This window comes from Aegilops tauschii, chromosome 6 (assembly GCF_002575655.3).
Source record: "Aegilops tauschii subsp. strangulata cultivar AL8/78 chromosome 6, Aet v6.0, whole genome shotgun sequence".
In the NCBI taxonomy this organism is placed as follows: Eukaryota; Viridiplantae; Streptophyta; class Magnoliopsida; order Poales; family Poaceae; genus Aegilops; species Aegilops tauschii.
The window spans coordinates 380,328,838-380,400,507 of record NC_053040.3 but is presented as its reverse complement, the minus strand read 5'-3'; the positions used below and the strand labels follow the sequence as shown (position 1 = coordinate 380,400,507).

Here is a 71,670-nt window from a genome sequence, read left to right as displayed (position 1 = left end):
AATAGGTAAACTTCCCTGCAGGGGTGCACCACATAACCCAACACGCTCGATCCCATTTGGCCGGACACACTTTCCTGGGTCATGCCCGGCCTCGTAAGATCGACGCGTCGCAGCCCCACCTAAGCACAACAGAGAGGTCAGCACGCCGGTCTAACCCTATGCGCGCAGGGGCCTGGGCCCATCGCCCTATGCACACCTGCACGTTGCGTACGCGGCCGGAAGCAGACCTAGCCTAGTGGCGTTCCAGTCCAATCCGGCGCGCGCCACTCAGTCGCTGACGTCAAGAAGGCTTCGGCTGATACCACGACGCCGGGATACCCATAACTACTCCCGCGTAGATGGCTAGTGCGTATAGACCAAATGGCCAGACTCAGATCAAATACCAAGATCTCGTTAAGCGTGTTAAGTATCCGCGAACGCCGACCAGGGCCAGGCCCACCTCTCACCTAGGCGGTCTCAACCTGCCCTGTCGCTCCGCCACAAAGATCCACTTGCGGGTACTCCTACGAGCCGACCCGACTTTAGTCATCACATGTGTCATGTATATAGTATATAAGTATATACCCGTGATCATCGCCCAGGTGATCACGGCCCGATAGTATTGCATAGCAGACGGACAAGAATGTAGGGCCACTAATGGAAAACTAGCATCCTATACTAAGCATGTAGGATTGCAGGTAAAGGTAACAACAGTAGTAGCAAGGATAGGCTATGCATCAGGATAGGATATCGGAAAGCAGTAACATGCTACACTACTCTAATGCAAGCAGTATAGAGAAGAATAGGCGATATCTGGTGATCAAGGGGGGGGCTTGCCTGGTTGCTCTGGCAAGTAGGAGGGGTCGTCGACTCCGTAGTCGAACTGGGCAGCAGCAGTGTCGGTCTCGTAGTCTACCGGAGAGAAGAGGGGGGAAGAAACAGTAAATACAATGCAAACATAAGCATGACGATGCGTGACATGACAATGAGCAGTGCGAGGTGTGTCCTAACGCGACAGTAGGTGGTACCGGCGAAGGGGGGGAACATCCGGGAAGGTATTCCCGATGTTTTGCGTTTTCGGACAGACGGACCGGAGGGGGAAGGTTGCTAGTTCGATAGGTTAGGGAGGTGTGGTGGACGAACGGATTGCGTATTCGGATTCGTCTCGTCGTTCTGAGCAACTTTCATGTAGAAAACATTTTCATCCGAGTTACGGTTTACAAGATATGAATTTTCGAAGATTATTTGAATTTCTGGAATTATTTGAATTTAACAAAAATGAATTATGACGTCAGCATGAGGTAATGCTGACTTCATCAGGTCAACAGGTCGGCTGACCAGTCAAACCAGACAGGTGGGTCCTACCTGTCATAGACAGTGGACTAATCAGAAGATTAAATAAACTAAAATTAGATTAATTAACTACTGGACCCCACCTGTCATAGTCTAATTATCTAAACTAATTAGTTTTAATTATTAAAATGTTTAAATTATCGGATTAAGTGGTGGGGCCCGCACGTCAGTGGCTGGGGCCTGCCCAGTCAGCAGTTGACTGGGTCAACCCAGTCAACTGGGACCCACGGGGCCCACTGGCAGTGGCTCTGGGGTGGCCCCAGGCCAGCCACGTCGGCGGCCGGCGCCGGAGCGACTCCGGCGACCAAAACAGAGGCGGCCCCTCGCCGGAGTTGGCCGGAATCGCGCTACGGGGCTCGGGGAGGAGCGGGGCTAGGCTCATTCGAAGGCCCGCGCCGCATTGAATGGAGGTGGTGGCTTGGTCGGAGGAGGGCCGCAGCGTCGCCGGCGACGAGCGGGGCGGACGCCGGGGCTTGGGTGAGTTTGATGGCGAGGCTGCGGGGCATGGTTCATCGCGGGGCTGGGCGCATTCGAACGCAGAGACGAAGCCGCGTCGAACGGTAGCGACACCATGGCCGGAGAGGCTGTGTAGCGACGGCGATGAGTGGCGCGGCGGACGCCGGTGTTCGGCCGCGAGAGGGAACGGCGGTGCCATGCGTTAATGGGCAAACGGGAGGGCTAGTCGGGCCCTACTCGACGCGGCGAGTTCAGTGGCAACACGCCCGTGTCCATTTGGTCACCGAAGACTCGTCGGCGACGAGCTCCGCGGCGCTGCGTTCGGGCGCGTCGGCGGCAACTAGCTAGGGCGCACGAGAGAGAGAGAGGAGGAAGCAGGGGCTCACCGAGCGGCGCACATGGTGGCCCTTGGGGGTTTAGTAGCTGCAGGGGCGCGGCCGGAGTTGGTGAAGAGCGGCGGCGGAGCTTGTCGGAGCAGAGGAGGAAGATGGCGACGTCGGGGGGGCGTTGCGGTGGCTCCGGTCTCCAACGGGCTGCACCAGTCGAAGCAGCGGGCGACGGCGGCCCTTGGAGACACCGTGGGGCGGCGAGGTGGGCACGGTGGCCGTGGCTAGGCCGGAGGCTTGGCGGCGGTGGCGTTCGGATGCGAAGGGGAAGGAGAGGGCGGCGTGGATCTGGGGGGGGAGAGGGAGAGGCACAGAGGCGAGCGAGAGGGGCAAGTGGGAGGGATGGGTGGAGGCCGAGGCGTCGGGGCGGCCTTATCCTCCCCCGTCGCCGGCGAGGTGGTGCGGCGGGGACCTGCCCCTGTTCCGACCCCGGTCGGGGGAACAGGGAAGGGGAGGGCGACCCGGGAAGGTGGGCTAGGCCGGCTGGGCCTGGGGTCGGCCCAGTTGGGCCAAGGTCCAGTGGGGGGGGCTTCTCCTTCTCCTTTTTTTTTCTTTGTTTGTTCTGTTTTCTTTTGTATTTTCTTTTTATTTATTTATTTTCTTTTCTGTTTTATTTCAATTTAAACTATTTAGGCATTTTATAAAAATGTGTTTACCACACCATATTTACTTAGGCAAAATATGGCATCTCCCGAACATTTTTATTTTAATATTTGAAAACTTTTGTTATTGACATTAATTTGAATTTGAATTTTGAAACGGTTTTGAATCATCGCGAGGTTAACAACAGTAACCGTGGTGACGTGGCACCATTAGCGTGGGATTACTGTAGCTTAATTATCCGGGCGTTACAAATCTCCTCCACTACAAGAAATCTCGTCCCGAGATTTAGGAGGTAGAAGGAAACAGTGCGGGGTATTCATCACGCAGGCGATCCTCGCGTTCCCAAGTGGCCTCATCTTCAGAATGGTGCGACCACTGGACCTTGAGAAACTTGATCGCCTTCTGACGTGTGCGGCGTTCAGCTTGGTCGAGAATGCGGACCGGATGCTCCTTATAGGAGAGGTCTTGCTGCAATTCGAGCACTTCATGATCCACAGCTCGGATTGGGTCCTTGAAGCAACGGCGGAGCTGTGACACATGGAACACATCGTGAACCTGAGAAAGGTTCGGCGGCAGCTCCAGTTGGTATGCCACTTTTCCACGCCTTTCGAGAATAGTGAATGGGCCAATATAGCGAGGAGCTAGTTTGCCCTTGATCCCGAAGCGGTGAGCACCCTTCATTGGTGTGACTCGAAGATAAGCCTTTTCGCCAGGTTGATAGACCATGTCTTTATGATGACGGTCATACTGACTCTTCTGACGTGACTGAGCAGTCTTGAGATTCTCATGGATAATGCGGACTTGTTCTTCGGCATCTTGGATAATATCCGGACCGAAGAGTGGACGTTCCCCAGTTTCTGACCAGTTCAGAGGGGTTCGGCACTTTCGTCCATATAACACTTCGAAGGGGGCCATCTTCAGACTAGCTTGATAGCTATTATTATAAGAGAACTCAGCATACGGGAGAGATTCCTCCCATTTCTTGCCGAAGGAAATAACGCAAGCTCGAAGCATGTCTTCGAGAACTTGGTTGACGCGTTCAACTTGTCCTTGCGATTGAGGATGAAACGCAGTACTGAATGACAGATGAGTTCCCATAGCTTCTTGGAAACTTGCCCAGAATCTTGAAGTGAACAAGCTGCCACGGTCTGAACTGATAACCAATGGAATACCATGGAGTGAAACAATCCTGGACATATAGAGCGTTGCCAGTTGACTAGCAGTGATCGTTTCCTTGACCGCCAGGAAATGTGCAACTTTGGAAAGCCGGTCAATGACGACAAGAATAGCATCATTACCTTTCTGTGACTTGGGAAATCCAGTGACGAAGTCCATCTCAACATGGTCCCATTTCCATTCAGGAATAGAGATAGGTTGCAGAGTTCCAGCAGGCCTTTGATGTTCTGCTTTGATACGACGACAAACGTCACACTCAGCAACATAACGAGCAATGGCTTGCTTCATATTAGACCACCAGAATCTCTGACGGATGTCTTGGTACATCTTTGTACTACCAGGATGGATACATAGAGGCGTATCATGAGCTTCTTTCATAACTTCCTGTGTCATATCCAGGTTTTTCTCTGCACATGGCACCACTAGGCGGCCCTTGAAGTATAAGGTGCCATCTTCAGCAATGGTGAAGAATGAGGGCTTTCCTTCTGCGAGGTAGCGCTTAATCTTGTGGGCTTCAGAGTCATACTTCTGTAGCCTTTTGATGCTGTCCTCGAGATCTGGTTTAGCAACTAGGGTATTGAGGGAACCCTGGGTAACAACGTGGAGGTTCACCTTGCCAAACTCCTTAGGAGGGGGAGCGAGTGCACCCGAGGAACAATATGGAGGTTCAGCTTCCTGAATTCTTCAACAAGCGAGGGCTGAACTTTATGAACCTGGAGGTGGTTGCAGTAAGACTTGCGGCTCAAGGCATCAGCCATTACATTAGCCTTGCCTGGCATATAGGAAATACCCAAGTCAAAGTCTGCAACAAGCTCCATCCATCTCTGTTGACGGAGGTTCAGATCTGGATGAGTAAACAGATACTTCAGACTTTGGTGGTCAGTGAAGATTTCGCAACAATTACCGAGAAGGTAATGTCGCCACTGCTTCAGCGCATGAATGACAGCAGCAAGTTCGAGGTCGTGAACTGGGTAGTTCTCTTCGTGAGGGCGCAATTGCCGAGAGGCATAAGCAATCACTTTGCGGTCTTGCATTAGGACACAGCCTAATCCTTGACGGGAAGCGTCGCAGTAAATGACAAAGTCCTTCTTAGTATCAGGTGGAGCTAGAACTGGAGCAGAAGTCAACTTGTCTTTGAGTGCCTGGAAACTTTCCTGACATTTGTCTGTCCATTGGAACTTGACGCCCTTATGTAACAGGTTAGTCAGAGGCCTGGCGATCTTGGAGAAGTTCTCGATGAATCGACGGCAATAGCTGGCGAGACCGAGAAAACTTCTGACTTGCTTAACGTTCTTGGGAGGAGTCCAATCAAGAATAGCCTGAACTCGCTCGGGGTTGACGGCAATACCATCCTTAGAGATGACATGCCCAAGATAGGTTACTTCCGGTAGCCAGAATTCACACTTGGAGAACTTGGCATATAGTTGATGCTCTCGTAGCTTTTCCAGCACAAGTCGAAGATGTTCAGCATGTTCTTCTTCGTTCTTGGAAAATACCAGGATATCATCCAGATAAACCACGACGAACTTGTCGAGGTAATCCATGAATATATAGTTCATTAGACGAGAGAAGGTGGCTGGAGCATTGGTTAAACCGAAAGACATGACGGTGTACTCGTATGAACCATAGCGAGTCACGAAGGCGGTCTTTGGGATATCCTCCTCGCGAACACAGATCTGGTGGTAGCCCAACCTCAAGTCGAGCTTAGAGAACACTGACGAACTCGCCAGTTGATCATACAGATCATTGATCCGAGGAAGGGGGTATTTATTCTGAATGGTAGCTTGGTTTATAGGACGGTAGTCTTGAACCAATCGGTTAGCCCCATCCTTCTTCTTGACAAAGAGGGAAGGTGCTCCCCAAGGAGAGCAACTTGGGCGAATGAATCCTTTGCGAAGAGATTTGTCGATTTCCTCCTTAAGCTCAAGGAGTTCATGCGGCGGCATTTTGTAGGGTCGCTTGGCTATAGGAGTGGTGCCTGGTTTCAAGTCGATGATGAATTCGACAGCTCTAGCAGGGGGAATCCCCGGAAGTTCTTTAGGGAAGACGTCGAGGAATTCACGCACGACGGGAATGTTTTCAATGCCCTCGAGTGGTGCAGCGTTCAATGCATTCAATGCATAGAGCCTTGCCTCGGCATTTTGCACCAGATGAGCTTGGTAAGCAACTATTTCATCTGAAGGGTGTAGCAGATGGACGGTTTTAGTGGCGCAAACTATAGAAGCAGTATGCGCTTTCAACCAATCCATACCCAAAATGAGGTCGATGTTAGACGACTTCAGGATAATGGGAGAGGCATAGAATTCCAGCCCTTCGATTTCCACGGGGACATCGATGCCAACCAAGGAGGTTTGACACTGTCCCACGGGGGTTTTGACCAGTACCGAAGTGTTCATCTCCTCACATTTAACGTCGTGCTTGTATGCAAAATCTTCTGACATGAATGAATGCGATGCACCTGTATCAAATAAAACGGATGCTGGTACTGAATTTACGAGGAGTGTACCCATCACAGTAGCAGGCTGGTCTTGAGCTTCGTTGAGATCAACGTGGTTGGCATGAGCACGACCATAAGACTTAGCATTGTTGTTGCGGGGCTGATTGTTACCACGGCCAGTTGCTGGAAGGGCCAGTTGATTCTGGTTCTGGTTGCATTCTCTAGCACGGTGTCCTGGTTGACCACACCTGAAGCACAAGCCATTATTCGGAGTGGGAACAGGAGCTTGGGATGGTGGAGCTGGAAGTCTTGACTGCCTAGATGGTGGTGGAGGCAGACGAGGTGCAGCATAGGTCTGCCTTGGGGTAGATGCATTTGGACGGTACATGCTGTTCGGGATCCATATCTTACGCTTCTGTGCGGGCGAGCCCGAAGATGAGCCCGTGTCACGGTTGCGCCTGTGAGAGCTCTGGTATTCCTGCAGACCAGTTTCGACATTGATGGCCTTGTTCACCAAGGTGGCGAAATCAGCAAAGTCATGCACTAGAAGTGCGAGCTTGATGTCAGCTTGTAGGCCATCACGGAACTTCTCCTGTCTGCGTGCATCAGTTGCAATGTCCTCTTCAGCATAGCGAGACAAGTCCAGAAACTCCCGTTGATAAGCTTCAACAGTTTTGTTGCCTTGGGTGAGGTTGCGGAACTCACGCTTCTTCCAGTCCATGACTCCCTGAGGAATGAAGCGGGCACGGAAGGCTGCTTGGAAGTCTGGCCATGTGATGATTGTTCCAGCTGGCAGAGTACGCCTGTGGCTGTCCCACCATTCAGCTGCGGGTCCCTTCAAGAAGAAGGAAGCAAAGGTGACATAGCTGGCAGGGGCTACATCAGCAGACTCCATCTCATAGGTGATGTCACGGAGCCAGTCATCAGCATACAGAGGCTGAGTTGAGCTGCGGTAGATGGTTGGGTTGAGGCGTATGAAATCTTGAAGAGTCACTTGGGCTGGCTGCTGGTTCATATTGGGGCGAGGAAACTGAGCCATCATATTTTCCATGAACTGGCGGTTCAGTTCAAACTGTTGGATCATACCAGCCATGTACTCAGGTGGTGGTGGGGCATCGCCACCACGACCACGACCACCTGGTCTAACCATCCTGCTAATATATAACAGGGGTAGTTCAGCATTGAGAAATATTTGCAAAGAGAAGAATCATTCATGATGAAACATGCATAACGAGAGGAGCACGATAGCTACTACATAGTAGTCGGCATAACTTACAAAAGGGGTCACGCATAGAGTTCAGTACACAGAGTTCAGTACATAGACTTAAAACATCATAGGCGGCACACAGGCTCGTGGCGACTGCAACTAATACTTAACTAAGCAAGACTACATCAGTCCCAAGAGGTACTGTGGAGGTAATCGTAGCCCGACAGCTGGTAGTGAGGCAACGGATAGCCCTCCACGTCAGCAGACTGGGGGCCACGGATACTCAGGTGTAGAGCCCGACGCTCAGGTGGCAGAAGAGGACCAAGTGCGGGAGAGTAGCCTCCCACCTCTGGCCAACCGACACCGTGGGGCATCACGGTCCTGGCTGGGTAGATCGCAGTACGCGGTACCTGTCCAGATCGGACAAAGGGGTGCAGCAGCGTCAGGGCATGGTAAAGGTGCTGACGGGTGGTGTACATCTCGTGGCGAAGAGCTCGGTTAGCTCGATCCAGCCCATCAGCATGCAGAACCAGGTTCTGATGGTAGAAGGGCTCTCGGGTGACAGTGGAGTAGGCAGCAGTATAGTATCCCTCCGCACCAACATCGGATGCGATAGCAATGTGCCTGAAAGGGGAGGTGTCCAACTCCCGATACCCCCCCGAAGACGTGTCAGAGCAGCATAGGCAGCATCGTGGACAGCCATATCGATGGTCACACCAACACCATGTGCGGTGTGCAGCACAGTAGTGGAGTCATACTCCCGAGAGTAGAGGTGGACGATGGCACGGTACTGCTCCTGGTTAAATTCCTGGTACTCCTCGTAGACGGTGTACTCAGGGTGCAGCGATAACCCAGATAGGTCATCATCTCAGCTAGCACCGCAGTTGATCCCGAGGCACCAATGGTCGTCGTGTGGCGCACGACCTGCCTCGTGGGTTCCATCTGAAAGCAAAGACGTTTCAAAGGAGTCAAATGACAGTGTGTGAATTGTTCAAAATACTATTCTAAGAAACAACTATGGCTTATCCAACTTTGGGGTGAATGCGGTCACGGGATCCTAGTGTTAGAGTTAGTAAATTCGTTTAACCCGAGTAGAAGAGAGTTCAGAGTCCCAGAGTAAAGATCGAGGAGTAAAAGATCCTAGTACCACCCAATGGCGACGTGGGCCCGTAAGACACACAGCCATGTTAGTAAAAGTTTTTGTAATGTTTAGACTCGACTTCGGCCAAGGAGTGTGGAAAGGGGGATTCCTACAGGCAGTCGGCTCTGATACCAACTTGTGACGCCCCCGATTTGACCGTACACTAATCATGCACGCAAATGTGTACGATCAAGGTCAGGGACTCACGGGAAGATATCACAACACAACTCTACAACATAAATAAGTCATACAAGCATCATAATACAAGCCAGGGGCCTCGAGGGCTCGAATACAAGTGCTCGATCATAGACGAGTCAGCGGAAGCAACAATATCTGAGTACAGACATAAGTTAAACAAGTTTGCCTTAAGAAGGCTAGCACAAACTGGGATACATATCGAACGAGGCGCAGGCCTCCTGCCTGGGATCCTCCTAACTACTCCTGATCATCGTCAGCGGGCTGCACGTAGTAGTAGGCACCTCCAGTGTCGTAGGTGTCGTCGTCGACGGTGGCGTCTGGCTCCTGGACTCCAGCATCTGGTTGCGACAACCAGGTGGAAAGGAAAGGGGGAAAAGAGGGAGAGAAGCAACCGTGAGTACTCATCCAAAGTACTCGCAAGCAAGGAGCTACACTACATATGCATGGGTATATGTGTAAAGGGCCATATCAGTGGACTGAACTGCAGAATGCCAGAATAAGAGGGGGGATAGCTAATCCTGTCGAAGACTACGCTTCTGGCCATCTCCATCTTGCAGCATGTAGGAGAGAGTAGATTGAAGTCCTCCAAGTAGCATCGCATAGCATAATCCTACCCGGCGATCCCCTCCTCGTCGCCCTGTTAGAGAGCGATCACCGGGTTGTATCTGGCACTTGGAAGGGTGTATTTTATTCAGTATCCAGTTCTAGTTGTCATAAGGTCAAGGTACAACTCCGGGTCGTCCTTTTACCAAGGGACACGGCTATTCGAATAGGTAAACTTCCCTGCAGGGGTGCACCACATAACCCAACACGCTCGATCCCATTTGGCCGGACACACTTTCCTGGGTCATGCCCGGCCTCGTAAGATCGACGCGTCGCAGCCCCACCTAAGCACAACAGAGAGGTCAGCACGCCGGTCTAACCCTATGCGCGCAGGGGCCTGGGCCCATCGCCCTATGCACACCTGCACGATGCGTACGCGGCTGGAAGCAGACCTAGCCTAGTGGCGTTCCAGTCCAATCCGGCGCGCGCCACTCAGTCGCTGACGTCAAGAAGGCTTCGGCTGATACCACGACGCCGGGATACCCATAACTACTCCCGCGTAGATGGCTAGTGCGTATAGACCAAATGGCCAGACTCAGATCAAATACCAAGATCTCGTTAAGCGTGTTAAGTATCCGCGAACGCCGACCAGGGCCAGGCCCACCTCTCACCTAGGCGGTCTCAACCTGCCCTGTCGCTCCGCCACAAAGATCCACTTGCGGGTACTCCTACGAGCCGACCCGACTTTAGTCATCACATGTGTCATGTATATAGTATATAAGTATATACCCGTGATCACCGCCCAGGTGATCACGGCCCGATAGTATTGCACAGCAGACGGACAAGAATGTAGGGCCACTAATGGAAAACTAGCATCCTATACTAAGCATGTAGGATTGCAGGTAAAGGTAACAACAGTAGTAGCAAGGATAGGCTATGCATCAGGATAGGATATCGGAAAGCAGTAACATGCTACACTACTCTAATGCAAGCAGTATAGAGAAGAATAGGCGATATCTGGTGATCAAGGGGGGGGCTTGCCTGGTTGCTCTGGCAAGTAGGAGGGGTCGTCGACTTCGTAGTCGAACTGCGCAGCAGCAGTGTCGGTCTCGTAGTCTACCGGAGAGAAGAGGGGGGAAGAAACAGTAAATACAATGCAAACATAAGCATGACGATGCGTGACATGACAATGAGCAGTGCGAGGTGTGTCCTAACGCGACAGTAGGTGGTACCGGCGAAGGGGGGGAACATCCGGGAAGGTATTCCCGATGTTTTGCGTTTTCGGACAGACGGACCGGAGGGGGAAGGTTGCTAGTTCGATAGGTTAGGGAGGTGTGGTGGACGAACGGATTGCGTATTCGGATTCGTCTCGTCGTTCTGAGCAACTTTCATGTAGAAAACATTTTCATCCGAGTTACGGTTTAAAAGATATGAATTTTCGAAGATTATTTGAATTTCTGGAATTATTTGAATTTAACAAAAATGAATTATGACATCAGCATGAGGTAATGCTGACGTCATCAGGTCAACAGGTCGGCTGACCAGTCAAACCAGACAGGTGGGTCCTACCTGTCATAGACAGTGGACTAATCAGAAGATTAAATAAACTAAAATTAGATTAATTAACTACTGGACCCCACCTGTCATAGTCTAATTATCTAAACTAATTAGTTTTAATTATTAAAATGTTTAAATTATCGGATTAAGTGGTGGGGCCCGCACGTCAGTGGCTGGGGCCTGCCCAGTCAGCAGTTGACTGGGTCAACCCAGTCAACTGGGACCCACGGGGCCCACTGGCAGTGGCTCTGGGGTGGCCCCAGGCCAGCCACGTCGGCGGCCGGCGCCGGAGCGACTCCGGCGACCAAAACAGAGGCGGCCCCTCGCCGGAGTTGGCCGGAATCGCGCTACGGGGCTCGGGGAGGAGCGGGGCTAGGCTCATTCGAAGGCCCGCGCCGTGGCGCATTGAATGGAGGTGGTGGCTTGGTCGGAGGAGGGCCGCAGCGTCGCCGGCGACGAGCGGGGCGGACGCCGGGGCTCGGGTGAGTTTGATGGCGAGGCTACGGGGCATGGTTCATCGCGGGGCTGGGCGCGTTCGAACGCAGAGATGAAGCCGCGTCGAACGGTAGCGACACCGTGGCCGGAGAGGCTGTGTAGCGACGGCGACGAGTGGCGCGGCGGACGCCGGCGTTCGGCCGCGAGAGGGAACGGCGGTGCCACGTGTTAATGGGCAAACGGGAGGGCTAGTCGGGCCCTACTCGACGCGGCGAGTTCAGTGGCAACACGCCCGTGTCCATTTGGTCACCGAAGACTCATCGGCGACGAGCTCCGCGGCGCTGCGTTCGGGCGCGTCGGCGGCAACTAGCTAGGGCGCACGAGAGAGAGAGAGAGAGAGGAGGAAGCAGGGGCTCACCGAGCAGCGCACACGGTGGCCCTTGGGGGTTTAGTAGCTGCAGGGGCGCGGCCGGAGTTGGTGAAGAGCGGCGGCGGAGCTTGTCGGAGCAGAGGAGGAAGACGGCGACGTCGGGGGGGGCGTTGCGGTGGCTCCGGTCTCCAACGGGCTGCACCAGTCGAAGCAGCGGGCGACGGCGGCCCTTGGAGACACCGTGGGGCGGCGAGGTGGGCACGGTGGCCGTGGCTAGGCCGGAGGCTTGGCGGCGGTGGCGTTCGGATGCGAAGGGGAAGGAGAGGGCGGCGTGGATCTGGGGGGAGAGGGAGAGGCGCAGAGGCGAGCGAGAGGGGCAAGTGGGAGGGATGGGCGGAGGCCGAGGCGTCGGGGCGGCCTTATCCTCCCCTGTCGCCGGCGAGGTGGTGCGGCGGGGACCTGCCCCTGTTCCGACCCCGGTCGGGGGAACAGGGAAGGGGAGGGCGACCCGGGAAGGTGGGCTAGGCCGGCTGGGCCTGGGGTCGGCCCAGTTGGGCCAGGGTCCAGTGGGGGGGCTTCTCCTTCTCCTTTTTTTTTCTTTGTTTGTTCTGTTTTCTTTTGTATTTTCTTTTTATTTATTTATTTATTTTCTTTTCTGTTTTATTTCAATTTAAACTATTTAGGCATTTTATAAAAATGTGTTTACCACACCATATTTACTTAGGCAAAATATGGCATCTCCCGAACATTTTTATTTTAATATTTGAAAACTTTTGTTATTGACATTAATTTGAATTTAAATTTTGAAACGGTTTTGAATCATCGCGAGGTTAACAACAGTAACCGTGGTGACGTGGCACCATTAGCGTGGGATTACTGTAGCTTAATTATCCGGGCGTTACAGCAACGGACCAGTGCATGGTGAGCGGTCTCCTTCTCAACTCCACAAAGCGTGCATGTGTGGTCATGTTCCATATGTCGATCCTTTTTTGTAGCTTGCGTAGCTAGAGCTTCCTTAGCTGCCTTCCAAGCAAAAATACGTACCTTCGCTGGTGCACTATTTTTCCAGATCAAGTCCCACACTGGCCTTCTTCCATCAGGCCGAGCACTACATGCTACTGTACCTTGTGAGTTCATCAGTTCCTGCAGCCCAAGGTAATATGCACTGCGGACTGAGAAGCAGCCCCTCCTGTCAAGATGCCATGCTATGAAGTCAGACTCCAATCTATTCGATGGCTTGATTTGCAAAACACTCTCTACGTCTGGCTGATAAAAATGCTCATGCACGAGTCTTCTATTCCATGTACCATCAAGATTGAGAAGCTCCGAGACCCACTTGAGCCGGCAACGACATTTTGGCGTTATTGGACGGCGCGACTGATCCTGTGGGATCCATGGATCCCTTCATATACGCACCTTTGAGCCATCACCAATACGCCAAATAACACCTTTCTTGAGCAGCTCCAATCCATACTCAATTTCTTGCCATGTCGAGGAGGCGTTCCCTGTAAAAACCGTGTCCACCAAGAACCCATTAGGGAAATATTTCGCTTTAAGCACATGGGCGCATAGACTTTGAGGGTTCTCAATCAATCTCCACGCCTTCTTAGCAAGCAAAGCTTGGTTAAACAGTTTCATGTCTCTGAACCCCATACCACCATGAGATTTAGGCTGCAGCATGATATCCCAAGCCACCCAATGTGTACGTCAACGCCCTTGATTCGCACCCCACAGAAAATCCCGTATCATCTTTGTGAGGTCCTCACACAGGCCGTCAGGTAGCTTGAATACACCCATAAGATAAGTTGGGAGAGCCTGGGCAATCGCTTTCACAAGCATCTCCTTACCTCCTGACGAGCAATCCCCCCATTGCACAAGTCTTTTGAGCATCTTTGCTTACACATCTTGGAACTTTCCTCGGTCACATCTTGGAACTTTCCTCGGTGCATTCTTCCCTCCGGTGTTGGGAGTCCAAGGTATTTGGTCTCAAACTCAACTTGTGAGACTTGCAAAATAGCCTTTACCTCATCCTGGGTCTCAATGGGGCAAGATTTGCCAAACATGAGTGAGCATTTGTCAAAGTTTATCAACTGGCCCGTACCTTGCGCATATGTATTGATGACTTGTTGCATCCGGGAAGCCTGTACTGCGTTTGCTTTGAAGAAAAGTAGGGTATCATCGGCGAAGAGCATGTGTGATATACCCGGAGCTCCGCGACACACCTTAAGGGGGGTGATATTATTGTTGGTTATTTCCTTTTGCAATAGTGCCAAGAGCCCATCAGCAACAAACAGGAACAAGAATGGCGAGAGTGGGTCGCCTTGACGTAGCCCTCGCGTCGGGGTGAACGAATCCAGCAAGGTTCCATTTAATTTGACCGAGCAACTCACCGAGGATACACACGCCATGATCCAACCGATCCACCGGTGAGTGAAACCTAAGCCTTTCATCGCCTTCTCCAAGAAGCCCCAATCGACGCGGTCATAAGCCTTTGATAAATCAATCATATAAGCACAAAAATTCTTCCCAGGATTATTATTCTGCTCAATGAAGCAAAAGCACTCAAACGCCACAAGTGCATTATCCGTGATTAACCTACCAGGCACAAATGCACTTTGGTTCACTGAAATGATGTCACCCAGAATTGGCCTCAATCTGTTTGCGAGGCATTTTGCAATCACCTTATATAGCACCGTACACAAACTGATAGGGCGAAATTCCTTGAGAGTAGCCAGTTGATCCACCTTGGGGATTAAGACAATGGCAGTGTGATTAACATTAGCTGGCATACAACCAGTAGCAAAAAAGTTCTGCACCGCAGGCACCACTTTCTCCTTCAATAATCCCCAATTGCGTTGATAAAACTTGGCCGGAAAACCATCTGTGCCTGGCGCCTTGAGCGGCCCTATCTGAAACAAAGCATCAGATATCTCCTTCTCAGAGAACTCCCGACATAATTCCTCATTCATCTCGGGTGTCACTTTTTTCTCAAATAGTTGCACTATCTCTTCCTGGTTGAGACTAGGATCACAAGTGAAAAGGTCCTGAAAATACTCGGTTGCCATGGCTTTTAGTTCCGCCAGAGATGTAACCCACGTACCATTCTCATCCTTGAGCTTGGTGATTTTATTTTTCTTAGCTCGCCACACAGCTTTTTTGTGAAAGAACTTCGTATTGTGGTCACCCTCACGAAGCCAAGTAATACGTGACCTCTGCAGCCATAGCATTTCTTCTTTGTACAACAATTCATTCAGCTCATCATTTACCTTACGGACTTCATTCTTGTCAGCACCGCAACTAAGCAACCGGTTCAATTCAGCGCGTAAGTCTTCCAACTTGCGTAAAATGTTCCCAAAACGGTTCTTGCTCCATGCCTGAAGATCCTTCATAACCGAGTCGAGGCAACTCTGAATCGCCTCCAGGTCGCCCTTGTCCCCAGCGGTCTGCCACGCGTGTTGAATAATTTCCGGCAAGTCCGAAGCTCTCCCCCAGAATAACTCATATTGTCTGCATCTGTTCTTATTTTGAGTTAGTTGCTGCACGTGAAACCAAGTGAGAAGGAGGCAATGGTCAGAGCAGGAAGAAACGATGTGTTCCACCGACGCGTTCGCAAAAAGATCCCTCCATGCAGCATTTGCGACAGCTTGATCGAGCCGCACCTTAACATTCTTCTGTCCACCCCTTTTGTTGTCATATGTAAATGGAACCCCCTTAAAGTAAAGTTCGGCCAGGTTACAATCATCAAGGACATCCCGGAATGCAGTCATCTGCCATTCAGCTCGACCGGTTAACGAGAAGTGCTCAAATTGCCATAGAGCTTCGTTGAAATCGCCCATCACGATCCATGGAAGGTCTGACTTTGCTTTCAGTTTTCTTAGGTGATCCCACATCAGATATCTGTTTTCGACTCTTGGCTCACCATACACGCACGTTAGTCTCCACATAGCATCATCCGGAGAGGCTCGCACATACACATCAATGTACCGATCATTGAGTTCTTTAATTTTGACTTGCATCTGAACATCCCAAAAAAGGGCCAGCCCTCCACTGAAACCTGAGCTACTAACCCCTGCAAAGCCTCTCAACCCGAAGCGCTTGCTCAAATGATGGACTTTTTCTTTAGCTTGCCTTGTCTCACATAAGAAGACAAATCGGGGATGGTGAACTTGGATGAGTGACACTAGGTCCCGGACTGTGCGAGAGCCACCAATCCCCCTATAGTTCCATGCCACGCAGTTCAGAATACATGTCCCCGCTGCGTGCATGTCCTGTACGCCAGCCACCGCCGCATGCGCCTCCAGACTGATCGCTGCGTTGCTTGGTGATGCCCTGTGGCCTGGCTTCGGGTGGGTAGCATCCTCATCGGTTAGGTTCATCGAAGGAGCCATCTGCTGAAGCATCCCAGGACTCGCCGTCGTTGCTGGCAAAGGCCGCGCTGCAGCCAGAGATTGCAAGCTCTCCGAGTGAGTAGATCGATCTGGGGGCTCACGATCATGCATCTTTGGGCGTGCGACACCAGCAGCCTTGAGGTTTTCCTCGTTGGCAGTAGCTTTCCCTAGTGAGGGAGTCCTGGATTAAGGGGTCCTCGGGCGTCCGGCCTGTTGGACATGGGCCGGACTGATGGGCTGTGAAGATACAAGACCGAAGACTCTCACCCGTGTCCGGATGGGACTCTCCTTGGCGTGGAAGGCAAGCTTGGCGTCCTGATATGAAGATTCTTTTCTCTGTAACTGACTTTGTACAACCCTAGTCCCCTCTGGTGCCTATATAAACCGGAGGGCTTAGTTCGTAGAGACAGAGAATTATAATCGTAGTCATACAGGCTAGACTTCTAGGGTTCTAGCCATTACGATCTCGAGGTAGATCAACTCTTGTAATACTCATTTCATCAAGATCAATCAAGCAGGAAGTAGGGTATTGAGGGAGTCCTGGACTAAGGGGTCCTCGGGCGTCCGGCCTGTTATCCATGGGCCGGACTGATGGGCTGTGAAGACACGAAGGCCGAAGACTGCACCCGTGTCCGGATTGGACTCTCCTTGGCGTGGAAGGCAAGCTTGGCGACCAACGATGAAGATTCCTTCTTATGTAACCGACTCTATGTAACCCTAGATCCCTCCGATGTCTATATAAACCGGAGAGCGTAGTCCGGATAATATATTCATTACCATAGTCATATAGGCTAGACTTCTAGGGTTTAGCCATTACGATCTCGTGGTAGATCAACTCTTGTAACACTCATATTCATCAAGATCAATCAAGCAGGAAGTAGGGTATTACCTCCATAGAGAGGGCCCGAACATGGGTAAACATCGTGTCCACCGTCTCCTGCAACCATCGATCCTAGACGCACAGTTCGGGACCCCCTACCCGAGATCTGCCAGTTTTGACACCGACATTGGTGCTTTCATTGAGAGTTCCACTGTGTCGTCGATGAAAGGTTCGATGGCCCCTTCGATCGTCTATAGTGACGATGTCCAAGGAGAAACCTTCCTCCCCGGACAGATTTTCGTATTCGGCGTCTTCGTACTGCGGGCCAACTCTCTTGGCCACCTAGAGCGGATCGATAGCTATGCCCCTGGCCACCAGGTCAGATTTGAAAGCTTGAACTATGTCGCGGATATCCGTGGAGACTTGATCTTCAACGGATTTGAGACCACGACGACCGCTCCCCTCGTTCCGATGAACATGACTTAAATCTATCATCGGACCATATTCAGGAGATGGTTCCTGTAACTGCTACGGCCTTGGATCCAGAGCAGATCGCGCCATCCAAAACTGCAGAATCCGCGGCGTTGGAGCCACACACGGACCCGGCACCTTGCAATGTCAGCGTCAACGGAATTCCAGACTCGTCTCCGGCTATAAGTTCCGAACCGCGCACGCCCGCGGGCTCAGAGCTGGATCGGTCATCGATCTTCGAGTTCAGCGCCGCAGATATCTTCCAACACTCGCCCTTCGGCGATGTGCTAAATTCATTAAAAAACCTGCCCCTGGCAAGGGACTCACAGCCGAACTATGTCCGGTTCGAGCCAGAGGCTGATAATGGGGAACTTCGTTTCCCACCCGCCACCCACTTCATAGCCACTATCGAGGACTTAACCGACATGCCTGATTATGGCTCCGAAGACATTGACGGTATAGACGACGATGCCGACAAGGAGCAAGGCCAAGACCCGCCAGTCACCGGACGTGGGACGGCCACCCCTTCGTACGACGTGTACATAGTTGACACACTTAAAAAAGCGCGCGACGATGACAAAGGAGATCCAGTTGAGAATAAACCTCCTGAGACACAGTCTAAGTACTGGCGCCCTAAACGCCGCTCCGATGGCACCGGAGAAAATAGTACTCCGGACGCCGCCGAAAACAATGAAGACCCTGTTGGAGCAAGACCCGAACAGGAGGAACAGGAAAACGGGCAAGCCAGCCCCGATGAACAGGCCCTGCCCAGCGACAATTTGGAGGACGACAACTACCTTCCGCTCTCCGAAGATGAGGTAAGCCTCAGCGATGAAGACTTCATCGTACCCGAAGAGCCCCTCGAGCAGGAGCGCTTCAAGCGCAGGCTCATAGCTACTGCAAGGAGCCTGAAAAAGAAGCAGCAGCAGCTTCAAGCTGACCAAGACCTACTCAACGATAGATGGACCCAAGTCCTGGTCGCTGAAGAATACAGACTTAGTGGCCTAGCCAAAAGCTACCCGAAGCATAGATTGCTACATCAGCTCGATGACAAGGCGTTGGAGCCCGTACCATCATCACACAATGCGGCAGGTCGCCGACAACTCTGTCCGAATAAAGAGGCAACTCAAGCCGAACACTAGACCGCCCCACCTCGCCGCAAAGGCAAGAATAACGCAGCTCACGATTGTCCAGACGACCTGCAGCGGGACTTGGACAGTAGAGCAGGACACGCAAGACCGATCTACGGATCGCGAAGGCATGCCTCGACACGCGACGACAGCTACCTATTCAGACATGACAAACCTAACCACGCCCGAGCCGAAAACCGTAAATGGACTCCTTCGGAGTTACGTCGCAGTGTGGCCCAACATAGAGGCGCCGCACACCCACTTTGCTTCACCGACGAAGCAATGGATCATGAATTCCCCGAAGGATTCAAACCCGTCAATATTGAATCATACGACGGAACAACCGATCCCACGGTATGGATAGAAGATTTTATGCTCCACATCCATATGGCCCATGGGGACGACCTCCACGCCATTGAATACCTCCCACTAAAGCTAAAAGGGCCAGCTCAGCACTGGTTAAACAGCCTGCCTGAAAATTCCATAGGCAGCTGGGAGGACTTGGAGGAGGCCTTCCTCGACAACTTCCGAGGAACATATGTCCGGCCACCGGATGCCGATGACCTAAGTCACATTGTCCAGCAGTCCGGAGAGTCAGCCAGGAAGCTCTGGACTTGGTTCTTAGTCAAAAGAACCAAATCGTCGACTGTCCGGACGCGGAAGCCCTTGCGGCTTTTAGACACAGTGTCCGGGACGAATGGCTTGCACGCCACCTCGGCCGAGAAGGACCTAAATCCATGACAGCCCTCACTGCTCTGATGACCCGCTTTTGTACGGGAGAAGACAGCTGGCTCGCTCGTAGAAGCAATAGCGCCAGCGACCCGGGCACTTCCGAAATCCGAGACGGCAACGGCAAGCCACGACGAAACAAATACAATAGTCGCAATGATAATGAAAGATCACGCGACACAGCGGTCAACGCCGGATTCAGCAATCCCAAGCCCGGTCAACGGAAGAAGCCATTCAAGGCAAAACGAGACGAACCATCCAACCAAGACAGGATATTGGACCGACCCTGCCAGATTCACGGCCACCCCGACAAACCAGCTAATCATACTAACAGAAACTGTTGGGTTTTTAAACAGGCCGGCAAGCTCAGCACCGAAAACAAGGGGAGGAGACCGCCAGGCGGCAGGGACGACGGAGAGGTTCACCAACGAAATACCGGGGGTCAGAAGCAATTTCCACCCGAGGATCAACTACTCCCGGAGCGAAAATAGTAGTCCGGCTTCCGCCACCCACCTTGTACACCCGCAAAATTTGTGCCGCGCATACATCACGACGCACTCAAGATACCATGGCATTGGCGGAGGCACACTATGGACAAGCCTGCAAGCATCCCCATAACATTTTTTATCCATTTTCTTTTTATTTCTTCCTTCACTATCCCTTAAAAATAGGTGACGAACAGGACAAACATCTGAAACTGGCTCTATCGGAGTTCGGATCTGTACACTCACCTAAGGGGCTATTTCCATTAAGGACTCCCCCCGCCGAGGACTGGCGGCGCAGACGTGCGACAGGAGGTCCAAAATAACTTTTTGTAGACCGCACTCTCTATTTTGATCCTGTACTATGCCTGTTCCTCCGTCTCCGACCCCGAGCATGTCAAATAGCCGAGAGGATGGCTTTTATATATATAACAAATCATCATTGGCATATCGCTCAGCTCCCAGTAAACAGTATCTGAATTAATCATCCGTGTTGTTTCGCCGCTAAATACGGCTCCCACGGTTGTTTCACAGACATACCTTGGCATAACCTGCCAGGGGCTCGGTATGGGAACAAATGCGTTGCCAGCAAAAGCCCGAACAGCTCTACAGCGTACTTCGGCGTCGCAAGTTTGGCCTTATACGCATCAGCTCCGAATCATTGTCTTGGGTCAATAGTTGGGTTGCCCGTCTCTTGTGCTTGCTACCCTATGTTCCGCTCTATCGGCTAGGGTAGTAAAGGGAGAACTACTGCGATTGTGCTTCTGGTTCATCTAGTCAAGTACCTCAGTAGAGAAAGCCGAAAACGGACTATCATGATGCGGTGAGAGCTGGTCAACCACTTGGCGACTTCTTGGAATCCTTAGTGATTCTCCGTGTCACACGAAGGATCTTTTTCAGATCAAATATGTAAGGCGCCATATTATACGTCGTATACATACCAGGGGCTATTTCGTAGCCCCACCATAAAACTCCTATGGCTAAGTGAAAGTGTTAACGCCCTATAGTCCGATTGCCTGGTTCGCCGCATTGTCACCTCCTTCATGGACCAAGACGTTGGATAAAGAGTGATTAAATGCTTTTCCGAACACCCCCGTACTTCCTACGAGGGGGCTGAAGCCGACGACTGGAAAACTTTCAGATTATATTAAAACGGCCGCACAGGAGGAATACAAGCTTTCGAGCAAGACATAAAAATAGATTAACTATAAAATTGTCTTTTACAATTATCATACACCTCACTCGAACATTATGTCTTTCGAGCATTGACCCTCTATTAAGCGGGCGGCCTCTAGGACGTCTTCAAAATAATGCTCCGGTTCAGGACGGTCCTTGCCCTTGGGTGGACTCTGAGCCGCGACATCGACGGCCTTCATCTTTCCCCAGAATGTCTTGACTCGGGCAAAGGCCATCCGTGCACCTTCAACGCACGCCGACCGCTTCACAGCATCAATTCGCGGCACCGCGTCAACAAGTCTTTGTACCAAACCAAAATATCCAGAATAGGCTCAGTTGGCCACAACCGGATTATGACATCCTTCATGGCAGCGCCGGATATCCTATGAAGTTCGGCCCATTGGGACATCTGTTCATTGACAAACAGAGGGCGCTTTGATGCGCCAAACTGCGACCAAAAAAGCTTCTCCGTTGCATACCCATCTCGCGCTTGGTAATACTGCGCCGCATCGGAAGAACTCTTCGGCAAGTCCAAGAACTCATCGGGAGAACTCCACACTTGGTTAAGCTGCGCATAGTTCGGGTCACCGAACTTAGTTTGCAGCAGAAAGGGCTTTCCAGCCGCAATCTCCCTAGCCTGCCGAACCTCCTCACGGGCTGCTCTGGATTCCGACCGCGCTTCTCTCGCCTCTTGTAAGGCCTTGTCCAGTTCAGCCGTTAAGGCTTTATTCTCCTTCTCCAGAAATTCACAGCGGCCAGTGGCATTTTCCAGTTCGAGCGCCATCGTGGATATCTTCTCCTCATCTTGGCGCCATGCAGCTTGTTCGGCTTTTAGCTCAGCCGATGCCTTTTCGGCAGCAGCATTGCTACACCGGGCCTGCTCCTTGGCCCAGGCCTGCTCCGCTCGAAGAACTTCAACGGCGGCAGCACCATCTGCAGCCACGCATATTCCAGCATCTAAATTTCAGCGTCATGCTTATACCACAAAAACTTATGGGGATTGCCCCGAATACATATCTTGCGACTCGTCAAGACGCATATTGATTAATGAAAGATCATCCCCTGCCACATCAAGCTTCCGCTACAGCTCGGCAATTTCCATAGTCCGGGAAGTGGCTAAGGGGGAAGCAGCCTGTGTTCAAGTTCATCAGGTTAGTCCTCAATCGATCCTTTTCGATCCTCCATTCGCTTCCCAGTGGAAGCCAACCCGAGTCTCAGGGGCTACTACCTATACACAGGTGCATCTTTGCAAATAAAACATAGCTGAAAATATTATATCACAAACCTCGAAGCCTTTTAGCAGGCTCATGAAGGCTTCATTCAGTCCGCTCTTCGCGGACAAAATCTTCTCAACAACTGTACCCATTAAGGTGCGCTATTCTCCCGAGACAGATGCTTTTCGCAACATGTCCCGCAATATATCCGGAGCCTCCGGGTCCCCAGAAGCCGCTCTAGGAGCACCACTATCCTTTGAAGGAATCTGTTCACACGTCTCCAGAATCACCGTCGGCTGCGAGCCAGACAGTCCGGGGCCTTTATTATCAGCCCCAGAATCTCGGACGGTCGGAGATCCACCTTTGGGTACTGCCTCTTTTATCCCCTGCGTAACTTGTTGATCAAGAAGAACCCTCCGCGACGACACTTCAGAGTCGTCCGCCTTATTGGGTGAGGAGGTTGGGGGAGGCGTCTCGCTCTCCATCATCTCCGGGAGGAGACCTCCCGAAGAAGAGGATTGCCCAGAAACACTCTGGGCCGACCTGTAAAAATGCACGGACGCGTTACGGTAACGACAAGGGAGCGGGACACTATCAAAGTATTCCGGATTCACTTACGGTTTGGCCGAGGGCTTGTCCCCTTGTCGGAGCTGTTCAACGGCGTCCCTTTCCAAACCCAAGCCGCTCAACGGTGGCATCTTGCCCCTTTTGGGGGATCGCCCCTCCCAACCTTCGGAGGCGGCCCTTTTCCTCCTACTTGGAGAAGGGATGCTGGCTCCTCTTTCGCCTCTACCTTCAGGCGAGGAAAGGTCGATTTCTCCGGACTCAGTATCCGACTTACTCCCGGAACAAAGGTCATCCCGGGTCTTTTCGCTCTCCTCTTTGCCCTCCCTTGCCGGCGCCTGATATGGTGCCGAGGCCAGCATCCTTGTTAGCACAGGATTAGCCGGGTCTTCGGGAAGGGGAGCCGGACACCTAATCCGTTCCACCTTCTTTATCCAGCCCTGAAAAAGGATGATTCGACCAGTATCTTGCCACTGGGTATCTGATTATGAAGTATTAGGCAAACGGGTACTTAGCGGGGTATCCGGATGATTACAGTCTAGGCCGACATCTTCGGTGGTGCCCGGCCATTGCCTTCGTTTCCCGAAGAATAATCTCCACATTCCTTCGTGCGTAGTGCCGAAGAAGTGCTGAAGAGTCAGCGACCCTTCTGGATTGAACTCCCACAGGCGGAGAGGCCGTCGCTGGCATGGCAGGGTCCGACGAACTAGCATTACTTGAACAACGTTGACGATATTGATGTCCCTCTCAATGAGGCTTCGGATGCGACTTTGCAGAGTTCGCACCTCGTCCGTTGATCCCCAGTCCAACCCCTTATTAATCCATGATGCAAGCTGAATTGGGGGGCTGGATCGAAATGCGGGCGCAGCTGCCCACTTGGAGCCGCGGGGCTCGGTGATATAGAACCACCCCTGCTGCCATAAATCGGAAGATTTGGTGAAGGATCCTTTCAGCCAAACAGTGCTAGCAAGCTTGCTCACTGTAGCACCACCGCACTCAGCTTGCTCCCCCTCTATCACTTGCAGCTTCACATCGAAGGTCTTGAGCCACAAGCCGAAGCGCGGAGGAGTTCGGAGGAAGGCTTCGCACGTGACGATAAACGCCGAGATAAGAAGAATAGAGTCCGGGGCCAGATCGTGAAAATCTAGCCCGTAATATAACATGAGCCCTTAGACGAAAGGATTAAGTGCAAACCCTAAGGAGGTGGGACACGAACACGACCCTCTCGCCGGATCTGGGGGTGGGAATAACCTGCCCCTCGACAGGAAGCCGATGATGGATTTCTGTGGTCAGATACCTCGTCGCCCGAAGCTTTGCAATATCTCCCTCCGTGACAGAAGAAGCTACCCACCGGCCTTGACGGCTGGATCCGGACATGATTGGGGCTTGTGGTGACTGAAACCCGGGTGTTGGAACTCGGGGTAGCAAGGGTTGAGGAAGAAGCAAGCGTGAAAGAAAAAGACGGGTCTGTACCCCTATATATGAAGGCTGCGAATATCAAACGTCTCCTCCTGGGCCTCAAAACTTGCCTATTCTGAAGGAGTTGTACCCCAGTGACGGTTGGGTTACCCACGTCCGGGTTGGCAAGAATCCCCTAAAAAAGGGGAGCCATGATCTCCGCTTGGATAAGACATGCCAATAAAACCGCGTCTCGAGACATGGGACGACAGGCCATCTAACGGTTCGAAGATAATGGCCGAGCAGGCATGATGTCATATTACCAAAAGGTTGTCAGCGGATTGAACTCGTGAAATATTATATCCTGTGCAGTTGTGTATACAGGTCCGGATACAATCATTACACCTGAAGACTATCTTGGAGTTCGGAAGGGAGAACCCACCTTGCAATGCCGAAGACAATCTGCGCGCCGGACTCCTCGTCATTGAAGCCAGGTTCAGGGGCTACTGAGGGAGTCCTGGACTAAGGGGTCCTCAGGCGTCCGGCCTGTTATCCACGGGCGGGACTGATGGGCTGTGAAGACACGAAGGCCGAAGACTGCACCCGTGTCCGGATTGGACTCTCCTTGGCGTGGAAGGAAAGCTTGGTGACCAACGATGAAGATTCCTTCTTATGTAACCGACTCTATGTAACCCTAGATCCCTCCGGTGTCTATATAAACCGGAGGGCGTAGTCCGGATAATATATTCATTACCATAGTCATACAGGCTAGACTTCTAGGGTTTAGCCATTACGATCTCGTGGTAGATAACCTCTTGTAACACTCATATTCATCAAGATCAATCAAGCAGGAAGTAGGGTATTACCTCCATAGAGAGGGCCCGAACCTGGGTAAACATCGTGTCCCCCGTCTCCTGCAACCATCGATCCTAGACGCATAGTTCGGGACCCCCTACCTGAGATCTGTCGGTTTTGACACCGACAGATATTACCTCCATAGAGAGGGCCCGAACCCAGGTAAACATCGTGTCCCCTGTCTCCTATTACCATCGACCTTAGACGCACAGTTCGGGACCCCCTACCCGAGATCCGCCGGTTTTGACACCGACATTGGTGCTTTCATTGAGAGTTCCGCTGTGACGTCGAAGACAGGATTGATGGCTCGCCTTGTTATCAAGGACAGTATCACCGCCGGAGGTGCCCTGACCTCAGGCCAAACCCTCCGGCTGGGCGGCTTCACCATGACCGCCCCTACGGCCGTTAAGCCAACGATGACTTCTCGGGTCATCAAAAACCACCTCCGTGTTAGCTCCGAATACTCTAAGCAGATGGATCCGGCTGAGTTATCCTCTTTGAACGAGCTCCTAGATCGCATCGCCACCCTGGGGGTCTCCACGGACTATGATCGGATTGGGCTTAAACCCGTCCAGAGAGAAATTAAATCTCTGCCGATCACCCACCAGATAGCGGTAGTTGAGGAGCAAGACGACAAATCTTCCTCCATATTAAGGATGAACCGTGTTCGGATTTCCGAGTTCGAAGGGCCGTACACCTACCTTTGGAAAGACAACGCCCGCCCTCCGAACCTAGAATCGGACGACGGGCCTGAAAAATCCGTCAATATCCCGGAGCCCGAGCTATTAAGTTCGGGAATTCTTCAAACTCCGGATTACAAATTGGGTCAGGGTTCAGATTTAAAGCCACCCACCCACCCAGATAGACGCGATCTCACGAACATACGGCAGCAGTCTCAGGAAACAGTCCATCACTTTTGGGCCCGATTCCTCCTGGGCAAAGACAAGATTAAAGATTGCCGCGACGAAGACGCGATCTTAGCATTCTGCAATAATTGCACAGACGAAGGACTCCTCAACACCATCAATCGCCGTCGAGTAGTACACTTCGCTGACTTGGCAACCATCGTACAAAAGTACTGCGCAATGGAAAGCGCCTGGAAAACTCAGGCAGCTCTCTGGGAACCACCGGTTTTCACTCAACCCTTCATCCGGGCAAAAAGGGTGCACCCTCACGGTGCACCAGATCCAATAGTAAAGAAATTTAAGCATGCCACGGGGCGCGGAACCGTTCTGGAAGGATGGCTCGATAGGCCATGCAAAATACATGCAACGCCGGACACCATACCAACCCACAGTCTTAGAGCATGTTGGATACTCCGGCAGGTGGCCAAAAGCGGCCAGGATATCCTCACCAAAAATACACCAGTGCAACACCCCATGGAAGATGGCGACCCCAGCATATTAACAGTCATCGAGACTTTCGCTTTAAATAATCGGCGCAAAAGGGCTTCCCGCAACCTCGCCAAAGTCTGCCAAGTCACGGCAATAAACCCTTGGAACAACACGGCCATAACTTTCAACGCCAGTGACGAACCAAAATTCCGGATAGTCCGGGCACCAGCCGCCTTGGTCCTTAATCCAATTGTGGACGGATTCCGGCTCACCAAAGTGCTCATGGACGGCGGCAGCGGATTAAACCTCATCTACGAGGATACGCTCAACAAAATGGAAATTGACAGGAGCCGCATCGAGCAAAGTAGCACGACCTTCCGGGGAATCATTCCTAGTTGGGAGGCGTGATGCGCGGGAAAAATCACGCTCGACGTGGTATTCGGCACACTGGAGAATTATCGGTCCGAAGAGATAACCTTCCAAGTGGCTCCTTTCAACAGCAGATATCACGCCTTACTGGGGCGAGACGCATTTACACGCTTCCAAGCTAGTACCTCATTACGGATACATGAAGCTCAAGATGCCCGGGCCAAACAGTATCATCACTCTTGCCAGTGATCCAGACATAGCACTTCGCGCCGAAAATAAAACCGCATCCCTGGCCCTCGAGGCATTGTCTGAAATACTCGCGGCCGAAGAGCTAACCGCGCTGCGCTCTACTGTGGATAGGGATGACGTAATCCTGGACAAACGACCCAAATCCACCTCCTTTAAACCAGCAGATGAAATAGTCAAATTTCAAGTCCACCCGACGAATCCCAAGAAAACAGCATCCATCGGAGCATAACTCGACCCAACGGTCGACACCGCACTACGAGAGTTCCTGCGTGAGAACTGGGAGATATTCGCCTGGCACCCTTCTGAAATGCCAGGAATCCCACGCAGATTGGCCAAACACAACCTCAATATATTAAAGGGACATAAACCGGTCAAGCAAACACTGCGGCGTTTTTCCGAACCCAAAAGACAAGCCATGGGGGAGGAGCTAGCCAAGTTACTCGAGGCCGGATTCATCAGAGAAATAAAACACCCGGACTGGCTAGCAAACCTGGTGATGGTACCAAAGAAGTATAAATCCTGGCGCCTATGCGTCGATTTCAAAGACCTCAACAAGGCCTGCCCTAAGGATCCCTTCCCCCTCCCTCGCATCGATCAGATTATTGATGCGACCGCAGGACATGACTCACTGTGTTTCCTCGATGCATACTCCGGATACCATCAAATCAAGATGAAGGAGTCCGACCAAGCCGCAACGGCATTCATTACCCCATATGGGCCTTTCTGCTTCAACACTATGCCTTTCGGGCTCAAAAACGCTGGCGCCACCTACCAACGCATGATTCAAACATGCCTGGAGAAACAGATCGGCAGGACAGTTGAAGCATATGTGGATGACGTCGTCATCAAAACCAGGCACGTCGAGTCATTGATAGACGATTTGCGTCTCACATTTGACAACCTCCGTACATACGACATCAAGCTCAATCCGGAAAAATGTGTTTTCGGCGTCCCCGCTGGAAAACTGCTGGGCTTCATCGTTTCCAATAGAGGAATTGAGGCAAATCCAACCAAAAGCCGAGCTTTGTCACAATTGGCTACGCCAACAGACCTTAAACAGGTCCAAAAACTCGCGGGATGCGTGGTAGCTTTAAGCCGCTTTATCTCCAGATTGGGAGAAAAAGCATTACCACTCTAGCGCCTTCTCCGACGCACCGACCACTTCGAGTGGACGGATGCCGCAACGGCCGGACTGGAGGAAATAAAGGCCCTTTTAGCAAGCAACCCAATCCTGGCCGCGCCAAACGTTGGTGAACCCATGTTATTATACATTTCGGCAACACACCAAGTGGTGAGCGTCGTGCTCGTCGTTGAGCGAGAGCAGGACGGACACAAATTCCTGCTCCAGAAACCGGTATACTACGTATCCATTGTCCTCACACCGTCTTCATGGCATCCCGGAAGCTGCGACACTACTTTCAAGAGTGCTCGATTATGGTGGCTTCCGATGTACCACTCAACGACATAATAAACAACCGCGATGCCACAGGCCGGATTTCTAAGTGGGCCATTGAGCTCCTTCCATTCGATATAACATACAAACCACGCCGAGCCATTAAATCCCAAGTACTAGCTGACTTCATCGCCGAATGGACAGAGGCCGAACTCCCTAAAGAGTACGACGCGTATTCCAACTGGGTTATGTACTTCGATGGTTCCAAAATGTTGGTGGGGTTAGGGGCGGGCGTGGTCTTAACGTCCCCCACTGGAGACGTAGTTCAGTACGTACTCCAGATATTATACACAGACTCCAACAATGCAGCCGAATATGAGGCCTTATTACATGGACTTCGGATGGCCATCTCCATGGGCATACAATGCTTGGAAGTGCGCGGGGACTCAAAGCTTGCAATATCTCAAATAAATGGAGATTTCGATGCCAAAGATCCAAAGATGGTGGCTTATCGTAACGCCGTCCTGAAAATGTCGGCTCGGTTCGAGGGGCTCGAGTTTCATCATGTGGCTAGAGAAAGTAATCAAGCGGTGGACGTCCTCGCTCGCATCGGCGCCAAGCGCGACCCCGTCCCACCTAACATCTTTATGGAAAGGCTTTTTAAGCCGTTTGTGGTCTGTCAAGGGGAGAGCGGCAACACCAGTCCGGATCCAAACACAACCCTAGATTCCGAACACCCCGATATCACCGGGGGCTCAGCCACCGAAATAACACCGTTGGCCCATCTCATCATGGCAGTCATTGCCCCATGGACTGAACCCTTCTTGGCCTACCTTAATAGGAGAGAACTCCTTGAGGATCAGAATGAGGCTCGCCGCATTGTCCGGTGTTTGAAGGCCTACAAGGTTCACGATGGAGAACTCTACAAGAAAAGCGCTACCGGAGTACTTCAAAGATGTATCTCCGAGGAAGAGGGGCAGCAGCTCTTGGCTGAAATTCATGCCGGTCTCGGCGGTCACCACGCACGGCTCGGGCCCTTGTTAGCAAGGCCTTCCGTACAGGTTTTAATTGGCCGACGGCCCGAGCAGATGCACAGGACCTTGTCCAACGTTGCGTCGGATGCCAGCTTTTCGCCAACCAAAGCCATATGCCACCCACTGCTCTACAAACAATCCCCATCACTTGGCCTTTCGCGGTCTGGGGGCTTGATATGGTCGAACCCCTTAAAGGAGGAAGCCATAAGAAAAAATATCTGTTGGTCATGGTGGACAAATTCACTAAGTGGATAGAGGCCAAACCAGTTAAAACGGCTGAAGCCGGGCTAGTGATAGAATTCATATCCGGTGTGGTGCACCATTATGGTGTTCCACACAGCATCATCACTGATAACGGCTCCAATTTCACATCCGATGAGGTAAAAAAACTGGTGTGCTAATCTGGGCATTAAGCTCGATTACGCCTCCGTCTATCACCCGCAAACAAACGGCCAAGTCGAACGGGCCAATGGTCTTATTATGAGCGGCATCAAACCCAGACTAGTGTGGTCTTTAAAATAATCAGACAAGCACTGGGTCGAGGAGCTCGACTCTGTACTCTGGGGGTTGCGGACCACACCCAACCGCACCACTGGATATACACCTTTCTTCATGGTGTACATCGCGGAGGCTGTGTTGCCTTGCGACATTATTCATGACTCACCTCGAGTGCGCATGTACGAAGAGAGAGAGGCCGAGCTTGATCGGTAGGACAACCTAGATGCCCTGGAGGAGGAACGCGATGTCGCAAAAGCCCGTTCCGCATTTTATCAACAACAGGCCCGCAGATATCAAAGCAGAGAAGTACGGGCCAAGACTTATAAAGTTGGCGAACTCGTTCTACGCTTGCCGGAGAAGAAAAAGGACAAACTAATGCCCAAGTGGGAGGGTCCCTTCATCATTGACGAAGTTCTCACTGGAGGAGCGTACCGCCTGCGTGATGCATCTAACAATCGCCTAGAGCCGAACCCCTGGAACGCGGACAGACTCCGAAGATTCTATGCCTAGCGCCGAACTCTTTGTTCGTGTCCTTCTCCCTATTGTTTCCATTACTTCTTCCTCTCTTTTCGCTTTTTTCCTTTTTAGCCTTAAAGCTCTTCATACGGCTCAACCGTGCACCTATGACATACACATACTCAAATATGTACGTCCATTATACCTGGGGGCTTCTTAGACAGAAGCTTATTATTGTTATTTTTCGAGCATCAAGCTCATCACATATGCATGTTTTCCCCCATATGTACCTTTTCTTCGCCATTATATGCATCGATATGACTTAAGTTTTGACCAAGCTGGGTTGCCTGGATCCTGTGCTTATGCCCTACATTCCCGTTAGTTCGGCTAGGGCATAAATGGAGCACCTCTGCGATTGTTACTGCCGGGTCATCCGGATGTGTACCTCAGACTGGGTGAAGTCGGAAGCTAGCGTTCTTAAGGGAATATTCGATCGGCGGACTAAAGATGTTCTTTCATTCACCCCGTTGTGAACCCCCAAACGTTACGTATACTGCGATTTTTTCAATCACAGCTCGGACATGCACATTAATGCATGTACACCCAGGGAAATGAACCCTTAACGGAACTATTCTCTCTGGAAGATGTTTCTTACAATTACAATGTAATATAACATAGCTAGCTGGATACAACTTGTCTGTTCAAGCAACTATGACCCCTACGCCTAGTTTCCACGCATACCCCGGTCTATTTTTGCCGCTCAGGTATTCGGAAACACTCCACACATTCGGGTCCAGAGATCGAAGCGAAAAGGTCTGCCATGACAATCGTTTTACAATCCGGCTAGGGACAAATATGTCAAGGAAAGTACATAGTCACTTGGACTCAAAAATTTCCTCCTCTATACCATCTAACAGGTTGTCTAACTTACAATCCTGTTGGGAATATTTGGCGGCTACTTCGACTTGGTCGTATACCAAATTAACGGGAATTTCTTTTCCATCTGACCCTAGAGGTCCGACCTGGGCCATATGATTCGGATCAAGCTTGGTATACCGTGTTTTCACCATGGCCCAGGCTTCTCGTGCACCTTCCCGGCAGGCCGATATCTTCCATAATCGAAAGCGCCGCCGCGCTCCCTTGAATAGTTGTATAATCTCCTCGATCTTTCCTGGAGGGGAGGCGGATGGCCATAAGGCCTTGGCAACACTCGCATCGCCTAACGAGCTTGCTCGTGCATTTGCGACAGCTCTTGTAGCAGATCGCCCGAGAATCCGGACATCTCCTCTTCGGGGCGGCCAGTCAGCACACCTGCAGACATAACTCTGTCAGTCCCCTTTATCTCCGAATTACACGGAGGTAAGTTTGATCACATACTAAATATGCCGCCTCAAAGCCTCTTATTTTCCTTCATGGAGTCAGCCAGCTAGGCCCGTACATCTTTCAGTTCTTCACCCAGCTGGGTATTGGAATATTGGAGCTTGTTCTTCTCCTCCCTGACTCGTGTCAGCACACGCTCGCCCGCGGCTAGTAGTCTTTTGGTTTCTTGTTCTCCCCCTTGAGCGGCTTTCAGTTGCTCCTGCAGTTGATCTGATGATCCTATCATGAGATGAGCAACAGTGTTAGCATTGTTGGTATTTAATTATGTTTTCTCGATGGAGGGGAACATTACCATGTGACGCCTTCTTGGATTTCTCCAGTTCGGCGTTAGCAGCAGTTAGCTGAGTCTGATACTTTTCTAGTTCCCGAGACAACAGGCTGTTCTTCTCCGTAAGCACCTGGTTATACAATGATCCTTAAATCAGTTGTATCAACTGCTTCAAGTCTCGGGGGCTACTGGTATGTAACTATCAGATTGGTATAATATAAACTTACCCGCATATCTTTCAAATGCTGGTCTGCGGCTCTCGTAAGCCCATCTCGAGAAGCTCGGTTGTATGCATCCGCTGAGCTGAAGCCATCGAATGCCTCTTTTGTAAAACCAGGGTCACGAAGAAGGGCCCTCCGACGCCTATGACCCATGGCGCTTCCCACTTCCGAGATGGTGACGGATACATCATCTGAATCCTCGGCCAAAGAACAATCCGACGTCACTCCCGTATCTGCCCTTGTCTTTTTGGCGGGGTCTGGAACCTGGCTGTTGGGAGTATGACCGGCAGTATCCCCGGATATAGTCCGGCGAATGCTTTTCCTAAGAGGGCGCAAGCGGAAAGTGTCACAGTTGGATGTGACTACCAGGGGGCATATTTACGAAACCATACTTCTTCGACGAAGGCTCGACCGGGCCTTCGTTTGCCTTCCTCTTCGAAGGATTGCCCGGCGTGGGTGCCGCTCTCTTCGGAGTGGCCTCTGGTGCGACATGGCGTGCCGAACGCCTCCCCTTTGGAGCACGAGACAGTGCGGTGGGTGAGGCAAAACGAGGAGGCTCTTTTGGAGGAGATGTCTCCTGATTACTTACGTGTGAGGCAGGGAGAAGACCGGGATAGTCGGCGGTAATGGCCACTTCTGTGCCGTCATAGCTCGCCTGGTAGAACACCCCATCCTCGAGCACCACGAATATGTCCGGATCCTCTTCGAATCCGGGATCAAGGTCCCGGTTGTGATCCTCTGGCTGTGGGGCGGGGCTGTATAGCCCCTCGGTGATCTTTCGCCACGTCTGTTACAAATGGATAGGATAATGTTCATTAAAATTGACTCGGGGAGTAGAATGAGTAGAGCGGCGGGGGTGGAACTCACCCAGCTAGGGGGATTGTACATGGAGAATCCATCTCTGCGCTTGATACGAATAAATTCCTCTTCCTCCCCTTTGAACAGCTTGGCCAATATTTTTGCCAAAGCGCCGGGGGTGTCCAGACCCTTCCGACCGCAACGAGAGGTGTCATCTTCTCCATTATAGTGCCACATGGGAAGCCCTCTGTATTGGAGTGGCTGCACCCCTCGCACTATGGAAGTCGCCATTACCTCGACTATTGATAATCCGGACTGGGCAAGCGTCTTTATCTTGCTCATCAGTTGACGGACTTCCGCACTATCTTCCTCCTCGAGGCTCCGAGGACGCCAGCTGTGGCGTTTCTTCAACGGAACACTTGTGAATTCGGGAAGACCCATTCGAACTGGGTCAGGAAGGGCGACATCCTCAATATAGAACCATCCGGAGGGCCACTCTTCGGATGCCTTCTTTGGTGTGCCGGACAGGTATCCGGTCTCGGCGATACGCCATATCTCGGCTCCGCCCACTTCGAATATTGATCCATCTTGGTTGCGAGGGACGAGGCAGAATAGCTTCCTCCACAATTCAAAATGGGCCTCGCACCCCAGAAATAGCTCGCAAAGAGCGACGTAACCCGCAATGTGCAGGATGGAGGCAGGAGTGAAGTTGTGCAATTGAAGACCATAATACTCCAGCAGCCCTCGGAGGCACGGATGAATTGGAAATCCGACGCCTCTTAGCAAGTAGGGGACGAAACACACTCGCTCCCCCGGATGGATTGGGGAAATTCTCGGCCTGAGCCCCGCCGTTGAAGGAAGTCAATCCTGCTCGAACGGGGACTAGATCCGCGGGAGGGAGAAATCCCTGTGTTTGCAGCTTCACCAGCTGACCGTGGGATACGGAGCATCTCTCCCAATCGCCTTTTTCTGGACCATGGGGATGGGAGGAAGAGCTGGGAGCGCTAGCCATGTTGGAGTGGTTTTTCCTAGCAAGCTCTGAGGATTTTTCGCGTGATGTGGAATGGATCTGAGATCCAATCCTTTTAAATAGATGCTCTTCTTACATGGCCGGGGTGTTATATGCAAAAAATACCCCGACCTCTCGCATTCGCTCGACACCTGGAAGCTGAAGCTATGGATGCACAGAAGCCGATGGGAACGACATTAAATGGAAGGCCAACTACAGTCCTTTGAAGTCATCGGAGGAGGAACCCGCCTTGCAATGCCGAAGACAATCTGCGCGCCGGACACATCATCATTGAAAGCCTGGTTCGGGGGCTACTGAGGGAGTCCTGGATTAAGGGGTCCTCGGGCGTCCGGCCTGTTGGACATGGGCCGGACTGATGGGCTGTGAAGATACAAGACCGAACACTCTCACCCGTGTCCGGATGGGACTCTCCTTGGCATGGAAGGCAAGCTATGCATCCTGATATGAAGATTCCTTTCTCTGTAACCGACTTTGTACAACCCTAGTCCCCTCTGGTGTCTATATAAACCGGAGGGCATAGTCCGTAGAGACAGAGAATTATAATCATAGTCGTACAGGCTAGACTTCTAGGGTTCTAGCCATTACGATCTCGAGGTAGATCAACTCTTGTAATACTCATATTCATCAAGATCAATCAACAAGGAAGTAGGGTATTACCTCCATAGAGAGGGCCCGAACGTGGGTAAATATCGTGTCCCCTGTCTCCTGTTACCATCGACCTTAGACGCACAGTTCGGGACCCCCTACCCGAGATCCGCCGGTTTTGACACCCACACCCAGCCTGGAGGATTCACCATCTAATCAGGGGGTTCATCTCCTGCTCTCGTCAATCTCATGTGAAGAACCCCGCAGAATCACGGAACTGGCGGACAAAGCCGCAATGGCGGACAAAGCCGCACTGGCGGACGATGCCGCAATGGCGGACAAAGCCGCAACCCCGAGGATGGTTTCCCCATGCGGAATTGGCGCCGTCCTCGCCGGCGACGGTCGTACGCGGCGGCGGCGGCTGGGCGTCGCCTCGTCTCCGCCAAACCCTAGCGTACCGGTTCGGCATTGTTAGTATAATCCTTTCTGATCGATCTATTGGGCTATTCCTATAAGTGTCACAAACAGCCCTAGAGTTCGTACTAAAATAACACTTTAAGACACACATCAACCAAAACCCTAATGTCACTTAGATACTCCAATGTCACCACAAGTATCCGTGGGTTTGATTATACCATATGCATCACACAATCTCAGATTCATCTATTCAAACCAACACAAAGAACTTCAAAGAGTGCCCCAAAGTTTCTACCGGAGAGTCAAGACGAAAACGTGTGCCAACCCCTATGCATAAGTTCACAAGGTCACAAAACCCGCAAGTTGATTACCAAAACATACATCAAGTAGATCATGTGAATATCCCATTGTCCCACAGATAAGCACATGCAAGACATACATCAAGTGTTCTCAAATCCTTAAAGACTCAATCAGATAAGATAACTTCTAAGGGAAAACTCAATCCATTACAAGAAGGTAGAGGGGGAGAAACATTATAAGATCCAACTATAATAGCAAAACTCGCGGTACATCAAGATTGTGCCAAATCAAGAACATGAGAGAGAGAGATCAAACACATAGCTACTGGTACATACCCTCAGCCCCGAGGGTGAACTACTCTCTCCTCATCATGGAGAGCACCTGGATGATGAAGATGGCCACCGGTGATGGTTTCCCCCTCCGGCAGGGTGCCGGAACGGGCTCCCGATCGGTTTTTCGTGGCTATAGAGGCTTGTGGCGGCGGAACTCCCGATCTAGGTTTCTTTTCGGGGGTTTCTGTATTTATAGGAATTTTTGGCGTCGAGAACAAGTCGGGGGGGGGGGTGTCCACGAGTCAACCACAAGGACGGGGGGCGCGCCCTCCACCCTTGTGGAGGCCTCGTGGCTCTTCTGGCCCAACTCTTTTGCTTCGGGGCTTCTTCTGGTCCACAAAAAGTCACCGTAAATTTTCAGCTCATTTGGACTCCGTTTGATATTCCTTTTCTGCGAAACTCAAAAACAAGGAAAAAACAGAAACTGGCACTGGGCTCTAGGTTAATAGGTTAGTCCCAAAAATCATATAAAATAGCATATAAAGCATCCAAGATGGATAATATAATAGCATGGAACAGTAAAAAATTATAGATACGTTGGAGACGTATCACAGCCGTGTAGAAGGCAAGACAGAGTTTGAGCTTTCTTGAGGTGTACCATAACATTAGATATCCCGATATGCATGGAGATCATAAAAAATATCTCATGAAGGAGTGGTGTACATGGCATGGGCAACAAGATTGATGAACTATGTTGTATTGTTTGATGAATAATTTGTGTTAAAGTTGATGTTGTGAAGTGATGAACTATGTAAGTTTTTTGTTGTTGTAGATTGATGGATTTTTTTTCATGTTTGCACTATTTAATTTGTATTAAATTTATATGAGTTTGATATTAATACGCAGTGCGGCTGCTGTTTGAAGAAGAAATATGCAGTGCAGCATGCTGCTGTTGGAGACGTGCTGTCCAAATTTAGGGTGACTATTAGAGATGCACATTTTTTTGTGCCCAAAGGATCGCCTTTTGCTTCCCTAAATTTTATTCCGAGGAATTTTCGGAACCCTAAAGGGTCGCTATCTGATCCCCGGAGCGAACGGCCTCCTACCCTTTAGAGGATATATTTGCTCCTCTAAAAAAGTGTGGTTTTTAACCAATCCCCTAAACTTAACTCTTTAATTTTTCAACAGAAAATTCGTTTATGTTTGTACCATCGAGTTAAACTTCACTACTCAACTGTTTTATTAAAAGACATCTTGGTCACATATTTCACCATTTTTTTTCGTGAAAAGAACCGACCAAAAGAAAACTATAAGAAAAAAAACGCACTTCATTAAAAACTCCACTTCCTTAAGTGATTCTACTAGTTGATATTTTCTATTGGCTTCTCAAACTTGCACACTTCTGTCTTGTCTGCCTCCTCAAACTTGGACATTGGGTCCTTTTGAGTCTCATCTCTAGCAACCAATGCACCAACATCTCACTATCAATAGATCAATGTACTTTTCTTCCTAGTAGCAAAACTTGCATCTTTTCTACATACATTTTTAAGCAAACAATGAGTTTCAAATTGCGGCCAATCCAAAGAACAACCGTACAAAATGGCACTCACTTCGTCTTTCTATACTTGTAGAAAACCCATCTGTGGTGTTTGGGCATGCCCGCTACAAGGTGCAGCATCATCCGCCAACGGTGATCATACTTGATGACCGGTGGAGGCTCGTCGACGAGCTCCTAGGCTAGGGCTGAGCCCGGCTAACGGGCATACGTGGCCGTGTCGGCGGTCGGTCAACTGTTGGGATGTGAGCGCCGAGAGGAGAAGAACATACCTAGATGCGGCGCAGAGCGGTCGAGGTGGTTGCGCGGTTCGGTCCCCGTCGAATCCCTTCAAGACGCGTCAACACCGAGGACCGAGTGCATCGAATCCGGCCATGGACGTAGATCCGTCGATTTAGGCGTCAATGATGAGAAGCAACCGAATCGAGGTGTGAAGGAGCGCGGCGGTTGCTATGAGGGGTTGGCGGTGGCGTGTGATGGCCAGCGGAGTAAAGTGGGGCGGCGATGGAATAGATGAGACATGAGGTGAGGACGGTGCAGGTGAGGGGGAGTATTTTTACTCCATAGATGGGAGATTGAGTATATATGAGAGTCCGTCTGTAAACATTACGAGGGACCGGTTAGATAATTTGAAAGAGAAAAACTGAATTTTTACTCGTGTAAAGCTTTACAGGGATCGATTAGGGATACTAACATAGAGTCTGACAAACCCTAACCCCTCGGGCCGATATCCCCTAGCCCTGGCTCAAGGAGAGCAATGGCGTGGAGCCGGACAGCACACCGGCGCAGCGCCGTCATGCCACTCATACGCGCCGCTCTCCGCCGCTTCCTCTCCACGGAGTCTTCGGGGTTCCCGAAGCTACGGAACCTTCCGTACCGACTCCGCCGCGCCGCCGTCCCCGCTGCTCGCACCGCCGTCTCTGACTACCTCATCTCAACGCGCTGCCTCCCCTCCTCCCACGCCGACTCAATCACTGCGCTCGCGCCGTGCTCCCTCCACACCTTCCTCGCCGGCATCCCGGCCGTGCCCAGTACGCTCCCCTCCTCCGACCTCCCCTCCCTCCTCCGCCGCCACCTCTCCTACCATCCGCTCAACGAGCTTCCCTTCTTCCTCGAGTCCATCGGCTTGCCCCCTTCCACTGATTCCGATCTCATGTTCCTCACTGACCATCCGTCCCTCCTCCCCGCTGTTGCCGCGCTCGCGCATTTCGGCTTCCCGTGGTCCCGCCTCGGCCTGCTATTCCCCAATGTTCTCCTCCAAGTCCCTCCCGACCACATCTCCGCCCGCCTTGTCGCCCTCGAGGAAAGCCTCCGCCCGCTGCCCCGTGCTGCTATCATCGCTGCCTGCCTCTCTTTCCCCTCGCTTATTGAGAACGATCTCTGCAGCAGTGCCCCCCTTGTCGATGATCTTATGAGGGCGTATGGAGGATTGGGTCCGGATTTGGGGGCTACCAATGACATTGATGTGTTCTTGCGAGTGTGCGGCAGGATGCAGATGTTCTACAATGCTGGGGTGAAGATTGGGAGCATCGGGGGGCTTGTTGGGTGCAATCAGAGGGTTTTTCTTGAGCTTAAGGAGGAGCGGATTGGTGAGAGGTTGAAATTCTTCAAGAGGCTGGGGCTGGCAGGGGAGGAGGCAGGGAGCTTCTTACTGAGCAATCCTGGGTTTTTGGATCTTGATTTTGATGATGTTGTGATCTCAGTGCCAGAGTACCTGAGAAGAGTTGGGTTGGCAGATGACGAGGTTGATGTGGCGGTGAAGAAGCACCCGTATGTGGTTGGGAGGAACAGACTGGAGAACCTCCCTGGTGTGCTGCGTGCAATGGGACTGAGTCATCGATTCCTGGAGAAGATTTCTGGTGGCGGTGAGAGCTTGCGGTATTTATCACCAGATTTCGTCTTGGAGGATGCTAGTTATGATATGGAGGTGGAGAGAGCATTCTCAGACAGAATGGTTAAGGTAAAGGTGGAGATGAATGCACAGCATGTGGACACCAAGCTTGAGTTCTTGAAGAGCATTGGGTATGGTGAGAACAAAAAAACCGCACACATACTTCCTGTTCTGCACAGCACTCGGGAAATGCTGAATGAGCGATTTGACTACCTCCTGGAAAGAGGGGTGGAGTACAAGATGCTGTGTCGGATCGTGAGTGTGTTCCCAAAGGTGCTGAACCAGGGCAAGGAGATGCTCAATGAAAAGTTGAACTACATGACTCTGGATCTGGGATACTCTTTGGAGTATCTTGATTGCTTCCCGGCATTACTGTGCTTTGATTTGGAGAACCGGGTCAAGCCTAGGTATGCAATGCTTCGGTGGCTCCAAAGTTATGGCCTTTTTAAAAGACCATTAGCGCCTGCAACTGTGCTTGCTAACTCAGAGAAGAGGTTCATTTCCAACCTCTACAATATGCATCCTGCAGCGCCGAAGCTGTGGCTCGAGTGCTTCTCTTCAAGAATACACATGGAATATTACCTCAAGAATATACAGTCCCAGCATCCAGATAATGAATAATTAGGTATTGAATTATATTGGCATGATTATCAGAGCCGGATGTACAAAGGATTGTCATCTCCAATTGTGGCATGCTTTCCCTCAGAAGGTACTTCTGAGTTGTTATATTATATCTTCCCATTGTGCAAAATTCTTTGCTCAGCGTGTTTTAGCTGTAGACACTGGATGTAGGATGAAATGAAATATATCAATTCAATAGTCAACCATGTAATTCAATTTTGCAAAAATTGTGCTGTACATTGTAGCTCTGAGACTAGTTACATTTCCGCCCTGTTTGGCGGTTATGTATTTCAAGGAAAGACATTCTGTATTGATCCGAGGTGAAAGACTAGCACTGATAATAGTTAACTTTTTGGTTATCGATCGTACCATCATCCTCATATAATTGCATCATGTTGAACTCATGTATAATTCATGATAAGTTCTTCCAAGTGGATGATATTTTCCGGGCTAATCACTCAGCCATGGTATCTTCTCTGGTGACGCAATGGTAAGAACATACTACATTAAACATAGATTGCTCGCTTCTGACAGGAAAAAACTTTGATTTTATTTGTATCTCTCTTCTTAATAGGTGGTGAATAAAGGGGCTTCGCAGGGCCATTGCATTTGCGGCCGTTAGATCTGGTGCTCCCTCTGATCTGAGCTGTCCATTTTTTGCACTGTGTGAGATAAAAGTCCAGCCCACCAGTGGTAGAAAACCCTACCCGCCACTCGGGCCCCTCCTTTCGCGCTCGTTTCCATTGCTTAGCCACCACCATTCTTCTCCTCCATCCTCTCCCCGTGGTAGGTCGGCGCCGCTGCTGCCTCGTTCCTCCGCTCCTCCCTGTCCGCCAGCCTCTGTCTTGAGCAGGGCACAGTTATTGTATACCGTCTAATCAGAACTGGACTGCATTGGCTGAAAATAACAGGTTAATCACCGCTGAAAACATGTCGACTCTAGATCAGGACACCCCAATCCAGAAAGCCATTGTAGAAGAGTTAAGTCACACTGATCATCATGACTGGTAATTAATGGTGGCAGGACATTCGTTTAATAATGCACTTGAAAAGATTTTTTTTCTACATCCATTGCCATAACATCTGAATAACTGAATAGCCAGATGTTGAAAGAGATGCAATCTTTTGTCAATACACAAATGTGCTGTTGTGGTTCTTGATTGCTATTAATTGATTGTACCTAATATTGTTGCATGACGTTATGCAAAAAAGAATCAGAAGTAGTTCTGAGTCAAGTGAGGTTTAACATCAGTGATATTTCTATATGATTGCATTTTAAGTTAGCACCTCCTGCTTTAAAAAAATCATAGCACTATTTTGATTCATTCACACCTTTCTTTCATTACTTCATTAGTCATAAGTATCTTCTGCCGCTCTAGGATTATGGCCAATGGTTATCTATCTATGATACAAGATAGAGTCAAAAGGGACAACATGGTATTCTCTGATACAAGTTCATGGCACCTTGGATTGGATCCATATGGTGCATACCAGGAACAAAAACTTCTTATGGTGCAAAGATTCTAGTGGAGGTATAAATATGTATTTAGCTGCAGAGGTGCGTTTATGTAATTAGTCGGGTATGTACCTTTTCTCTTTCATATCTCACACATCTGTTAACACCTTATATGGTTCCATTCTGTAATTTTTAAATCCTTAGTTTTTTAGCCAGACGGGGAGCATGGGCGCAGCGGTAAAGCTGTTGCCTCCTGCAGGTTCGAGTCCTGGAAACAGCCTCTTGCATAAATGTAGGGAAAGGCTACGTACAAAAGACCCAAAGTGGTCAGACCCTTCCCCCGGACCCTGAGCAAGTGGAGCTACTCAGCAACGTGCTCCGGGCTGCCCTTTTTTTTTAGTTTTTTAGCCAAAACTGTAGAAATTTCTCTTGCTATATTTTCATTGTGTTGTTACTATTACTTATGTTTATATTCTCTTGCTATCCTTTATTTCTAATATCCAGATTGACAACCACTAAAATTTGTACAGATAGTAAAAGTAGCTGTACACACTTAGGTCTTACTCTGCAAGTAACCGAACAAATGAGCATTTGATTTCTTAACTGAAGAAATGACTATTACCATTTTAAATGATTACCGTTTTCTTCCCTTGGTGGTGCTTACGAAATGGTAACAGCAAAAAACAAGTGACGTGAGGCAGAAAGAAGAAGACATTCCTGAGTTGAGATTGCAGGTTGAGCATTACAAATCCCTGCTATCTGAATGTGAAGTCAAGATGAAGTCCAAGGAGGAGCTGCAAAAAAAGACATCCTGCAGGTAACCAAAAAAGGCGATATTTCCTTGCAATTCCTCCTTTCAAGCTAAAGAGTGCACTTTCTTAGGCTGTCATTAGTTTTCACCAGGTCATACCTACTCCATGACACCATGTATGATGATTAGTTTCTATGTAGTCCATCTGCTGCAATCACAGTTAACTGTTGCTTGACCTTAGACTTTTAAACAAGCCCCCCCCCCCCCCCCCCCCCCTCTTGGGGCACTCTAGTTGATCTATACTTTAATTGATTCCTTTTATATTTCTGTTAGGAGCACCTTAATGGCAGTTTTCATTTTCAGTGGGCTAATCAAATGCAAGCTATGGGGAACTCAAAGAAGAATGAGGAAAGACATTTAGACAAAAGGATTCTACTCTATAATATGAGGTTTTGATTTTTTTTTTCTGTTTCAGATGAAATTATGGTTTTATGGGCCAAGTAATTTCCTATGTGAGTGGTATTGAAGCTCTTTTAGATATTGGGCCAGTTAAGGTTCGTTTAAAATAGTGGATGCACACGTGATTTTTTGTACTTTTCAGAGGTAGAAAGTAAAATGTAATGGTTAATTAAAGCTATTCATTAGTGTATACAGTTTCTACTCTCTGCTTCATGACCTAAACAAAGAATACATAATTAGCTTTTGGCTTTAGGTACAATAGCTTGATCTGCGATATATGGATTGATGTGTCCTGAAAGAAGAGCTGAACGACTGTCAGTTAGCGCATTGTTGTTGTTACTCTGCAATTACCTGGTTGGTATCCGAATAACAAACAGGAAATCTGTGGTTCAAAAACTTAAATCTTTTCCATTATTCAGAGTTAAGAGGATCCTTTTCTAACTGCACCAGAAAATTAGGAAGCTATGAAAAGAAGGAGCTCATTTGTTTTTAGATTAAAACTGCAAATATTGCAATAAAAAAACAGTTGTAGTTTATAAAAATTACTAACATTGATAAGTGACACTGCATTGATGCCTCTCTTTGCTTTTCTAGAATCTTTCTTTTACTCTAAATTTGGAGGATCTTAGGAGAATTTGTCTTAACTTATTTGTATGAGGCGGTACAGCTGAGATCTCATATTTGGTCTGTGGGCTACCACGCTTAAGCTTTCTTATCTTACTCTTTCCACTAACGCCTTGCTCCAGTCGCAGTATAAAGAGAGACTAGAACCTACCGGGGAGCCCTCGGCAGAGTCCCTATCGTTGTTGCAACAATTACACACAGAGTTCCGGAATTTCACATTTGTGAGAAGAAAGGGTATGTGTGTTTGAAAGGAGTGTCCTTATCAATAATGCTCTTCTATTTATGTTTCAGGTCATGGTCTTATCAAAATGAGGAGTGAATTTCGACAACCAGTGCGTCTACATGGGCTAGCACTTCTGATATTTATTTATGGATTTCCTTGCTCCTTTCTTCTGTGTTGTGATTGGTACCGGTGGTTTTCTCTATATCAGGCCAGAGTTGTTACTACTTGAAAGTCCATGGTCAGTAATAGCCTCATTCTCTTGATTAACTGCAGATTTATGCTATTCACTGTTGTATTCAGTCAAGTAACTTATAGTATAATTAATGTTAATGGGTCTGTCTAGGGCATATCTAGATGTGCCCTAATTATTGCACATCTAAGTGACTCAATCAAGTATAAAAATGAAAGGAAAAGAAAAAAAGAAAAAATCCACACGAATCTCCGGTTAAGATCAATGATATAGGACATATCTAGATGTGCCCTAATTATTGCACATCTAAGTGACTCAATCAAGTAAAAAAATGAAAGGAAAAGAAAAAAAGAAAAAATCCACACGAATCTCCGGGTAAGATCAATGATATAGGACTTAGTTGTGCAATACTTATGGCACATATGTGCTTTAGCAAAACTGTTAATTTTATTGGTTCATGATGATTATATATTGGAAACTCTACACTTGTGTGCACTATAATGGAATTTCTTCTTGTCTTTTATGGAAATCTGCAACACACTGGATGTTTTATTTGTCCATGACAATGGAGTACTCATGTTTTATCTAAAAAAATGCGAAACAATTCTTATTTGTACCTTCTGCGGGCTGATGTAATTGTTGCGAAGAACACTGTCAGTTCAGCGGTTGTCATGATGCAAACAATCTGCTGTTGTTACATAACTGGTGTTTCTCAGTGGATGCAAAATACCATATTGGTGACATATGATGAACGTATACTTTCCATAATGATAATGGACTGAGGAAAGATATGCGTCGTGTCTTTCGAAAGCCACTCCACCTTCTTTTGGCCTGATAGTTGGATCTTCTTCCAACCCCTCTCCTTAACCTTGCCCCACTTATACTCCCGCTCTACCAATCCCACTACTTTGGTCTCGCAACTCATGCAGAACGGATTGCTACCTAACCTGCGAAATTGCATTACCGCGGTTGCCTCTGCCGCGCTAGCTATTGTGTTGTCTTCGTTGCAGGATTTCGACCACAAAGCTGTCGCCGCTAACAGGTACCTCACTCACGGGCTTCCGATCTCCAGCAAGAACACCTACCATCTCCTCATCGGACAGCCCAACCATGACATCAACGCCCGTCTCATTTGGGCAACCCGTGTCCCCATCAAGGAGTAGGTCTTCGGCTGGCTACTCTTCAAGGACCGCCTCAATTCCAAGGTGACCTCTTCCACAAGACCATCGTCCCCGACACCATTTGCACCAGGTGCAGTGTAAGGTTGTTAGTCGTTTTCCATGAGATGGAATCCTTGTGTTGGCTGAGCTTAACTTCTTGAAGAGCAATCCATAGATGGGTGGATTTGCAGCTGAGTTGCGAGGTGATCCTGTGCATAACTTGCATCAATGCTCCGTTCGGGTGCCCTCTGAAAACATCAACATCATCCTGCGACTCAGCTTTTAAAAAAATGTGAAGGCTCAATTTCCATTGGGGCTTTGCCATGCAGCCATCTAGAGATCTAGAAGCTCGTCTTCTTTTTTTAGTTGGGCGACATGGAGGAGTTTGATTCTACATTGCCTATTTGACTGGTACTAGTGCATTGAAGAACTAGTTCACACACTATTGTTCTACAATCAAGTAAATCAAAAGTATGCAGTTGTTGTATTTCTGGGGGAGCAATTGAGCATCAGTCTCTGCAGGAACGTCAGGGTACAAGGATGGATGGGATCGGAGGATAATTGGTGCCACGGCTTTACTAAACACCGATAACGGAGACAATCAAGTTGAGAGGGATACAACAGGGCAATACATTTTTGTATCTGGGTATAACCATATGCAAAGTACCCTTGAGTATTCTCCACTCTCCTAAGTGAAACGGGAAATGTGTGATATAGGACCGAGCACACTTGGGGCTACATCCATCCCTGAAGGTCCGACAGAGTCACAGAGGGCATGTGTGGTGGCAACATGAGAGATTGAAGCACATGAAAATGGTGTGTGCTTGCCTTGGGATTATCAGGCTTCACGAAAAATCCAAGCAGAAGCAACTTTCTACCCCAACTGTTTTTAGGAATATAGATGTATTAATACAGATTTCTAGGCTTCGGTACCTGATGGAAATACACTGAGTAGTACTGATGTATTAACTGCTGAGATCTTGCGTGCGTGTTCCTGTAATAGTCTTTGAACTTACCAAATATTGTTCACATCTGTTAAAATTAAAACGGAACATATGGAAATGAAGGTTTTGCTTGATTTGTGTATATGACTATGATTTCACACTTGTGATTGTGCCTGCTACCATAGAGGTTCAGTGAGGGGTCTTCGGCTGAACAGGAAGCTGAATTGGGGTGACAGATTCCACCATTGATGTTCGGTGATTGTTAATCATGTAGTAACTGGTAAGCCAAGGTAGTGAGATCTGAGATGTGACACTTGAACATCCTAGCGAATTGTCACAGTGCAATGTGGTATCACAAGGATCTAGCAGCAACAAATGCCATGTCAAATAGGCATTGTCATGTTCGTACTGCCTTTCGGCAAGACTCACACAGCAACATCGAATGATACTAGCAACAATGTGCCAATGCCGGCCGCCCATTATTCTTTGTCTGGACTTGGTGTGGAGCCCCGCGTGCTGATGCTGAGCTCATTGATGAGGCCGACGAGCCGCTTGAACTCCTCCGCCGACGAGCCACCTTGGGCGATGTCCCGTCTCACCTGCTGCGCCAGCGCTTGAGCTGACCTCCTTAGCTCGACGGACTCCATGGCCTCCCTCACCATCCGCTCCACGACGGCCCTCTCGCACACGTCCTTCATGTCCAGCCCGGTGCCCCACACGGCGCCCATGAACCGGCTGTTGGTCTGCTGGTCCACGAAGAAGGGCCAGCACACCGTCGGCACGCCCTCGGTGACGCTCTCCAGCGTGGAGTTCCACCCGGCATGCGTCAGGAAGCAGCCCACTGCCCGGTGGCGCAGCACGTCCCGCTGCGGCGCCCACTCCACGACGCGGGCCTTGCCTTTCCCGGCCGCCCTGATGGCGTCCTGGAGGACGGCGTTCTGGCTCGCCCCGACCATGTCCGGCCTGAGCACCCAAAGGAAGGGGTGGCCGGCGCTCACGAGTCCGGAGAGGAACTCGGTGAACTCCTCGACCGAGATGACGGCGAGGCTGCCCAAGCTCACGTACACCACGGTTCCGTCCGCCTGGCTGTCGAGCCACGCCGTGCAGCCGTCGTCCTCCCGCCACAAGGCGCCGCCGGCCGCCGGCTCCTGGAACATGGCGTGGAGAGGGCCAATGGCGAAGACGTCGCGCATGTGCGGCGCGATGTGCGCGAGCGCCGACCGCTCCAGCGACGCGGTCGTGTTGAGTATGAGCGCCCGCGCGTTGCAGCTGTGTGCGCTGAACTCGGCGATTATCCGAAGCATGGGGTGGAGGCCGCCGGTCCCGTCGTGCCCGCGGCAAAAACTTGGAAGATCGCGCCGCCGCAGGAAACCCTCCATTCCCGGAACGCCACGGACGGGCGCATCGAGGTCGGCGCCTAGCGGGACAGGGACCTCGCCGAGCTCCACGAGCTTGGGCACGAAGAGGTAAGCGAGGAAGCTGCACGCGCTGGCCGTTCGGAAGGCGAGCGCCGGGACGCCGAGCTCCTCGGCGACGTCGATCGCGAACGGGAGGATCCCGTCAGCGACGACGCAGGTCACGGGAGGGAAGCCATCGTCGCGGGGCGCGCCCGCGCGCAGGGACGCGAGCAGAGCACGGTAGGCGACCCTCGTCGTCGTCATCATGGACTCCACGAGCGCGACGAGGTCACCCGCCGTGCGGGGATTGTCGTCCGGGAGGCCGTCGGTGACGGACAGGAACCGGAGCCCCGGCGAATCGGCCTCCGCCTTGACGGCGGCAAGGCCTAGCCTCCGCCGGTTGTGGTCGGTGTGAAGGAAGGTGACGTGGAGGCCGGCGTCGAGGAGCCCTGCGGCGAAGTGGAGCATGCAGTTGATGTGGCCCTGCGCCGGGCACGGGAACACCAGCACGTGCGCCGCCATGCCGTCGCTAGCTTCGCCTGCACCTGCGCGCGCTCACCTACGCTACTACTCCGCGCGCATGCAGTGACGCAGCTGGGTTTCTCTTCTTCCGGCTTTCAGTAGTGAGGCTGGCATGGGCGCATGCCGCATGGTGCACCTATAGAGAGAGAAGGGTGCAGGCGCAGCAGCACACGTCAGCAGTTACGTGTCGGAGGAGACCGGTGGCGGCGGCTAGCGCTTGCAAGCCTCAGCTACTAATTACCTTAAATAATTACTCCCTCCGTTTCTAAATACTTGTCTTTTTAGGCATTTCAAATGAATATCACATACGGATGTATGTAGACATATTAGAGTGTAGATTCACTCATTTTACCTCGTATGTAGTCACTTGTTGAAATGCCTACGTAGCTGATGCCGTCATCACCGAGCAAACGGGGTGGATCGATAAATCGATTTGACATGTGACGAGTTAGCTAACGCAAGCGTGTGGACAGAGAATGAAACAAAGAGAAACTGCCCCGCAAGATTCTAATAAGACCTTGTACAATGCAATTTGCAAGGTGCTTAGAAAAGATACTTGGAGAAATAAATCAGACTTTTTTAAGCATTCGTACTTGTTTGTACGGAGTAGACGCTTAATTAGGCATCTTTTCTGTAGAAATAGGCACTGATGCTTTAGAAAAATCTGATTTATTGTTCTAAACATCTAGCATCCGGATCGTGTAGCTTTAGGTTTTAGGCCCTAGTAGCTTAGATTTTTGGGTCATCCATCGTCTTGTCTTTGGCGGTGGCAATGACGATGCTAAATAAAGAAGTTTCAGATCCTTCCCTGACAAGGCGATCGGTCCTATGGTCGGGAATGAATTTGAAAACCAGTCTGTTCAAGCAAGGATGGCGCGGCGGCGGCGACATCCTCGTAGTGGACTTGTATCCTTGGGCTTTGCCGTGTGACAGCGTTTGCTCTAGCGTCGGCGCGGAGCTTAGGAGGTAGTCCAGGAGGAACAGATGCAAATTGTGGTATGCAACGGTGGCATCCGGAAGATGGTGGATCATGTATTGGGTTTGTGGTTCGTGGCTGGCAGGTATGGTTTCCTCCTCTTGCGACTTAGTCATGCAGGGGAGCCAGATCTGGAGGATGGCGTGTTCGGCGTGTTGCTCCGGTCTGGTTCGTTGAACGGCAATGGCTTCACCATTGATGAGTTATCTTGGAGGTTTGTAAAGCTGCATATCAACGATAGAGCTGCGTCGAGCTTAGGTAAGGAGGTGATCCGTCAATTTTTCCTCTGGTGGTGCCGAAGGCAGGCGACATGCGCTCTGGTGTGGAACTCAAGGGTTTCTTTGGTCTTGCTTGTAATTTTCTTTCATTGATGGTGTTCATTTGTGCAAAAGCTAGCATTCTGTTGTCTTTTCAGTTTTGTGAGGCCAGTTTCTAGATAGCTTGTATTATGATCTTACGATATAAATGAGACACATATTATCATGAAAAAAAAGTTTAGAAGCCGGCATCTTCACTTGTTATTTCCTGTAAGGGTGTGGCTAGCTTAGCCGACGACCGAGACTTAACTAAGTCTCAATCAAGTGAAATGTATAAGATAGAAAAAAGGAAAAACTAAGATAAAAATTGCACGAATCTTCCTGCAAGATCTCACGAATATAGATCCAACCAAGTCTCAGTCGACATTTAGCAACACTATTCCTGTAAACAAAATCAATGGCCGGTTACCAGGCCGTGCCCTGTTGCGAGCACGGAGCACCAATGGCGGTGCACCAATCAAATGTAATAGCAACAATAATGTGATCAATGGGAACAGTAGTACGAAGCGAGGCCGCTGCACTTGCTACGTGTGGGAGGAGTTCTTGAAGACATGGCAGGTGGAGTCACAAGGGTAAGGGCAGTCCGTCTTCTGAAACCAACTGCGGCCGTAGAACCAGTCTCCAACCGCGCTTGCTATTCTCTGCGACAGAGAGTGAGACAGAAGGAGCTCTCGTCAGATAAACAAACACCAGGCCGTCGCCGGCTGAGCCCCGGGAAAACTTGTATGCACACGAAATTCAGGCAAGAGAAGAGGGCGAGGGTGTTCACTTTGTCTCCGAGCACCGGGGAGCCGGGCGCGAACCAGATCTCCTGTATCTCGGACTGGCAGTGCGCGAAGCACGAGTTTATGAACAGCCCTCTGGTGGGTGAGTCCCCTTGTGCCTCGATTGCTTCCAGGAAATGGTCCCTGAATCCTGCGTCGGCACCATCTGTCGGTGAGTATACACAGGACTGAATACACACACACATAACACACAGAGGTTCATAGCTAGCCTGTCAATCAAAGGGCAGTAGCACTTACCCTGCAAGATCTTAAGTTGCTTCGCCGAGCACTGTTTTATATCGTGCTTGCAGCTTCGCCAACGAGGATCAGAACCTCCCGGCACCAAAATGTTCCGTACCTGCGGGCACGTGGAAGTAGAGACCAAGATTAGTGCCTTGATGGATGATCGGATGGTAGTGTCAACTGTCAAGCATATTGCAGGAGGAAATGGTTTATATCTGATGATAACCTGCCATGAATCATATGCTGCATTCAGGATGAACAGGGGTGTCTGAATCTGTTTCACCTCGTTCTGAGGAAAAAGGCACTGCATCCAAGCAACATGTTTCTGTAAGGGGAGTGCAATCTGATCCCTAGATGTGCATTGTGGCTATTGCAAGTGCATCTTACCATGCCTGCAGGCAACTTGGAAGTGCACAAAGATGGTAAATTCTTTACCGAGCCCTACAGTATTTGTACACAACACGATCAGGTACAATTCTTCTAGTAGTTGTTACAGGACACTGTGGTTTCTGATATATGGAAATCGGAGAGGACGATCTCTTTTAAAAAAAAAAGGTACAATTCAAAACAGCATAACTATAGCTGCAAAGCATTTTATTTTATTTTGCAACATGAGATTTATTTTACTGATGCCACTTTATGCCACAGTTTGAACTCGAAACTTATATTATCTTGAAATAAACTATATAAAGTGTCTTGTTTTAGGCATCGGTCATTGATCAGTTTTCATGTCATAGTTCATAGTTATGTGCACACAATCAGGTAGAAAGAGCAGTAAAATGAAATGTGCATACATGAGTCTTGACTACATCACTGAAAAAGGCCGCAGCATGGTTCACTCCAGCAATGTCCTTCCTGTAAGAGCAAATTAAGACACAAAGTGTTAGATAAGGGACTAATTATTCAGAAAGGTAATGTACTTTCTTCTATATATCTCCAAAGTGGCAAAAGCAGATAGCATGATTTTCCTTTTCTCCCAACTGGCTTCAGTGCTAGCACTGGCTTACACATTGATGAAGAAACCAGCATCAGAAAGGCATTTAACATTGGCCGCCGCCGGCAGAAGCCGATGAAATCTGTCGCAGTGCAGTATCGAAGTTAATCCACCAGCAGAACATCCCGAAATCAGAGCCTGCCACATCCTTGAAATAGAAGGAAATTAGAGCCTGCTACAGTTCCATTAGTCACATGCCACAGGCATATTGTGCTGATAAGAATGCATACATTTTCAGCTTTGTTCATTCCTTTCGCGAGCAGATCTTCCATAACTGCTTGCCATACCCTCGCACCTCTGTAGTGTAGATTTGTTCTCTGTCAAGATTGCAAAATCACACAGAAACCTCAATTCAGACCGGCAGTAATGCCTTCAGTAGGAGGAAATCATGGCAGCTTGGAGTATGGGCTCACAGGATCAACTTCTTCCTTGTTGCCGGTGAAAGACGAGCCATCGCAGTACCGGACCCGGACCTTGTTCCAGTTGTAGAAGTCTACTCTTTGTCAAATTGCAGTGCACACACATTAAGCACATGAATGTAAATTTAGGCAGTCTCGAGCTTGGAACTGCCACTACAAACCTGACAAAGAGAAGCAGAGCACAACAACTTATGTGATGGCCGGGTGGTGAAACTGAAGTATACCTGGGTTGTACTCCGGGGCGTTGCTCAAGATCCCGGAGAAGGCAACCTGCTTGGCCATCTCCTTGGAGGACCCTAACCGGGTGTGCGACCGCTGCAGGCAGGTCGTCACGTTGTTGCACCATCCTCCTCCCTGCCGCCAAAATTTGCATACAGAATCAAGCTGAGCGTTCCTTGGCATGAACTAATTCTATACGTGCTCCGGTGTCGGGAGTGGATTGTATAACTGACCTCAAAATGAACCAACCAGCTGCTCGCCCCGGAGCCGGAGCCACGGGCGAGATGGTACGCAGGCGGGCTCCCGTCCAGACATACTACGATTCGCAGAATCATACGTCAGGCTAGATTGGCGAGAGGCCGGGAAGGAGAAGCAGCAATGGTGTGACTGACCTGCCCCTTTGGCCACGGCGCTCTCGACGTAGGTAATGTCCACGAAATAGCCGTCCGCCTCGAGGACCGCCAGCGCGCAGGCGAACGCCGAGCACCATAGCCGGAGCTTGCTTCGGTTCCCCATACCCGTGGCTGAGTCCGGGAGCAAGAGAAGGAAGAAATGGTGGGAATGCAAGGGTCAGGGAAGCACACACGTACCCGGCGGCCAACAGGAAGCTAGCCATGGACCATGGTAGTGACGAGGAGGGAGACCGGAGCGAACCTGGTGGAACGGAAGCCGCCGCCTCGTGATAATCTCGCAGCCAGGGCGGCCTCTCCCTCCCTCTTGTGCGGCAGGGCAGGAGAGACAGCTACGAGCGAGGACGGGGGCCGAGGCCGAACAGACAGAGCGACGTCGCCGATGCTTCGAGCTTCCCAATGCGAGCTGCTGTGCCTGTGCCTGTGCGTGCCGGCTCACGTCTGTTTTTCCACGCCGGCAGTGGCAGTGGGCCGGGATGGGACGCCGGACCGGACGCGTCTTTTCCTTTTTCTTTTGGCTCGCTCGCGTCCTTGTGCGTCAGTAATTCAGTAATCAACGCCTCTGCCGTCTATCTATCTGTCTGTCTGTCATACCCTCTCTGTTTTTATTTACTCCGCATCTTCAAAGTCAAACTTTGTAAACTTTAACAAAGTTTATGGACAAAAATAATAACGTATACAATAACAAATCAATACCATTGATTTATTATTGAATATACTTTCACATCATATAGATTTGCTATTGTAATGTTTTTTTTTAATGAAAGGGGTTGCCCCCCGCCCCAATTTTATAGATCGAAGCAGATAAAGCAGTCACAACCAGTTTTTCACAGCGCCTAAGTAGGGAATAAAACTACTCTCCATGAGACTACGCTACCTAGAACTCGAGAGCAGAAGTTCTCTCCAACATAACAGGAACGAAATCTAGATACTTATTATTACATAGCCACATCAGAAGGAAAGGGAACAACGATAGATTTTTCCACTCGTCGCCCCCCTCATGCTCCCCTCCCACACCTCACTTCCAGGCGATCCGCATCAATTCTCCACGTCGCTTGTCCAACAGAAGGATGCACCTTTGCAGCAGGGTTGCTTGAGCATCGTCACAGAGAACCTTCCACTGGTGCAAATAACAGCTTAGTTTTGCAAGAATGCAGTTCACGTTTCTCCATTTCTGCCCCTGAAAACAAATTTTGTTTCTTAGTCTCCACAAGCTCCACAAGGAAGCAGCAATAACCATGTTAAGCACAGGCTTTTTTTATGTACTCGCCAGAAAGCAAAAATATTGTCAAAGCTGGTAATTCTATCAATCTCAAAGAAATCAGATATAAAGCCCCACACATGTTGTGCCACCACACAATCAAACATCAAATGTTGCACAGATTCGAACTCCGCACAAAAAAGACAGGAAGGGTCCTCCACCTCCCTCCTTTTAGCAAGATTATCCCTAGTCAGGATTTTGTTATGAGCACACAACCACAAAAACACATGTATTTTCTGAGGACACATAATTTTCCAAAGGTCATCTTTGATAGCAGAAGCTATCCCCCTAAAGTTGATGCTTTTGTAGAAGGATTTCACAGAGTATAATCTATTAGATTTCAAAGACCAACTTGGTATATCAGATTCATCCGATAGTGTACACTGCTGAACAACCCTCGACAATAGTTCCCATCTATCAAGTCCATTTTGGTCAACGCATCTCCTAAAAGTTAACTTAAGTTCACGCCCGTCCCACACCTGAGCAACAGTACACTCCGTTTGGTTACAAATACAGCATAAATCCCAGAATTGTACCTTCAGGGAACAATCCCCGACCCAGGTATCATGCCAGAAGCTAATTAACTCACCATTCCCCAATTTCCATCTGTAAAAGTTTTTCGCAGCAGCTAACGCCCAGATGATGCTCTTCCAGAAGGTAGAACCACCATCACCTTTTGCCCAAAGTAGGTTAGGAGCATTCACTCTATATTTGAAACGGATGATCTTTTTCTAATCTGAATCAGACTCATCAAAGAACCTTTTGCCCCAAGAAGCTAGCAAGGCCATATTATATTCTTTGATATTAGGAATCCCCAAACCTCCATACTCTTTCCTCCTAGTAACAAAGCCCCAATTAGCTAGGTGGTATTTGTGTTGGTCCCCAATAAATTTGCTCAAATTTTATAAAGTTTGACTTCAGTCAAACCTAATATGCAGAGTAAATAAAAATGGAGGGAGTAATATGGCGGCCGGGCGTGGATGCTGTTGGGGGGTGAGCTGAAATGAATGATGGGGATTAAAAAGCTGCGGTGCACTGCGGGACGGCCAGCGGTACCACCCGTGTTCCGCCTCGCAAAAGTCCTCGGTGACGCTGGTAGTGCAATGAATGTCTGCCCATTTTCCTTTTGCCATGGACATGGGAACGCATGAAACATTCAAAAAAGAAAATGGAAAGGCAATGCAAATCTATAGAAAGCAGCAAGAATTTTTTTGTTAGAAGGTTTAAAATGGAGTAGTACAGTTCAGCTAGAGAAGCAGAGTTCATCCTTTCTTTATAGAGAAAAAGGCGTGCTTATGAAACCAAGCGTACTGTGGCGGCGTTTCGATGCACCTACGGCAGCACCACCGATGCTGTGATGAATGGGCTGTAGCTCTGCTACCAGTGCTGTACCCCATGTCACGTGCATCTTTTAGAGAAAAACGATGTCACGTGCATTTCAAGACGACAACAATGTCTACCGGGCGTGTATTCGGCACGGCATGATAAGGTAGTTTATCTTGCGAATCTAGCTGGATTATCTCACGGAATGTCTGTCGGTTTTTGTGATTTCATTTTTCTAAGCTAAGCGGACAAGATCGAACTACATATGGTGTGGGCCGCATAGTTCTTGACTTCAATTATTTTTCAAAACAGAGGCAAAAATTAATTAAACCAAAAAATTGCCCCGTTAATTAATGAAAAAACGGAAAACATACAATCAACCACATGCGGACTACTCACAGAGTATGTAACCCTAGCATTGCACGGCCAGCCGTACAATCATACCTAAGACGCAACGATCACCAAACCCCACACTATTACATCGCAGAACCCCTAATGAGAGTATCTCGGCCCAAGACCACAAACACCAATAATTCCACATAGACAAGTCATGCCATATGGACCACCCAAAAGACTAATTACCATCCATCAAGCAGTTGCAGACGTCTTTCCTGTGACGCCGCTCTTCTTGTTTTTGTTCCTGAGAGTGCTCGAACCAAGTTAATCGTCTAGTTTACCCCAAATCTTACAGGCGGACACACCCGCTCGTTCGGTACTCTAGGCCCGCCAAACTGTTTTTTTGTGACGGTTTGTTGGTTTTTTTCTTTCTTTATTACATTTTTCATTCTTTTTCCTTTTTATTTTTTATAAAATATTCATGAAATTTTTAGTTTTATGAACTTTTTGAAAATCACAATAAAAAATCAAAATTTTGAAACGTTATTCAAATTTGCAAAAAAAAATCATAAAGTTTTTCAAATTTGTGAACTTTTTTCATTTTCGCAAACTTTTTTCAAGTTAACTTATCTCAATTTTTGTGAACCTTTTCAAATTCATAAGAAAATCATTTTCATGAACTTTTTTCAAATTTATGAACTATTTCAAGTCATCGGTCAACTCAGTCGCCGATCAATGGTTAACTGGTCCACTTGTCAATTGTCAATTGGTGAAGGAGTCGGCGGGAACGTGCTTATTTTTCTTTCTTACACTGGCTCACCCTTCTCGTGTTTTGTTGGGCGGCCCGTGCACCTGTCCGTGTGAGCGCCAGTTAGGAAGCTGGCACCATCGCCACCAGCGTCATATAGGAGGTATCTGGGTTTGGGGGACCGATTAGTTGGTGGATACCCCTACGGGTCGGTTGAAGCGGGTGCGCGTGGGCGTGCCGGGATGTGCCGCGTGATGCGCTCAGCCGCTGCCACGTGTCATGGGCTACACAGACGTTGTTCTTTTACCTCGACATGTGTATTTGGTTCTGAGCCGCCGCCGCTAGTCTTTGTCATCATCATCATAGCCATCTATATCAACCTTAGCCACCGCCATTTCCCATCTCCATAGCCACAATGTCATCACCACCATAGTTCTCAGCAATCTAGTCTTTTTTTTATGTGTTCTTCATGTGATCTGATCTTCATGTGTCAATAGTTTGGTAAGGTCATGGGTTGAGGCAAGGGCATTGCAACCCGATGTATTTGTTGGAAGGATCAATGGAAGTACTTTGAGTTAAGCGTATCGTATGTGTAACATAAAATTGTTCTATAGTTGTTAGGGCATATTTCTCCCTTACAGATTTTGGTGATTGATGACAACGCTTTTGCGGACTAATCGTGTGCATTGAGCATTTCAAATATTCGATCATATGGCACAAGACGATTTATTCCCCTCGGTGATATAGAGTGAAGACGGTTGTTTCTGGCGTTTCTTTTCGGTGGATTTGAGTCGTAGAAAACCATACTATTAAGAGGGATCCGCTTCAAAAAGGTTTGGGTGAAATCAACATGTACACATACTCTTATGCACCCACTCTCCTTTCCCGCAACTTTAGAGTTTCCACTGTTTTCCGTCTTAGGAGTTTTTGAATCTTCTAAGCTGGGGCGGTAGTCCCGCTTGTGCGGTACTTCCGCAGTCTAGTGTCGTGGACACTACCGCTCATCTTTAGGCTACTGGACTCCTTCTCGCTTCACGGTAGTTGGGTGGTAGTAGAGCAGTAGTACAGCTCGCGCGGTACTATGGCGCTACTACTACCCCACTACCGATGTCTTTTTTTATAGTACAGAGGTTTAAGCGGTAGTTGGACGGTAGTACCGCTCGTGCGGTACTTCCGCTTTCTTATTACCACACGCACTTCCGCTTATCCGAATGGATTCTATACTCCTTTTCCACTCCAAGATAGTAGAGCGGTAGTAAGGCGCGGTAGTACCGCTTTATGCGGTACTGCCGTCCTACCCGTCATCTACTACCGCTAGTTCTCTATGTCCTCAGACACTTAGCGGCAGTACCGCTGGTGGGGACGGTAGTACCACTCCGGTGGCACTACCGCTCCTGGACTTGAGTTCTCTCAGTGCTACACCTAGAACTACCGCTTGTGTGCGGGCTGTGGGCAGATAACGGTTGGATTTGCCCCACCTATATAAAGGGGGTCTTCTTCCCAAGGAGACTCACCTCTTATCCCCCAAGCTCCATTGTTGCCCTAAAGCTCATTTTCGCCCGATCGATCTCCCTAGCCAATAAAACTTGTTGTTACTCTAGGGTTTGGAGGAGAAGGCATTGAAAGATCGAGGATGCCGCCTAGAGGGGGCCGCTTTAAAATAATTACAGTTTAGGCTTGAACAAATGCGGAATAAACCTAGCGGTTAATTTGTCAAGCACAAAACCTACAACAACTAGGCTCACCTATCTGTACCAACAACTTATGCTAAGCAAGATAAACAACTAAGTGATAGCAAGATATATAACATGAAATACTATGGCTATCACAAAGTAAAGTGCATAAGTAAAGGGCTCGGGTAAGAGATAACCGAGGTACCTGGAGACGACGATGTATCCCGAAGTTCACACCCTTGTAGATGCTAATCTCCATTTGAAGTGGTGTGGAGGCACAATGCTCCCCAAGAACCCACTAGGGCCACCGTAATCTCCTCACGCCCTCGCACAATGCAAGATGCCGTGATTCCACTAAGGGACCCTTGAGGGCGGTTGAGGGAGTCCTGGACTAAGGGGTCCTTGGGCGTCCGACCTGTTGGACATGGGCCGGACTAATGGGCTGTGAAGATACAAGACCGAAGACTCTACCCGTGTCCGGATGGGACTCTCCTTGGCGTGGAAAGCAAGCTTGGTGACCAAATATGAAGATTCCTTTCTCTGTAACCAACTTTGTACAACCCTAGTCCCCTCCGGTGTCTATATAAACCGGAGGGCTTAGTCCGAAGAAGGATAAGGGTAGTCATAGTCATATAGGCTAGACTTCTAGGGTTTTAGCCATTACGATCTCGTGGTAGATTAACTCGTAATACTCATATTCATCAAGATCAATCAAGCAGGAAGTAGGGTATTACCTCCATAGAGAGGGCCCGAACCTGGGTAAACATTGTGTCCCCCGTCTCCTGTTACCATCGACCTTAGACGCACAGTTCGGGACCCCCTACCCGAGATCTGCCGGTTTTGACACCGACATTGGTGCTTTCATTGAGAGTTCCGTTGTGTCGTCGTCAAGAGGTTCGATGGCCCCGTCAATCATCTACAACAACATTGTCCAGGGAGAAACCTTCCTCCCTGGACAGATCTTCGTATTTGGCGGCTTCGCACTGCGGGCCAACTCGCTTGGCCATCTAGAGCAGATCGACAGCTACGCCCCTGGCCATCAGGTCAGATTCAGAAGCTTGAACTACGTTGCGGACATCCGCGGAGACTTGATCTTCGATGGGTTCGAGACTGCGGCGGTCGCTCCCTGTCACCTCGATGAACATGACTTAAATCTGTCATCAGACCACATCCAGGAGATAGCGCCTGCAACTGCTCTGGCCCTAGATCCAGAGCAGATCACGCCACCCGAGGACGGGAGGCTCAACCCTGCCACGGAGGCCGCAGATTCAACGGTGTTGGAGCCGCACACAGATCCAGCCTCAAAAGAGATCTGTGTTACCGAAACCTCAGACATGTTTCCGGCTATAGGTTCCGAGGCATGTGTGTCCGCGCACGACGAGCTTGATCGGGCGTCGATCGTCGAATTCAGCTCCGCGGACATCTTTTGGCACTCGCCTTTAGGCAATGTGCTAAACTCATTAAGAACACTCTCCTTAGTGGGGGAATCACAGGCGAATTATATCCGGTTCAAACCGGAGGCTGATGACGGAGAATTTTGCTTCCCACCCACTGCCCACTTCATAGTCACTGTCGAGGACCTAACTGACATGCTCGATTACGGCTCCGAAGACATCGATGCTATGAACGACGATGCGGGAGAAGAGGAGGCCCAAAACCCGCCGTTTACCGGACGTTGGACGGCCACCTCCTCGTATGACCTATACATGATGGACACACCTGAAGAGAACAAGGGCGACAACAAGAAGGACCCAGCTGAGGATAAACCTCCTGAGATACCACCAAAGCGCCGGCGTCAATAGCGCCGCTCTAAATCACGCCACAGCAAAGATAGTAACACCGGCACAGGAGAAGATAACACTCCGGACGGTGCCGAAGATAATGAAGACCCCGTTAAGGCAACTTCCGAACGAGAAGAACAGGAAGACGGGCAAGTTAGCCCTGGTGAACAGGCCACACACGAAGACTCGGAGGACAGTAATTATCTTCCGCTCTCCGAGGATGAGGTGAGCCTCGGCACCGAAGATTTTATCATGCCTGAGGAACCTCTCGAGCAGGAGCGCTTTAAGCGCCAGCTAATAGCAACTGCAAGGAGCCTGAAAAAGAAGCAGCAGCAGCTTCAAGCTGATCAAGATCTGATCAACGATAGATGGACCGATGTCCTGGCAGCCGAGGAATACGGCCTCAAGCGCCCAGCCAAAAGTTACCCGAAGCGCAAATTGCTACCTCAGTTCGATGATGAGGCGCTGAAGCCCGTACCATCATCGCGCAATGCGGCTGACTGACCACCACGTGGTCGGGATAAAGCGGCAACTCAAGCCGAACACCAGCCGTAAAGGCAGAGATAAAACAGCTCGGGGACATACATACGACCTACGGCAAGACTTGGACAACAAAGCAGGTCAGAACAGATCAATCTATGGATCACGGGGACGTGCCCCGACACGCGACAACGGCTACCCGGCCAGACGCAACAATTATACCCACGCCCGGGCTGAGAACCGTAGACGGACTTCATCCGAACTACGTCGTGACGTGGCCCGATATAGAGGTGCCGCACACCCCCTTTGCTTCACTGACGAGGTAATTGAGCACGAATTCCCAGAGGGGTTTAAACCCATAAACATCGAGTCATACGATGGGACAACAGACCCCGCAGTATGGATCGAGGATTTTCTTCTTCACATTCATATGGCCCGCGGTGATGACCTCCATGCCATCAAATACCTCCCACTAAAACTCAAAGGACCAGCCCGGCATTGGTTGAACAGTCTGCCCGAAAACTCCATCGGCAGCTGGGAGGACTTGGAAGAGGCCTTCCTTGACAACTTCCAAGGTACATACGTTCGACCTCCGAATGGCGATGACTTAAGTCACATAATTCAACAACCCGGAGAGTCAGCCAGGAAACTCTGGACTAGGTTCTTAACTAAAAAGAACCAGATCGTCGACTGTCCGGATGCCGAAGCCCTGGCGGCCTTTAAACACAGCATCCGAGACGAATGGCTCGCCCGACACCTCGGCCAAGAAAAGCCGAAGTCCATGGCAGCCCTTACGGCACTTATGACCCGCGTTTGAGCGGGCAAAGATAGATGGCTAGCCCGTAGCAATAACAATGCAAGCGAACCTGGCACTACGAAAGCCAGAAATAGCAACGGCAAGCCGCGACGCAACAGACACAAGCGTCAAAACAATGGTGATAATACCGATGACACAGCGGTCAACACCGGATTCAGCGGCTCCAAGTCCGGCCAGCGGAAGAAGCCGTTCAAAAGGAACAGTTCGGGCCCATCCAGCTTGGACCGCATACTCGGTCGCCCATGCCAGATACATGGCACCCCCGACAAACCAGCCAATCACACCAACAGAGACTGTTGGGTTTTTAAACAGGTCGGCAAGTTAAATGCCGAGAACAAGGAGAAGGGGTCGCAAAGCAAAGACGATGACGAGGAGCCCCGACCACCGAACACAGGGGGCAGAAGAAGTTTCCCCCCCAAGTAAAAACGGTGAACATGATATACGCTACCCACATCCCCAAGAGGGAACGCAAGCGCGCGCTCAGGGACGTCTATGCAATGGAGCCAGTCGCCCCAAAGTTCAACCCATGGTCTTCCTGCCCGATCACTTTTGATCGCAGGGATCATCCGACCAGTATCCGTCATGGCTGTTCAGCCGCACTGGTCCTCGACCCAATCATTGATGGATTTGACCTCACGCGGGTCCTTATGGACGGTGGTAGCAGCCTGAACCTGCTCTATCAGGATACAACGCGCAAAATGGGCATTAATCCCTCAAGAATTAAGCCCACAAGGACTACCTTCAAAGGAGTAATACCAGGTGTAGAGGCCCGCTGCACAGGCTCAATCACACTAGAGGTTGTCTTCGGATCTCCGGACAACTTCCGAAGCGAAGAACTGATCTTCGATATTGTTCCCTTTCGCATCGGCTATCACGCACTGCTAGGACGAACCGCATTCGCGCGCTTCAACGCGGTGCCACACTATGCTTATCTTAAGCTCAAGATGCCCGGACCACGCGGTGTCATAACAGTCAATGGAAACACGAAATGCTCCCTCCGTACCGAGGAGCACACCGCTGCGTTAGTAGCAGAAGTACAGAGCGGCCTTCTCAAACGGAACCTTAGTTCGTCGGCCGAGCTCCCGGACACCGTCAAACGAGTCTGGACTACTCCGCAGCTAGACAGCCCAGCTCGTCAAGAGCTCGACTAGCAAATTGGCCTCCGTCCCAGTCCCACCCAAGTGGCGGCATTCGTACCGCGCGTACATAATTACACACTCAAAATACCATGGGCGTAGACGGAGGCATAACTAGCTTGTGATCCATAATACGTCTCGACCACTCCTGGACACATATACTTTCAATTTTTCTTTCTTTTCGGTCTCTTTTCCGCAGGTTTCTTCTGGCGACCTAATCATCGGTCCTCTCGACAAGATGGATACACCAAGATGGCGAGAAGCACTAGTGTACAAGGGAATTCCTAGGTGGTCTCTTTAACGATCACTCTACCTACTTTCAAGACCCGCACGCAGCTCTCCCTTGGTTGTGGCATGTTAAATAGCCCGGATGCTTATCGCACCACTTGTAAAAATACGCTTTGACGTATTAATGAAACTATAATGGAAACAGTTAGCGGCCCAACTTCTGCGGCACTAGCTTACTATCCCTTTTTCCTTTTTTCTTCTTGAAAATCTTTTCAAGTTGCGCCCGTACACTTTGGTACGCTTTAATCTGCCAGGGGCTTCATTGCGGCAACAAAGTCCGAACACTCTTTACAGAAGAGTTCGACACCCCGAATTTAGCATTATATGCATTGGCTCCGAATCATGTCTTTGGTCAATAGTTGGGTTGCCCGGCTCCTGTGCTTACTACCTTACGTTCCGCTATATTGGCTAGGGTAGTAAAGGGAGAACTATTGCGATTGTGTCCCGGTTTATCCGGATGAGCACCTGAGTAGAGAAAGCCAAAAAACTGACTGTCATGATGCAGCGAGAGCCGGTCAGCTCTTCGGAGGTTTCAAATCTTTAGCGATTTTTCCGCATTATGCGAGGAATCGGCTCTTACCCGACCACGTGTTTACAGTACCCTAGTTCGGATACTAGGGGCTGCGCCTAAATTTTCATTGTCAAACTCATATGGCTAAGTGAGGGTGATAAAGCCAAATAGTCTGATTGCCTGGTTCGTTGCGCTAAACACCTCCTTCAAGGACCAAACAATTGGATCAAGAGTGTTTAGATTTCATCTCGAACACCCCCGTACTACCTACGTGGGGGCTGAAGCCGACGACTGGGCAACTCTCAAAATTTCATAAACACGGCTGCACAGGAGGTAAAATAGTAAACAGGCATTATATTACATAGTCGAACTTGTTTCATAATACAGAGCGAGATAATACGAATGTATTCATTCAAAGATTACATCTCTCGTACATTGCTCCGCCACAATGCGGGATCCCTCCAGGACATCGCTGAAATATCGGTCGGGCGTGTGGTGCTCCTTGCCTGCGGGCGGTCCCTTGATCGCGACCGTGACATCATTCATCTTCTCCCATTGCATCTTGACACGGGCGAAGGCCATCCGCGCACCTTCGATGCAGACCGACCGCTTGATGGCGTCAAGCCGAGGGCAGGCATCGACTAGCCGCTTCACGAGCCCGAAGTAGCTGCTGGGTATGGCCTCGGCAGGCCACAACCCGGATTATTAAGTCCTTCATGGCCAGTTCGGCCACCCTGTGCACTTTGACCACCTGTTTCAGCTGATCGCTAAAGGGCACCGGATGTTCTGGCGGAAGGTATTGCGACCAGAACAGCTTCTCTGTCAAGCTCCCTTCTTCGGCTTGGAAGACTTCCGCAGCGTCAGACACGCTGCACGGCAGATTCGCAAACGCCCCTGGAGAACTCCAAATCCTGGTCAGTAAGAGATATCTCTTCTTCACATACTTGCTTTGCATAATAAAAGCCTTACCTGCCGCGATCTTCTTGGCCTCTTGGATTTCTTGGAGGGCGCCTTGGGCTTTGGCCTGGGCCTCTTGCGCGCTTTGGCGGGCCTTCGCGAGTTCGGACTCCTGGCCCGCATACTGGCTCTCCAAGGAGTCGTACTTCTTCAAGGCGTCCTGGAGCTCCTGTTGGACCTCCTCAACCCTGGCCTCGTGCTTCTTCCGGGCAGGTTGTTCCTTCGCCACCCTCTCCTCGGCCTCGGCCAGCGCCTTCTTGAGGGTTTCAACCTCAGTGGCCGCTCCTACAAATATCATAGCACAATGGTCAGTACACATCATTTATTCTTTTTCTGAACATACAGCAAGCGATCACATACCTTGCTCCTTCTCGAGCTGTTTCTTTGCTTGGCCGAGCTCTTCCTCGGCCCGCTTCAGACTCTGCTTTAGTCGAGAGACCTCAGTAGCATGAGAGGTTGCGGCTAGCAATGACGCCTGCTTATTCACATAATACATATTTAGTTAGTTTCCTGCGAAAATTACTTGATCCTTGATACGTCTCCAACGTATCTATAATTTATGAAGTATTCATGCTATTATATTATCTGTTTTGGATGTTTATGGGCTTTACTAAACACTTTTATATTATTTTTGGGACTAACCTATTAACCGGAGGTCCAGCCCAAATTGCTGTTTTCTTGCCTATTTCAATGTTTCGAAGAAAAGGAATATCAAACGGAGTCCAAACGGAATGAAACCTTCGGGAGAGTTATTTTTGGAACGGAAGCAATCAGGAGACTTGGAGTAGACGTCAGGGAAGCTTTGAGGAAGCCACGAGGCAGGGAGGCGCGCCCCCACCCTCGTGGGCCCCTCGTGGCTCCCCTGACCGACTTCTTTCGCCTATATATGTCCATATACCCTAAAAACATCGGGAAGCAGAATTGATCGGGAGTTCCGCCGCCGCAAGCCTCTGTAGCCACCGAAAACCAATCTAGACCCGTTTCGGCACCCTACCGGAGGGGGGAATCCTTCTCCGGTGGCCATCTTCATCATCCCGGCGCTCTCCATGACGAGGAGGGAGTAGTTCACCCTCGGGGCTGAGGGTATGTACTAGTAGCTATGTGTTTGATCTCTCTCTCTCTCTCTCGTGTTCTTGAGATGGTACGATCTTGATGTATCGCGAGCTTTGCTATTATAGTTGGATCTTATGATGTTTCTCCCCCTCTACTCTCTTTTAATGGATTGAGTTTTCCCTTTGAAGTTATCTTATCGGATTGATTCTTTAAGGATTTGAGAACACTTTATGTATGTCTTGCATGTGCTTATCTGTGGTGACAATGGGATATTCACGTGATCCACTTGATGTATGTTTTGGTGATCAACTTGCGGGTTCCGCTCGTGAACTTATGCATAGGGGTTGGCACACGTTTTCGTCTTGATTCTCCGGTAGAAACTTTGGGGCACTCTTTGAAGTTCTATGTGTTGGTTGAATAGATGAATCTGAGATTGTTTGATGCATATCGTATAATCATACCCACGGATACTTGAGGTGACATTGGAGTATCTAGGTGACATTAGGGTTTTGGTTGATTTGTGTCTTAAGGTGTTATTCTAGTACGAACTCTATGATAGATCGATCCGAAAGAATAACTTTGAGGTGGTTTCGTACCCTACAATAATCTCTTCGTTTGTTCTCCGCTATTAGTGACTTTGGAGTGACTCTTTGTTGCATGTTGAGGGATAGTTATATGATCCAATTATGTTATTATTGTTGAGAGAACTTGCACTAGTGAAAGTATGAACCCTAGGCCTTGTTTCAACGCATTGCAATACCGTTTACGCTCACTTTTATCGCTTGTTACCTTGCTGTTTTTATAAATTCAGATTACAAAAACCTATATCTACCATCCATATTGCACTTGTATCACCATCTCTTCGCTGAACTAGTGCACCTATACAATTTACCATTGTATTGGGTGTGTTGGGGACACAAGAGACTCATTGTTATTTGGTTGCAGGGTTGTTTGAGATAGACCATCTTCATCCTACGCCTCCCACGGATTGATAAACCTTAGGTCATCCACTTGAGGGAAATTTGCTACTGTCCTACAAACCTCTGCACTTGGAGGCCCAACAATGTCTACAAGAAGAAGGTTGTGTAGTAGACATCAAGCAGTTTCTGGCGCCGTTGCCGGGGAGGTGAGTGCTTGAAGGTATATATTTAGATCTTGCAATCAAATCTTTTAGTTTCTTGTTTTATCACTAGTTTAGTCTATAAAAGAAAACTACAAAAAAATGGAATTGAGGGTGCCTCATATGCTTCATCTTTTTAATATCTTTCATGAGAATAAGGATTCCGACAATAGTGCTCAATTGCTAGAGGAAGAATTCATTAGAATGTTTGGCACTAAATCTTTGAATGATGAGCATGATTGCAATGTTGTTAGTATGAACTCTTTGAATATCCATAGTACTAATGATGATTGCACTAGTCCTGATGAAAATGTCTCTTATAAGCATGTCAACTTTTGTGGAGTGCATAGAGTTTGCAAGTACACACCAAATAGGGAAGATAGATTTTGCAAGAGGTATAAGTATTTAGAAACTAAATGGTTGCAAGAGAGGCTAGATGTTTGTGCTGAAAATTTAAAATTTCTTCGCCATACTTGTGAACTTTGCAATGAACATGGTCATTTAAATCTCCAATGCAAATTGTTTCATGATCGTATCGTGTCCAAAAATTGTGATGATTTGATTTCCCTTGCACATCATAATGAACTTAGTTTGCTTTTGGGTTATGAAGAAATGAAACGTATAACTAAGCATATTCCAGAATATAACCTTGAGAAATTCCTCGATATTGATCTAGAAGAATTTTTTATGTATTGTGCGGTGAATTGCATTGAAAATCCTTATATTGCCAATTACATAAAGAAAAGAAAACAAACATAAGATGAAGAGAATACTAATGAAAGGGAAGAGACTTCCCAATATCCTCCTATTATTTCTTATGATGAATCAGGTAACGAGGAGGAGCCTTCTATTCAACCAATCTCATTAATAAGGAGCTCCAAAAAGAGGATTGAACCCACACATAATGTGAAGAATAAAAAGAAAAGACAGAGTAGCAAAGGTGAAAAGGTATCCCTCCCAAATGATGTTGCTCCTATTACTCTTTGAATATCCATAGTACTAATGATAATTGCTATACTATTGGTGCTATCCATACTATTAATGATGAGAGTGATTATGCTTATGATATGAAAAGGCCCAAGCTTGGGGATGCTATGTTTGATGAGAATGAAATGTTTGAGAATATATTTGCTGAAATTAATGTTTGTCCCAAGCTTGGGGATGCTATGTTTAATGATGATGATATTTTTAGCCTCCCAAGTTTTGATATGCAAATTTGTTATGATGATAGCATGCCTCCTACTTATGATGATTATATTGATGAAAGTGGGTTTGGAAGAGTGTCAACTTTAGGAAGTAATGATCCCACTATTTTGGAGGATGTTGAATCTTATTGTGATAATTACGAAAGTGGATTTGAAGAGGTCATGACTTTATTTAGTAATGATTCCACTATCTTGGAAGAGGTTTCAATTGTTTATGATGAGAACAAAGTTGCTACCTATGATGATTATTGTGATGACACTTATGCTATAAAAAGTAGTGATGATTATATTTATAAAACTTGTCATGATTATGATTACCCTTTTTCTGAACGTTATTCTTTCAATGTGGAAACAATTTATAGTATTCGGGTTTCTTATGATACTCCCACTATTCCGAATGAGAAGAATTTTGCTTATGTGGAGAGTAGTAAATTTTCTATGCTTGTAGATCATGAAAAGAATGCTTTAGGTGCTGGTTATATTGTTGAATACATTCATGATGCTACTGAAAATTATTATGAGGGAGGAATATATGCTTGTAGGAATTGCAATAATATCAAGCTTCCTCTCTATGTGCTTAAAGTTTTAAAGTTATGCTTGTTTTGCCTTCCTATGCCAGTTGATTATTGTTCCCATAAACTGTTTGATCACAAAATCCCTATGCATAGGAAGTGGGTTATACTTAATGTGCTAGTCATATTCTTCATGATGCTCTCTTTATGTTTCAATTCTTATCTTTTATGTGAGCATCATTGAAATCATCATGCCTAGCTAGGGGCGTTAAACGTTAGCGCTTGTTGGGAGACAACCCAATCTTATTTTTGTTCCTTGATTTTTGCTCCTTTTTAGAAATAAATAATCTATCTAGCATCTGGTTAGATGTGGTTTTATGTTTTAATTAGTGTTTGTGCCAAGTCGAACCTTTGGGAAGACTTGGGTGAAGTCTTTATGATCATGCTGTAAAAAACAGAAACTTTAGCGCTCACGAGATTATATGCCATTTTTTATTGGAGAGTTATTTTAGGTTGATTCTTTTTGAAGATGATTAATAGACAAATTCCTCACGTCCACCAATTTATTTAAGAATTTTTTGAGTTCCAGAAGTATACGTTTGATACAGATTACTACAGACTGTTCTGTTTTTGACAGATTCTGTTTTCATTGTGTTGTTTGCTTATTTCGATGAATCTATGAGTAGTATCAGAGGGTATGAACCATAGAGAAGTTGGAATACAGTAGATATAACACCAATATGAATTTATAATGAGTTCACAACAGTACCAAAAGTGGTGATTTATTTTCTTATACTAACGGAGCTTATGAGTTTTCTGTTAAGTTTTGTGTTGTGAAGTTTTCAAGTTTTGGGTAAAGATTCGATGGACTATGGAATAAGGAGTGGCAAGAGCCTAAGCTTGGAGATTCCCAAGGCACCCCAAGGTAATATTCAAGGACAACTAAGAGCCTAAGCTTGGGGATGCCCCGGATGGCATCCCCTCTTTCGTCTTCGTTCATCGGTAACTTTACTTGGAGCTATATTTTTATTCACCACATGATATGTGTTTTGCTTGGAGCGTCAATTTATTTTGTTAGGATTTGCTTGATGTTATTTAGAACAATGTTTTGCATCTTTTACTTCAATAAAAGTGGCATTGATAGCCTTTACTATGCCTATTTTACAAGTCTTCATGTTGCTGTTTGAAAACAGAAAGTTTACCGCTGTTGCAAAAATTCCCTAGAAAAGTCAGAATGTGATAAAATGTTGAAACCTTTTTCATAATAAGCTCTGATAAATTTACTACATTGGGAATTTTCTTTCATAATTTTTGGAGCTAGGGAAGTATGGATCTTGCTGCATTCTTTACAGACTGTCCTGTTTAGGCAGATTGCTGTTATGTTTGCATTGTTTGCATATGTTTGCTTCTTTAATGATTCTATTTAAGGATAGGACTATTAAATATGCAGAGGCATTTAGTATGCAATGTTTAATAATAATTTTAGTGATTTGCTACAGTAGAGTATGATAAGGTTTTTGCATTGGTTTTTACTAACTTATCTCATGAGTTCTTGTTGAGTTTTGTGTGGATGAAGCTTTTGAGATTTAGGGAGACCGTGATATGAGAGGAATTAAGGAGACACAAAAGCTCAAGCTTGGGTATGCCCAAGGCATCCCAAGATAATTTTTCAAGAAGTCTCAAGCGTCTAAGCTTGGGGATGCCCCGGTTGCATCCCACCTTTCTTCTTCGACAACTATCGGTTAGTATCGGTTGATCCTAAGTTTTTGCTTCTTCACGTGACGTTTGCTATTCTTAGAATGTCATTTTATTTTGTTTTGCTTGCTGTTTGAATAAAATATCAAGATCTGAAATTCTTAAATGAGAGAGAGAGTCTTCACATAGCTACATAATTATTTAACTACTCATTGATCTTCACTTATATCTTTTTGGAGTAGTTTGTCATTTACTCGCGTGCTTTACTTATATCCTATGAGTAAATAGTTGAATGATTTGAATATCATAAATCTGAAATTATATATGTTTCATATGCTTATCCCATGGGGAGTGATGACTTCACATATAAGAAGTAGATGTGGTAAATTTATTGAAGGTTAGCAAACATTGTATTGGTCACTTGAACAATTCATGAAAGAATATTGAGGGAAGAGAGATTTCACATATAAATATACTATCTTGGACATCTTTTGTAATTGTGAGCACTCATTAAAATATGACATGTTAAAAGGTTGGTGTTGGACAAGGAAGACAACGTAATGGGTTGTGTTTTCTTATATCTGAAATAAAGTATATTGTCATGGATCATCCAACATGTTGAGCTTGCCTTTCTCCCTCATGCTAGCCAATTCTTTGCACCAAGTAGAGATACTACTTGTGCTTCCAAACATCCCTTAAACCAGTATTGCCATGAGAGTCCACCATACCTACCTATGGATTGAGTAAGATCCTTCAAGTAAGTTGTCATCGGTGCATGCAATAAAAATTTCTCTCTAAATATGTATGATCTATTAGTGTGGAGAAAATAAGCTTTGTACGATCTTGTGATGTGGAAGCAATAAAAGCGACAGACTGCATAATAAAGGTCCCTATCACAAGTGGCAATATAAAGTGACGTTCTTTCGCATTAAGATTTTGTGCATCCAACTATAAAAGCGCATGACAACCTCTGCTTCCCTCTGCGAAGGGCCTATCTTTTATTCTTGTCTTATGCCTTATGCAAGAGTCATGGTGATCTTCACCTTTCCTTTTTACATTTTATCCTTTGGCAAGCACTATATATATATATATATCCAATTGGATGTGAGGCATCATGAACTATTATTGTTGACATTACCCTTGAGGTAAAAGGTTGGGAGGCGAATCTATAAGCCCCTATCTTTCTCTGTGTCTGATTAAAACTTTGAACCCATAAATATCATGTGAGTGTTAGCAATTGTGAAAGATTAAATGATAGTTGAGTATGTAAGTTTGCTGAATCAAAGCTCTGACATAGACCCTTCCTGAAAATAAGATGAATTGTAATTGTTTGATGACTAATAACACGGTTTGTTAGTTTTCAAGAAAGTTTATGATCTATACTTTAACATGTGAATAGTTTGTTACTTGATCATGAAAAGTCTTATGAGTTGAGCTACTGTTATGATATATAATGATGCTAGAAAAGGTGATTGAAATTATCATTGATCAAACTTGTGCACCTTCTAGCATTCACACTTTATAAATTAGTTCTTTTATCATTTACCTACTCGAGGACGAGCAGGAATTAAGCTTGGGGATGCTGATACGTCTCCAACGTATCTATAATTTATGAAGTATTCATGCTATTATATTATCTCTTTTAGATGTTCATGGGCTATACTAAACACTTTTATATTATTTTTGGGACTAACCTATTAACCGGAGGCTGATAACCCACAAGTATAGGGGATCAATTGTAGCCTCTTTCGATAAGTAAAATGTCGAACCCAACGAGGAGCTAAAGGTAGAACAAATATTCCCTCAAGTTCTATCGACCACCGATACAACTCTACGCACGCTTAACGTTCGCTTTACCTAGAACAAGTATGAAACTAGAAGTACTTTGTAGGTGTTTTTGGATAGGTTTGCAAGAATATAAAGAGCACGTAAATAAAAAGTAGGGGCTGTTTAGATAAAGACACAACTAAATTAGTTTTAGTAAAGAGCTTTTTGTCACGAGAAAGTTATTTGTCCCTAGGTAATCGGTAACTAGAAGGTAATCATTATTGCAATTTTATTTGAGGGAGAGGCATAAGCTAACATACTTTCTCTTCTTGGATCATATGCACTTATGATTGGAACTCTAGCAAGCATCCGCAACTACTAAAGATCATTAAGGTAAAACCCAACCATAGCATTAAAGCATCAAGTCCCCTTTATCCCATACACAAACAACCTACTTACTCGGGTCTGTGCTTCTGTCACTCACGCCACCCACCATAAGCAAATCATGAACATATTGCAAACCCTACAGGGGGGATCCCTCACGCTTGCGCGACACGGAGAGCACCATAGGACAACACCAGTAATAAAACATGCAACTCAAACCAATCACGATCATCAATTAACCCATAGGACAAAACGGATCTACTCAAACATCATAGGATAGCCATACATCATTGGGAAATAATATATAGTGTTGAGCACCATGTTTAAGTAGAGATTACAGCGGGTAAAAGAGGGGTTACACCGCTGCATAGAGGGGGGAAGAGTTGGTGATGACGGCGGTGAAGTTGTTGGTGTAGATTGCGGTGACGATGATGGCCCCGGCGGCACTCCGGTGCCACCGGAAGCGAGGGGGAGAGAGCCCCCCCTCCTTCTTCTTCTTCCTTAACCTTCTCCCTAGATGGGAGAAGGGTTTCCCCTCTAGTCCATGGTCTCCATGGCGTGGGAGGGGCGAGAGCCCCTCCGAGATTGGATCTGTCTCTTTGTCTCTCTCTGTTTCTGCGCTATGGGATTCTGCCCTTTCACCGTTTCTTATATATCCGGAGATCCGTAACTCCGATTGGATTGAAACCTTCGCCCAGATTTTCTCCGAAAATTAGCTTTCTTGCGGCCAAAGAAGAGCAGCAACCGCCTTACGGGGGGGCCACGAGGGTCAGGGGCGCGCCCCCTGCCTCGTGACCACCTCGGGCACCGTCTCGC

At 48.6% G+C, this 71,670-nt stretch overlaps 3 protein-coding genes across 4 annotated transcripts; 1 reads left to right on the top strand and 2 right to left on the bottom strand.

Annotated features, from left to right (window-relative positions):
* Positions 1 to 37,914: 37,914 nt before the first annotated feature.
* LOC109782092 (transcription termination factor MTEF18, mitochondrial) lies at positions 37,915 to 40,103 on the top strand. Its single transcript, XM_020340676.4, has one exon. It carries the CDS (start codon positions 37,985 to 37,987, stop codon positions 39,737 to 39,739), a length of 1,755 nt encoding a protein of 584 aa, XP_020196265.1. The 5' UTR covers positions 37,915 to 37,984; the 3' UTR covers positions 39,740 to 40,103.
* Positions 40,104 to 45,770: 5,667 nt separating this feature from the next.
* LOC109782093 (myricetin 3-O-rhamnoside 1,2-glucosyltransferase UGT709G2) lies at positions 45,771 to 47,675 on the bottom strand. The gene has a single exon (XM_020340679.4). It carries the CDS (start codon positions 47,463 to 47,465, stop codon positions 46,026 to 46,028), a length of 1,440 nt encoding a protein of 479 aa, XP_020196268.1. The 5' UTR covers positions 47,466 to 47,675; the 3' UTR covers positions 45,771 to 46,025.
* Positions 47,676 to 49,061: 1,386 nt separating this feature from the next.
* Positions 49,062 to 52,287, bottom strand: LOC109782094 (pectin acetylesterase 8). 2 transcript variants are annotated; one of them, XM_020340680.4, is made up of 13 exons: positions 52,052 to 52,287; positions 51,790 to 51,921; positions 51,631 to 51,713; positions 51,403 to 51,532; positions 51,173 to 51,252; positions 50,990 to 51,076; positions 50,773 to 50,897; positions 50,560 to 50,620; positions 50,153 to 50,206; positions 49,992 to 50,069; positions 49,781 to 49,880; positions 49,528 to 49,673; positions 49,062 to 49,399 (listed from the first exon to the last, which is right to left on the bottom strand). In XM_020340680.4, the coding sequence occupies exons 2-13, from the start codon at positions 51,911 to 51,913 to the stop codon at positions 49,283 to 49,285; spliced, it is 1,185 nt and encodes a 394-aa protein (XP_020196269.1). In that variant the 5' UTR covers positions 51,914 to 51,921; positions 52,052 to 52,287; the 3' UTR covers positions 49,062 to 49,282. The 2 variants fall into 2 exon arrangements, with proteins under 2 accessions (XP_020196269.1, XP_073358009.1); XM_073501908.1 differs by lacking the exon at positions 52,052 to 52,287 and having other exon boundaries at positions 51,790 to 52,042.
* Positions 52,288 to 71,670: the final 19,383 nt, after the last annotated feature.

What these genes read in the sequence shown, in the direction of transcription:
- LOC109782093 (XM_020340679.4), bottom strand. Translation starts at nt 47,465, where the DNA reads ATGGCGGCGCACGTGCTGGTGTTCCCGTGCCCGGCGCAGGGCCACATC.
- LOC109782094 (XM_020340680.4), bottom strand. Translation starts at nt 51,913, where the DNA reads ATGGGGAACCGAAGCAAGCTCCGGCTATGGTGCTCGGCGTTCGCCTGC. An exon ending in CGCCGTGGCCAAAGGGGCAG is followed by an intron (nt 51,714 to 51,789) that starts GTCAGTCACACC and finishes TGCGAATCGTAG; the next exon opens with TATGTCTGGACGGGAGCCCG. An exon ending in GCTGGTTGGTTCATTTTGAG is followed by an intron (nt 51,533 to 51,630) that starts GTCAGTTATACA and finishes TTTTGGCGGCAG; the next exon opens with GGAGGAGGATGGTGCAACAA.
- LOC109782092 (XM_020340676.4), top strand. Translation starts at nt 37,985, where the DNA reads ATGGCGTGGAGCCGGACAGCACACCGGCGCAGCGCCGTCATGCCACTC.